This window comes from Ixodes scapularis, unplaced genomic scaffold, assembly GCF_016920785.2.
Source record: "Ixodes scapularis isolate PalLabHiFi unplaced genomic scaffold, ASM1692078v2 PGA_scaffold8__174_contigs__length_109621045, whole genome shotgun sequence".
NCBI lineage: Eukaryota > Metazoa > Arthropoda > Arachnida > Ixodida > Ixodidae > Ixodes > Ixodes scapularis.
The window spans coordinates 35,338,275-35,410,363 of record NW_024609883.1 but is presented as its reverse complement, the minus strand read 5'-3'; the positions used below and the strand labels follow the sequence as shown (position 1 = coordinate 35,410,363).

The window sequence follows — 72,089 nt, the reverse complement described above, 5'->3', positions numbered from 1 at the left end:
TGTTATACGTCCCCTGCGCCATCTGCTGGTGCGTTATGATCCGGCCCGGGATGTCATGAGCTCACATAAGTAGCTAAGCTTCGACATTTGCAAACCAGCTGCGCGCGCCGATGGACGCAGGCTCCCGTGAGTAGTTTTCGGTCCAGTCACTTTTCCGCTCGCGTTCGCCTCCTCCTCGTGGCGCGGAGGTTCGGGGTTCGATGACCGCTGCGTCGCATGGTAAATCTTGCTAGTTACTATTAATGAACAGTATGAAGTATAAATAATATGAATAAGTGTGCCTTCTATATGCTTTATATCTTTTTGCATTGCCTGCTATGGGCAATCTATACTTCATATGGCTTTAGCCTGTGTGTAACGGTTTTTCATTACACTCAATCGTAATGATTTTAATTTTAAAATTCAACCATTATTACATTATGCTAAAACTTAAAGGCATGCACAAGCGAAACAGTTCCCGGCACATGCGCAGGAGGCTCCATGAATGCTCACTGCCGAATGCGTCCTTCTATGGCATCTCTTGGAAACGCATAAAGACCAATTTGGGCGCTCTTCTTGATCCCACCTCGAACTAAGCTAGAGCTGTTAGTCCCGTGAAGTATCGCGTATCAACCATGTCCAAAAACACTGCGCCACAACCTCATGCGCGTGAGCGCGTCGTCCGGCCGGCGCCACACTAAACGACCTCAACCCTCAGCAAGTGGACGCCGGTCTCGCCGGCATACATAGTGGCTCTTTTCCGGTGTGTGTACTCTTCTCCGAAGAAGGAGTGGGCAAACTAAAACGCCACCTTAGTCCCGAATGGCTCGCTCGAGTGTTATCTTTCCTTCGGTTTGCACCGTGCGTACCTGTGATATATATATATATATATATATATATATATATATATATATATATATATATATATTTTTTTTTTTACCTTTAGTTTTTTTTTTGTTTGGTATACCTTGTACTCGCCGAACTCGTGTCCTTAGCTGGCGGAAAAGGAGTACGCCTGGAACCCCGTACCACCGAAGACTGTTTGCCCAGGACAAGTAAAACACAGGGGAAGTCTGCGTCGGTGGAAAGAACTACTGTACTCCGTTTCACCTCATGCGATGGACAGCAGAGGAGTCAACGAAAACCACCTCAGCCAATCCAGTGCTGGCAACGTGTCACGTGACCACACGCTCCCGAGCGTCGCTGCACGCCTCCCGAAAGTCACGTGACAGCCAAGTGGCGTTGGATTGGCCTCGATGACTCGTAGCGCCCTCTACGGTCCATCGCAAGGTGAAACAAAGCATAGCTGCCAAGTGCCGGTGCTGACGGCGAGGCAACAGCCGCACTACAGGAGGACAAAAACAAACAAAAAAATTACCACTTTCCCGACGGAGTTTCCGTTTGCTTGTTTGGTCCTTGTTGTGTTTTCGTTGGTCCAGGATTCATTGCGGCGTCTGCTTCAGTCTGTTTGGTCTTGCGCCTCGTCATTCAGGTCTGTTTTTGCAGCAGTCAAGCATCGGGCAGTTGAGGACGGAACCGCGAAGGAATCGTCGAGAGGTAGGACAACGATAGATGTGAATACATCCGCTCTTGTTTCTGCTTTGCAGAAATAGAAGAGTCGCGTGGGAAAGTTTAGATAAGGGCTTGTTCTCTGAACAAGTTAACGGGAATGCTCTTTGGGATGGCTTTTCTTGTGAGTTCTAATATCTCGCATGGCCTCCAAATATACTTGGGCCCGTAGCAGTATTCCTGGAGATCATTTCCTGTTAGTTCTTTTTGCGAGCCAGACATTTAATCACGCAATTTGTCAAACTATGGAAGAAAACCTCGTGGAATCTTCAGAAATGATCGGATGGATGGATGGATGAATGAACGGATATATAAGGCGGAACGTTTTTTAATCGAGCGGAGGCATGCGCCACCTGGCCACAGCTGGACCATTTTTACATAAAGACGACACCAAGCTGCGAAATCTGGAAGTGCGATTGACGTCCAGGAGGGGAGGGGAGCACCGCTACATCTCCGGCCTCCACCGCAACTCATCAGTGTCGTCGCGGGGGAGAAAGAAGCAGCGTTACTCCCTTTCTGGACGCCAAAAGCAGTTCGAGTTATCACAGCTGCGCGAGGAGGTCCTGCACATGTGCACAACAATTCTCGAGAGAGGTCCTTTAGATTGACACCCAGCGTTTTGTTAAGGAAAGTTCGCTTAACTTAATTATGAATTTTAGCCCTGACATTCCCAGATACGTGTGCCATCGCATGCTTGCGCCATCTCTTAGCGGACAACAGCTAGCGCTCCCACAGAAGCCCATATATTTCATGTAAAATAGGCCATAACACCGAAACGTTACACTTTAAACAATTTCCCTTGCTACTACTCCATTCTATCATATAACGGTATTTTTGTGCCACTATTTCTAGATGATGTTGTGTAAACTGCAGATCCCTCAGTCGAATAAACTTTTTTTATATATTGCCACTACGGATAGTATTCAAGTTACTCGAAGCATACAGTTTAGTCTAGTGCATAAAAGACTCGCTATAATTGCATAAATTAAATAGAATTCTTCGAAGTATTATGGAAGATTCTGTAGTGTCTACGATGCGTATTACATCTCTAGAAAAATATATCTCGGAGGCACCTCACGCAAACATGAACGAAGTTTAAATGGGCAGAAGTTAAAAATACAACAAAATATAAGATTTGCCAATGGACTGATGAAGAATTGATGAAATACATCGTTTTTCTCCATTTTATTTTCTTGAGTTCCTGAGACCAATTTGCCAAAATAAGGTGGATACGCGTCCTCGTTTAGACGTTTAGATAATTTCCAGTATTTTGCCTACTCACCTCAATAAAATAGCAAAAAAAAATGTTTTAAAATACAGTACTCTGAAAATTATTTTTAAAAATATTTTAAAATATTCCTCCTAAATAATAAATGTTATGTGATTATAACAAAACAATTTTTATTGTAAGAAATGGGCGCACCGTGGTTAGAAACAGTTTATTAGACGATGTTTCTAGAGCGAAGCTCTTATAAGCGCCCGTTTCCACGTTAAACAGCGTCGTCCTCGCGGTCGGCGTAACCGCGCGCGTGTCAGTATGGGACGTCACAGTTTTTCCGCTACATTTAGCGGAAAAACAGAATTAAAGTTGAGGTCATGTGAACACAGTTGGACCACTCAATTTAGCGCGGAAACTAAATACGCAGTTCTGCATTATGGGACGTCACAGACCCACACACCAATCCAGTTTCCCCGCTAAATTTAGCGGAGAACTGAATTGGTGTTGAGGTCACGTGGCGCCAATTTTCCCGCTAAATCTAGCTGAGAAACTGTATTGGTTCATAGGTGGTGTGACACGAAGTCATGTCACGTCAATCTTCCAGCTAAATTTAGCGGGAAAATTGAATTTGTGTTGAGGTCACGTGGCAGTCAATTTTCCAGCTAAATTTACCGGGGAAGCTGTGGAGAAGGCGAGAGTATGGAGAAGGATAAGGGGAGGGTACGGAGGAGGAGAGGGGAGGCAGGAGGAGGAGGTGAGTGTACGCAGCAGAAGTGGAGGGTACGGAAGAGGAGGAGGGTGCAGAACCAGTATATGAGGAGAGTAATATATATATATATATATATATATATATATATATATATATACCGTTTTTAAATTGTTCAGCACGGTATATCGCAAAATCAAAATACCTCAAGAGCTGCGCTCTAATTTCGCATTACAGAGATTTGTAAACGTCTTTCATTTTTTTTCCTGTGAACTTAACATTCACATGTCAAAAGTAATATTTAGACACGTACTAAAGGTTCATATTATATTCATTCTCCCAATCACCCCGCCAAGAATCGCAACAGCGTATTCAAATATCCGAGTGATTTCACATTCCTTGAAGAGGCTGAATCCCAAGATTTTGCGGTAGCACCGGTTGTAGTCTGCGGCCTTAAATTTTATATTAATGCGAAAGCATTAACTGTCCCATAGAACGAAGCCGGCGTTGTCTGCAGCAGGGAAAAAACGGCGCCTAAATTCCGCCTGTAGCAACGAAAGACGGTACCTAAGTTCCCATTGGCTGAGCGAAACGCCACCTATATTCCCATTGGCCAAAAGCACAGCAACGCAGATGCTTTGTCACGGAAGCCGGCGGGGAGCTCAAGGTTAAAACGGACGCGCCTCAGAAATAAAACACAAAGAAAAGCACATCAACGCAGATGCATCGTCACGGAAGCCGTGGAGCCGGCAAAGTACCGCGCCTGCGCCGTGGGGGTAGCGTGATATCACCGCCGGAGCACTGTGTGAAAAAAGGAAGACATGGCGCGCTGCTCGTAGGAAGGCGCTGCGTGTAGGAATGCTTTCGCATTCCTACACGTATGCAGTTTTAAATGTAGTTCTTTAACTTTTCGTCGCCAATTGAGAATCTGGTCGATCTAAAAACGTGACAAGGCCCGGGTGCCCTGAGCTAATCATGGGGGCACTTAGCGCGTACTACCAAAACTCTCGTGGTTTACGAACAAAAACGGACACATTTTTGCCAAATGCAGTCTCTTGCAATTTTAACGTCGTTATTTTTACAGTTTACTGAAACCTGACTTAACGAGAATATTTCAAGTGCAGACTATTTCCCTTCTTATACCGTTCACCGTCGTGACTGTAACTATGCTTTCACTCTTCAGAAATTCGGAGGCGGTGTACTAATCGCCGCCAATCGGTCAGTTACCTCCAATCGAAGACGAGACCTTGAAATCTATTCAGAAAGCGTTTGAATAGAACGGTTTTCTAATGATGGATGCAACTACCTGATTGGGAATTAATATTTTCCTCCTTTATTGGAAAATCACATTTTTAATTATCACTTTGATACACTGCAAAAAGAAATTTACTTTTCAAAGTTCAGGGTGCATATTTCTGGTGATTTTAACCTGCCTGGTGTTGGCTAGTAGTCCGGATTTATTAATGGTTGAAATACTTTGACAGCAAGCAAATCGTCTCACCTATAGATTTTGGTACGTTTTAGTGGTTTTAGTCAATTAAACAAGTTTGATAAAAGCGTTGAAAACGTCCTTCATCTTTTTCTTTCAAATGTTCCGATCATCGGCGCAACGCCCTCAGATGTTTCACTTGTTGATGTCGACGATTATCACCTACCCTTTATTGTTGCTTTCTATGATACGTTTAAATCTGCAGCTCGCCCAAAGCATACGTATTTATTTTTCAACACAAACAAATACTTTGATATTTATAGGTCTTTTTCAAAATTACGACTGGTCCTCCATTTCGAAGAACGTTTCTGTCGACTCAGCGCGAGGTCATTTACCACGGTAGTGAGAATTGCATATAGAAAAATTTATTCCTAAACAATCATCGAGACGTAGTAAATAAACCCTTCGTAGTACTCCAAAAATTCAATATATCATATAAAAAAAACACATTGTCAAAAATTGTACAAAAGAAATGGATCGCAAATGTGGTATGCTATAAGTTGAGCAATTGTCGGTATTTTTTTAAAACGTCATTTATTAATGCCAAGTATGTGCATTTAAATGTAGTAAAAAATAGTCTTTTCAACAAACCATATAAGTTTTGGAAATTTGCTAGATAACATACTAGAGGTCGTGCCCACTGTATCTGCCTGAGAATTGATTCTGACAATCTGTCTAACCTAAAGGATATCGCTAACTTGTCTGCGTCACTTCAGTGGTTGTGTTTCCTCAGATGCGCCCAAAGATAGTGCATTTCTTGATGATCCGGTCTGCTGTGATGTTTGTGCGGTTAACAAAGTCACGGTTTGCGAAGTCATGGCGGCTATAAAAAAACTAAAGCCGAAACTGACATCTCCTACAGGGTACGTGCGTAACTTTATTTTAAAAGGTTGTTCAAACTATTTTGCACCTATCCTAGAGCATATGTTTATTATTTCATTGTCTGAGGGTGTATTTGAATTAATTTGGAAAGAGTCAATTCCTCGTTTCTATAGAAAAGGTGGGGGATACTTCGAAAGTTGGAAACTATCGCCCTGCATTCTTGCTATGTTTCCATGCAAAGGAATTTGAGATAGTGATGCACGCCTGTCTGTATCAGTTCTCATCAGCATGGTTTTATCAAAAGACGTTCAGTCGAGACAAACGTTCGTCCCTTTCTTGATTATTCAGTACCTTTTGTTTGCAACCGCGGTCTTGGGGATGTTGTTTATTTTGACCTCTCGAAGGCCTTCGATAAGGGGAATCACGCTTTGCTATCGCACATATTGTCACTAAATGGGGCTCCTCCTGTGCTTTTAAAATGTCTTGCAAGCCACCTTACTGACCGTCGCTGTGTTGTATGCATTTTAGGTAACTTGTCATTTTTGTCCGTTACCGTGAGTACCACAGAGCTCCAATTTGGATCCACTTCTGTTTCTGATTTTTATGCGTAGTAAACTCAAGCGTGTTCTTATTCGCGAATGGTGTCAAGCTCTTTTTGAGTATTAGTTCAGTTGATGACTGTGACCTTCTTCAGAGTGCCGCATCGCATATTTGAAAGTGGGGTCGAGAAAATTGCTTATTCGTTGATCTAGAAAAAAAAAAAACTAAGGTGTTGTCCTTCCGTAAAAAAAGTGATATTGTGCAGAATTCGTTCACACTTAATGGCAAATGTATTTGAAGAGATTCACCGCTTCGTGATTTGGGAGTTTACTTCGACACTACTTTTTCGTTTGGCTGCCATGACACCTAAATTGTCTGTTCTGCATTTAATTCACTGGGAAGGATTAATCGATTAACTAGAAAGTTTGTGAACTATGTTTCCTTCGTTTATTATGTTCCATCATCTAATGTAGACTAGATTTTGGCTCGGTAGTGTGGAATTTGCTCACTGCGCATGATGCAGCCAAAATGGAGTCAGTTCAAAGACGACTAGTGCGTATAATTTATGACAAATACCTTGGCCGTAGGTATTTTACAACTATAAACTCCTGCTTGATAAATTTGGCCTACAGTGCATATCCCTCAGAAGATTATCGCGCGATGTTGCCTTTTTACATAGAATGGGTTCAAATTTCACCCCTGTCTGTTTCGATCTGGATGAGCATTGTACCGGCGTGTGGTTTTGTATCACTACTGCCTGATTCACGTTAAAGACCCCAGACTAGTGGTTATGCTGCACTAGCTAAGCTTCTCGTCTACAGCTGAGAGACTCGCCGCCCGTTGAGGCAAACCAAGTTATAGCCTGTATAAACATAAACACAACGCAATTATTATGGGGCATTGACTCCGCACTTTTATGCACAGTGAATTTGAACGTGCCGGCTCGTTCGAATACGAAAGCTCTCTCTTTTTATCCTCACGATTAACACATGATATCACAAACAACAAGAATGGAATATACGTGTAAACAATCTTGGGCGTGAAAATTTTTACGCTTTTGATAATTCGATAACTACGTGAATCTCAATGCACAATTAGATGAGATTATTTTCCGTCGTTAGCAATGCAGTGTCGTGTTTTGTTGAATACTAGTGTTATTGCTATTTGCACTTTTTAAATACTTATTGCAGAGCACATTCTACAGCTGTACAGCTGTTTCACAGCGCCACATGGCAGACCATTATTGATTGTTTATTGGCACAAATAAAGTCTTGGTGACGATGATGATGATGATGATGAACGAATGCTTGAGAACAGTCGAATCATGACCACTTCAAGGCAAGCTTTCTCAAAGTTGGCTTATTTGAGAGAATTTGCCATGACAGCAGCTAGTAATCAAAAGCCCTAAATTGTGTATATTGTTACCTGTTAAAAGTTCGGCAGTTCTTAAAAAGTTAATCGATGAGGCGCGTGTCCCCGAATTTGAAGTGATGAAGGAATGCCTGAAAATAGTCAGACCAATTCAAGACACGTTTACTCAAGGATGGCTCATTTAGAAGGATTTGCCATGGCAGAGCAGCTTGTAGTCATGGGCCCTAAATTTTGTATCTCGTCACCAGTTAAGCTATCGGCTGGCCTCAAAAAGGCCCTGGATGAGGCGTGCGTGCCCAAACGTCAAAAGATGAACGAATTCGTGAAAGGGCCAAACCATCCCCACCTTGAGACCGGTTTTCTCAAAAGGGACTCATTTTGAAGTATTTTCCATAGTACCAGGACGTGCTCTAAGGCTTTACAATTTATATTCCGCCTTCAATTGAAAACTTCATTGGCTTTAAAAAGTTCTCTGGCCGGGCGCGGGTACGCAATTTTCAAAAACTGAACGAATGCGTAAAAACGTCCGAACCATCCCCACTTTGAGACTGGTTTTTTTAAAAATAAAAAAAAAATCGTTGAATTTCTTTACTATAGCACCAGGACGTGCTCGACGGCACTAAATTTGATATTCCGTCTTTAGTTTGGGACTGAGTCGTCCTCAAAAAGTTCCCTGGCGAGGCGGGGTACCCAAATTTCAAAAGATTGCACGAGAACGGACCAACCATCTCCACTTTGAGACCATTCTTTTTAAAAAAAAAAAATAATAATATTCAAGTACTTGCCATAATGCCAGGATGTGCTCCCAAGGGCTCTAAATTCTTGCGCCTTTAGTTGGGGACTAAGATGTTCTAAAAATATTCCGCTTCGGGGCGCGGGTGCCCAAATTTCAAAAAATGAACGAGTGCGTAAAAAGGGCTGAACCAGACCCTGTTTGAGTCAATGATACTCGGTATGAGTAGATTTTTTAACAATTTGGATGCATGATGCACGTGGATGAAATTGTCATCAGAGTTTTCGTACCGCTAGCCTTGCGTCTGTTGCACAAGTGATAACTTTAGCGCACCGCCGCGTTTCCCCGTGTGCTGCAATTAATTTTAAAATTTATCGACTTAGTGGTTTTCGATTACGCTCATCAAGTTTCTGATCTAAACTACGTTTAGTTTTACTTCTTAAAAGGTAATCAGCAAATTTTAGTTTATTATTCAAATTATCGTGACGATTAGCTCCTATGTGATGTCCCCCTAGCCGTATAACTTACGTGAAGATACTGGATTAGTCTAGTCTTAACGAAGTTTTAATAACATTTGCTAAAGCCTAAAAAAACACCTTGCAGTCATGATATGAATTTAATGAAATTAATATTGTTTTAAATTCGGGGCCTGGTGTAAATGCCGGATAAACGATAGTTTCTGATAGACGTTTGTAAGTAGTGCCGCTGGGTCGTACTTGCAAACGTCAAGCATTGCCGAAGCGTACCCACGCCTCAGCAATGCTCGATCTACCCACACCAGCAGCAAGATGGCGGCGCCCAGAGGTCATACTTGCAAACGTCTATAGACCGACACGCTGTTGACAAACAAGCCCGCGTTTGCCCAAACAAGGTGTGGTCACTGCGTGTGCGCAGAAACCGAATTCGCGCGAAGCGTCTGCGCATGCGCAGTGCTGTCGACAGCGCCACCGCAGCTGTGTGACGTCAGGGCCGCGTGTTGGTCTATATTGCGTATCAGCTTAAGCTCCGACGCAACCGTCGCTATGAGTTAATGGGACCAATCAAGCAGCGTCAAAAGCGCAAGTCACTGAGCCTTTTTTTTTGTTATGAATCGTTTAGCGATGATAGAACACCTACAACACCACGACGAACATCATTATGGTCAGCTTTTGACGTTGCTCTTGACGCTCTTTACGCAAGGGTGAACGGCCTGCATTTTTAAGGTTATAATTATAATCCAATCAATGTAATGGTGCAAGCGAGCTGGACAAGAATGACGATAATAATCCCTGGAGAAGGGGTACAAGGGGGACAAAAGACAAACACAAATCTCCAAACACCACTAGTTGACTAATGCGCGACAGAAAACATTCGCATGGTCATTACAAATGCAGGCCGTTCTCCCTTGTTGGTGCAAGACTTGTGGCAACTGACAAAACCCGTTTGCTCTACTGACGTCTAACCCTTGGTTAGCTTAGTTGGTAGAACGCTCCACTGGAAATGGAGAGGTCCCTGGTTCCAGATTTTTTCGGTCGCGCACCAATCACCGAGCTGTGTTTGGAGATTTGTGTTTGTCCTTTGTCCCCCTTGTACCCGTTCTCCAGGGATTATTCTCATCGTGTCTCTCATTTTCGCTTTTCTCCAGATGACCCGTTAAGATTTCCCATGGATAAATTAATATGACGACACTGAAGAGATCATTTCAGGGATTAGAAATAGCAGTGACTCCAAAGTTCCGCAAACTAAGTGCTCAGATACAAATTGGCACCTTTTGTCTGTATCTGAGCTCAAGTTAACTGCACATCACACATCTAGCTGAGGTACGTGTGTGGCAATCCGTCGTTCCAATCGAAAAGTTATGAAGTGCCCGAATTGTGAAGGTTTTCAGCGAAGGTGCCTTACCAACTCACCGCTGTCAAAGCACGAGACTGGCGAGCGAAAACCTGATTCCTGCTAAGTGCTTGGAGACTTGGACTGCTTGTAAACAAGCAGTCTACTGGCGCGCATGTTTCTGAATCTACTTTTACGGCTTCCGTTTTAGAGCGCCAGACGCTGTGAATATCTGATTCGCTCTAGAAGGCTGGCGGACGAGCCTACCGCCACAGCTTCCTGTTTTAGCAGCTAGGGGCCGTCTATTTCGCTGCAGTCGCCGATGGTCACTAATAGTGTAAGAACGGCAAGGCTCCTCCTTCCGATGCCCAGTCTTCAGCATACGCTTCTTACCTTCCGTCGCGCTTTGACTGCGCGTGCACGCTCGAAGCTCACAAGAGGCCGAAGCGAAATCGAAGATGGGAGGCTCACGCTGAAGGCGGGACAACTGAAGGACCTCCCTCTTGTTCTAATCCTCTTAGTGTCTATGCGGAACGCAAGTTCGTCTGCTTCTTGCGCAGGGGTTGCACTGACGTCAGAACACCTTGCTCTAAATAGTGGGTAGAGCTCAATTCTAGCTGTCTTATAAGGTCTACCCACTATCCTTCTCAATCGAAGCCAATCAGAGCTCGGTGTTCTGACGTCACCGCAACCCCTGCCGAAGAAGCAGACGAACCTGCGCTCCGCAAACACCAACTCAACTCTCTGACGTCACGCATCTGCGGTGGCGCTGCTGTTGGTATTGCGCACGCGCAGAAGCTTTGTCTCACGCGGATCTGGTTTCTGCACTTTCGCAGTGCCCACACCCGGTGTGGGCAAACGCGGGCTTGTTTGTAAACACTGTGTTGGTGAATGGAGCTAATATTGTCATTTTGCCTTTGTCCGCGCGTAGTCCTTTCTGCTGTCTACAGAACGTAACAACCCAGACTGCGATCATAAAACTAAAGTCCCACGATAAAATTCACCCTTACAAGTCCCGCCAACCATTGTTGTGCAAAAGCGCGAGACACGGGCCACGAGCAATGCTCCGCCGCCATTCGCCGCTTCCAAGGGTCGCTCATTTCAGTGCTGCGCCGCCATTTGCTTCCAGGGGTTGCTCTAGATACGTGCCTCGTGCGCGGGTCGGCTCCTCACGACACTGCCTGCCTCTACATATTTTCCACAAGTGCGCCGCCATCCTAAATGTCGCCACTTCTAGTATGGGCGAAAGCATTGTTTTGCCGTCGCCACGCCAATAGAAGACGTTCGGGTTGTAAACGCAAATAATGTCACTGGATAAGCGTAACCTATACCCATTCTCGTTTTCTCTCACCTATGTTTTCTTACTAGTATTTACAGGTTAAAATGTTTTTTTCTCCTTTCGCCGCCCATGGCGGATGTGTCTACCCGGTGGTTGCAACGAGAGCAAACGAGAAAGGTGTATGCACTCGCACAAAAGAAGCTTTACAAATATAAATGGCGCCCCGCTAAATAAATTTTCGAAAACCACGCAAATACGATAGGAAAGCAAACACCCCAAAACGTGCCTGATGATATACCACACACATAGAATTGTAAATAACTATCTTATATATTTTGATTTGGTTTAGATTCATTGTGTCCTGGACGCACACTACCGTGCTAGGACATCCACATCTACCTGAAGATCGCGTAATTTTGAAAAGCATTAACAGAACCAAAAGTGTATTGTGCGTTTGTACGACGTTCTCGCAGTCACAATTAACAAATAAAGCAATTGTGACGTGTGTATGTGCAGACAACGGGTAGTTGGTCGTGCCCAACGGGTCTTTCCTGTCTCCGCTGTAGGTGAGAAATGTAGCACCTCTCCCCCCTTCACGACCCCCCCTCCCCCTAACGGGGGGGGTGTGCGCCCCCCCCCCCCCACCCCCATAGAGAGAGAGAGAAACGAGGAAAAGAAGGGGATAGTCCTGCGATTAGCAAGTGCAGTACGACCGCTAGCACGGGGTCTTTAGCATACATTACGAAGCTGTGATACACAATCGTAGACCGGTAAGCATATACGATACGCTCATCTAGATGAAATGAGCAGGAGTTAAACTCAGGATCACTGGGTTATGCAGCGCGAGCTTTCAAGCGCGCACATATATACAAACGACGATCTCTCTCTTGCTCCACAGAATGCACGACTGGTGGCTACAAACAGAAAGAACTGCGCAACCCGACGCGGGCAGTACGAACCACTAAACGAAACATGCGCCGAGAAGCGTATCGTCAAATGTGGCATAGGCAGGGAATCGAACATTTACAATGTATAAATAGTAACACGAGGCATCTCGCCAACGTCGGTATCTCGGCCACGCGGACGCTGAGAATACCAAAAGATCGGAGAGCCGAAGCAGCACTTTCAATTTCCAAACGACTCCCCAAGCATCACGGGGCTCGAATTCCGCACCACGCAGGTCTACAACCCAATGGCGTCGAAGGACGCAGCGGCGGTGGACGCTACAGTGAAGTCGTTTCGGTCGGAACCAGTTGAACGAAAAAGCCATTGTGCAAAACGGCGCTCGCTTTTAGATTGCAAATGGAGGATGAATGTCCAAACGTGAGCGCTTGTTTTTTTCTTTTCCTTTCTTGTAGTTCCGCGTGTAGCTCAAGATGAATCGAGGAGAAGGCACATCGACGACAACACACGCGTTTGAAGGAGAGTCGGTCATCGTGATCGGCTCATTTCTGGCGCTCTGATTGGTGCCGTCCGATCGAGGTGGCAGTGACGTGGCAGACTCTCGGCTTTCGATTGGTGAATTGAGCGGATGACGTCAGCAACTAGATTGTTTTCCCGATATGATAAGTCTAGCGAAACCTGCAATGACAGCTTCGGTCCATCTTCCGCGTTGCGAGCTTCCTGTGGTTGACCGTGTCTGCCATCACTTCCTTCCTTCTTCTCTTTGTTATTATTTATTTGCTTTCTCGTACAGGGAGAGAATTGAGTGAGTGAGCGAACGAACACGTTCGAGAAAAAACGGTTCGGACTTCCTTAGGTTGCAGAACCGTAAGCGAAGGGGCATATATTTTCCCTTGCAAAACCGACGGAAGTGCCACCGCATCAAATGTCGGGTTGGAATAAAGAAAAACAAACAACCTCGGGGAAAAAGCAACTGTGGGTCCAGCATTGAACCGAGCGAAACTGGGTTGAAAAACAAAAGTGATTTTGGACAAACATTTTTTTTTCTTTTCGGAAACTGCATACGAAGTTTTGAGCGGCGTCGACAGGGTAAACGATTTTTGGTAGTGCGTAACCGATACCGCCAGTTCGTTTCGCTGTTGTTCCTATTCCAATTTTACATTTCAATTTATTTGTTTCTCAAGCATGAGAATGCCTGACACACAACTTGCGTGAGCGGTTTCTTCAAAATCCCGCAAACATTTTCTCTAGCTTGGTGGTGTTTCTGTAAGCTTCGTACCCTTAAAAAAGTGGCCTACATTTATGACTTTATTTTTGACCATTGTCTATTGCCTACTGGCGTCCCTATGTGAAAGTTCGACGAGCTTGACGGTCAAACAGATTTATGAAAAAAAATATATAAACCGACGCCGGACTAAAATAGAACTCTTTCTCTTCTTGTAATAAGGTTTACATAAATTAGAGGTAGCCAAGATTTATGTTGTACAGCGTTCGCCTGTTTTCCTCAGTTTCCGTACCTTTCTCTTTATACGTAAAATTTGTAAGAACGCCCACCCATAAATAAGAGATGCGTGAAAATTATGGGGTAGATGATCCTCGGAGATGCGACAGTGAAATTTTATCATAAACGAGTGAGAAACACCGAAGCCTCGCAACAAACCACGTGAAACGCGAACTGAAACCGCGGATCGCGGACACGGCGAATTCGCGCCTCACGGTGCAATGAACACGCGAGAACACGCTGCAAATCCGTGTGTCACAACACATAACGCGGAAACCCGCCCCGAACTCGTATAGGCGTCCAGCGCCGAAGCTTGGAACACACTGTGACACCCCCTTTTTGGGTAGTACAAGCTGACCTGATTGGGCCTCGCACTACTTGTGACGATTTCACCCAGCTCTTCCTCCGTCTTTGAATTTCTGAAGAACGGATGAACGTTATCCGACGTCCAAACCCGTCTAGATTCAAAGCCGCATAAAACAATGAAAAGTGCAGGATTCATGCCACCACCGCTAGGGTGCGCGTCTCCTATCTCTGTGTGGTGACGTCGACAAGACTTGGGTCACGAGGCTTCTTTTTTTTTAATATTTGGGACGCGTGAAACAGCGTCTCTTGGCTCATGCTCTTAGCGTCTTATCTTTAAACTGGGCTACGACGGCGTTCGAATTTTATTGGGTTAGCATTAGCACCTACATAACAGGGAAAAGCTGACGCCGTCCGTCCGCGGACAAAACAGTGGAAAGAGAAGCGCGCCGCGTAGAGAGGAGGAGGCTAGTGAAGGGCAGACGCGAGAGGGAGGCGACGTCACGGGGCGGAAGCCAATAGGCCTCCTGCACTGAAGCTTTGAACAAGCTGTAGCGCCCTCATTTTGGGTAGTCCAAGCTCACCTGATTGAGCCTCGCACTTCTTATGGCACGTTGGTTGAGCTTTTTTAATTCTGTGTGGTGCTTAAGAACGAAAAAACACCTTTAGACGCCAGAAATGGGCCCGACTCAACGTTGCAAGACAATCGAAAGTGCCAAATTCATGACACCACCACTAGGGCACGCGTCTCTTATCTCTGGGTGGTGACGTCAGAACACCTGTGTCGCGACGCTTTCATTTTGTTTTCATTTTCATGTCTACTTTAAAACGCGTGAAACGGCATCTCTTGGCTCGCTCTTAGCGTCTTAGCTTTGACGGCGTTCGAATTTTTGTTGCTTTTTTTTTTTGTATTTTCATCGCGATCTCGCGCTCCGCACCAGAGCATGCACGCTTCTGCATGCGTGACAGTTTGAGACGCTAAAATTTGTACTACCCAAAACAAGTCCTAACAAGTCCCTTTTCGCAGCACCCCCTGGGCAACGCAGGAGGTCTATGCGCGCGCGGGAAACCGGTGAACAGCAAAAGCAGCGTCAGGCAGCGGATGCCGCTACTGAGCGTGCCAGGCGGGCGCACGAGGCAGAGGATCGGGAGCAGCGCCTTGCTCGGCTGGCCGGTATGCGGCGCAAGAGGCGTCAAGCAGACGCGAGTCTGCGTGCGACAGAAGCTGGTGAGAAGCGGGCTCGGCGAGCCCGCTTCTCACCAGCTTCTGTCGCACGCAGTATTAATTAAAGGAAGATTCATTGGTGGATCCTTAGGGAATGCTTTAGCAAGACCCTTGGGAAAGGCCACACACGTCCCCACTGCCAAACGCTAAAACTGACCCCGTAAAGAACGCAAAAAAAAAGGAAGCAAAACAATAGAGGAAGCAAAAGAGAAAGCCAAAACAGAAAGTGAGGGGTTCACTCTTTTCCCGAAAGTTTGAGGCGCGTAAGTTTGTACTGCCCAAAATAAAATGCTTTTCGCAGCGCACCCTGGGCAATGCAGGAGACCTATACATGTCACGGGAACGGCTAGCGCAGATTGCGGATGCAATCTGCGGTAGCCGTTTCCGTTCCGTTTTAGGGGCTTCTTACGTTTCTTAATTGACAAAGAGATATAATATGGACTATCAGAAAAATAAAAACATGTTCGATGCCATGAAACACTGAGCATGTTTGTACGACAACTAACCAATCACAGACAGCGCACGATTATACAAATCTTCATCACATCAGAAAGTAAAATTGGGAGTGCCGCGGGGGACCGTGCTGGGTCCACTGCTCTTTCTTTTGCACGTGAATGATTTACCCGATAGTATTCTTTCAACCATCCGTTTGTACGCTGATGATTGTGTGGTGTATAGGAAGATATCTTGCATTAGTGATTGCATTCAACTTCAGAATGACTTGATTACCCTAGAAACATAGTGTAAAAAGTGGCAAATGTAAATTAACATCTTAAAAACAAAATTCTTAAACTTTAACACTAAGCAAAGTGCCACAGTGTTTAGCTACTCTCTTTTTAATACGCCCATTGAACATGTGTGCACGTACAAATATTTTGGGGTTCGCTTCTCGTCAAACTTATCATGGCAAGCTCATATTAATCACGTCGTTGTAAAGGCAAAACAAAGCCTCGGTTTTTTGAGACGAACACTACATATGGCTGACTGGAAGACAAAACTCGTAGCTTACAATGCACTTGTTTGCCCGCAGCTCGAGTATGCACCTACAACATGGAACCCCCACCAGGCTTACCTAATACAGAAATTAGAGTCAATCCAAAACAGGGCAACTAGGTTCATTCTTAAAAACAACACAAACTAGCATTACTACGCTAAAAAAAGAATTCGGCCTTCCACTGCTCGCGGAAAGAAGGAAACTGACCAGACTAGTTTCATTACACGCTTTGTATTATCAAGCCCCTTTAAAGAGAGAATTTTACTGTCCTCTGGCTCGTCACATTTCTCTACGTACGGACCATTCTCAGAAAATTCATATGGTAACACCAAGGACAAACCTTTTTAAATTCTCTCCACTGCAGTTATCAGTTTCAGAATGGAACTCTCTGCCAGAACATATTGTTACAATTCAAGACTCATCTGGATTCAGAGCTGCACTCGCTACTTTTCTTGATATTTAGCAACCTTTAACCCTATGTTTTTCCTTTTTTTTTGTTTTTTTTGTTTGTTGTCAAAGCCTCCCCCCCCCCCCCCCCCATACCTTATGTAGAGCCCTACGGGCGCTTTAAGGGAACAATAAATGAAATGAAATGAAATGAAATTAATGAAATACTGATGTATGCCAAATGGGGAAGTAGCCGTGGTGTACATACAAAAGTTTAAAGCTCAACATTTTCAGCCTCTAGGAATTCGAACTTTAATGTCCGGATAGGTATTTTTAAGGCATGTGCGCAGCAAGGAACGTGCACATAGAATGGCCGCCGTATGTGCTGGAACTGTTCTTTTCAACACGTCTCAAAATTTTCTGTCGAAACCCTTCGGAATAAGATATCTTTCGACACCGAAGACGACGAAACGTAGATTTTTTTTTTTGCTTGTTTATGGATACTTTTTTTAATTAAATTTCGAATTCGGAAATGAATATACGCGTCCGTGCAGAGCAACAAAAGACGGGTTAAAACTGGGGAAATGAAAATTGGATTGAGAATTGTGACACAGGGGATGGAGAGCCTCTTTCATGCAAAGAACGAGACGAGAATTGAAAGTGAAACTCTGAAAATGTATCGCTCCAGTGATGCGATCACCCAGGTGAATAAAAAAGAAAGACAGAACGAATCCCTTATCGTTAAACTCTCCGGGCCACCGGTTCCTGCGCTGCAATTGCTTTGTCTGCTCAATCAGACCTTCCAACAGAAAGTAAGAGCAAGCTATTAACGTTAGAGTGGAACCAGTATTGGGCATTAAGGATATAGTATATGCAATTGGAAATTGGAAATAGTCTTATGACGATTGCTTCTTGTCTGATCATCTGCGATATCAAGAAGAAATACTCCTTATCCCGTTTCGTTAATGTTACTAAAGAAACTAAATGGCTCAGCCAGACTACCGCCTTCCTTTTCCTTGTGCCGCCAACACCTCATTGGCGGAGAAGGGGTCAAACACGTGCGCCAAATCTGATTTTCGTGCTTGAGGAAAAGCCGCCTTGAAAAGCGCCGGTTTTCAGGCGGCCGGGGCATATATTGGGTCCTGCGTTAGCGAAATGTAGATATTGCACTCAAGTATGACGAACAGGAAGCTTTTTTGAACCTTCGGACATTATGTGTACCATCTAGATATGTGCAATTCCGTCATTTTCACAACGGGAGTGCAGTTTCAAAGCAGCCATGAGCAAGCACACGACACGACGACAATGCAGCACGCACGGGCGCACTTTCGAAGGACTCGGGAGACGCACGACGGACGGCGCGTGCGCCGTGAAGCGCCGCCTCATAAGCTCATGATCGTGCTCCCCTAGCGTCTTCTGCAAGGGTGACGGTCGCTTCCCGCAACAGGCAACCTGCAATGCTGTTTGGTTTGGCGCCATCTAGCGACTGAAGCAAGAAATATTGGGTACCCCTGGGAGTGGCGGCTGCATTGTTCAAACGTGAGCTTTTACTCTGGTGGCGCCGCTTAGCCTAGTGTCTGAAACAAGAAATACAGGGTATCCCAGGAAGCCGTGATCGCGTAACATGCCAGTAGAGCGGAAGCTACGGCCCTGGCGGGCCAATCGGAACGTGACTGCGTATCACCGGAGCGCGCCTCAACTCCGAAGAAGTATCAGTCTTTTCGCTGCATCATGTTCCAATATCTGTGCGTTGCGCTCGTATACGTCGCGCATTTCGAAGCGTTCGGCACGGAATATGGGGCTTATCATTCACCCTTTGCCAACTTACAACGAGAGAGGGTATAACCGTACGCTCTCACCCTGCTGGCGCCGCCTGGCCGTTGCCGGCTGGCTATACTGCGAGGCCAAAATCTGAGACCGTTGGGACACTCTGCTTGGCGTCGCGACTCCAACTGTCTATAGGGGGCGCCACTCGTTTTCCAAAATGGCGGTTATAGTGAGGGTCGGAGATGCGGGCTGGTACACCAGTTGCTGAGCCTGTCTATGTGCTGGCTTCACTGAGAGGCTTAAATTATTCTCGCCCACACGAGGAAGCTAGGTTGTTAGGCACGGAGATAACCCCTTTATCCGGAAAACGAAAACGGTGTTCAGCGTAAAATTTACGCCAGGAGGCACGTTTTAATTCAGGAACGAAACCGAAACTAACTTCTATTTCTGGCTTAATTTTTCGGTGTAGGTATTGCTTTTCGCTTCTCGCCTAACTCAAGATGTCCCTCACAGCCTAATTATTGAGTTAAAGAAATTCTTCCCTGAAACTCTATTTTGTGACATACGTTTCAGATCCAGGCACTTCAAAATATTTTGGAGTGTTCAGTGTTCAGATAGAATATTGTACTTATTGAATAAAATCAGCGCTGACATTTCTGTGTTCTTGCTGCTTTTTCTCGTTCAGGTAATTGTCATTTGAAAAAATGAACTGCGGAACCTTGAAGTAGTTTTGGGTCATTTAAATGATTAATTGTTTTAGCATTATTCCCAGCACAAGAATAACAAAATCAATCCAAATTTTACAGAATATCGCCTCGGGTGATGAGTTTCAAAAATGTTCACAAAACGTATTAATTAAGAAACGCTCTTCTCACTTCATAAAGTCAGAAATTTAATTTTAGTCAGACGGCAGAAGTGTGTGTGCTTACTAAGGCAACGCGTGACGCGTAGGACTTTATATTACATGCAGGGTTTATGTCTACACTAGATAACAGAAATAATAAAACATAGAGAGGACGAAAGACAGACGAGTACATTCTTCCGAGGAGTTGAAAAAATGTACTCGTCTGTGTTTCGTCTTCTACGTGTTTTATTCTTTCTGTTAGCTTGTATACCTCACCAACACGCTTTTTAGGGATATAAGTATTGTTAATATTAATAACCATGTCAGAGTTCTTTTTTTTTATTCTAAAAATAAAACAAAATGTGACCTTTCTGTAACGACAATTATGGTTAAATATTGTATTTTTGTAATTATATAGTTTATTGAGGGCCTAGATTATCGCAATTTGCATTATTAATAATACAATAATGATATTTTATACGTAGTTTTCGAAGCACGAATATAAGTTGTTGTTTATGATTTAGTTTAAAACGCGGGAACGACTATGGTAATCAAGAGTTGGCAAATTATCATGGCTGGTGTCTATTGCAGCACGTTTAATTAACAAAATTATAAAATAAAAATAGTATAAATACAATTAAAAAATGCTAGCTACTCTGAGAAATCAATGTAAAGTAACATTAATTGTGGGTAAAGCATATGGTACTATCAATGTCTCGACTTTTGACCCCCCCAATCGTCCAAACTTCCAAACTCGCTACCAATCCTTCCAGACCAAGTATCCTGATATACACGACAAACAACAAAAAGGATGCCCTTTTTCTTTTCTTTTTTTATTTCAAAATTTTTTAGAACTTTTATTTTCTTCAACTTTTCAGCGCCGTCGTTTTTGCCAATCTCAGCCTATCCAGTTCGCAAGGACGCCTAATCGCTTGCACGTCTGCTCCCAGCAGCACGTTTCGTTTGCGTTGGAAAACCGGTGAAACAGTAGTGAGGAAGTTTTAGTATTGCGTATACGAGCGAACGCAAGCACTGTGTTCGCGTTGACATTGCGTGTTTCACACTGCGCGTGCGCGGAGTCCGAAATTGCGGTCTTGGAATGGTGTATGACAATGACGCCTCGTTACGCGATACCAAAACTCTCTCATAAAGTACAATTCCATGCCGGCTGCAGCACTTCATTAGGACTGTAAGAGTGTTGTTTGAATTCATAAATGGCTGTTGACTAGCCATGACCGCCAGAGGTCAAGAGAGGAACTTTCTCGAGACGTCGAGCAGTGCGGACGCGTCTCCCTTGCGCTCCTGGATTTTCGGCGTTTCGCCGCGGAACCTGGGCCCTTGGGGGTGAGTCTTAACTCTTTTCGATCAGCGGACGACATAGCGAAGCCACGGAATCGTCGTTTTACACAAAAATTTCGCAAGAAAAGCCTATTTCAGACGAAATTTCAAGTCGGGCGGCTAGGCCTAGCGCTAGGCGTAACGCTCCGTCCCTCGCGAGGCGCCATGGCGGTCGCAACGAGGGAGCAGCGAAACTTAGCCACACTCATGAACTACATCAAGCGCGATGAAGAAAAGGAGAAGCAAGACAGCTCCCCGGAAACAGACGCGGCGAAAGAGAAGTCGCAATGGAGGACTGTGGGTGGAAAGAAGCTTCGAGTCAAATTGTCGAGTAGGTTCCGGACCACTATAAAGGACGAGGACTAAGCATACGGAATCATCATTCGTACGAAAGGACTGGACCTGAAGACTATCGTCATCGGTGAAATCACGGCCGCGATCGCCACCGCGACCGGAGTATCGCCTCGAGACATGATCGGCACGGACCTCGTGACGAAGAACACAATGAACAACACGATCACCATCAGGACAAACAACAAGCAAAGGGCGCAGAAGTACCTGGGTATCACCACACTCAAGTACCAGGGAGCAGAAGTAGAAACCCAAGCGTACACGGCCAACCGAAAGGAGTCTGTAAGGATAGTGGTCTCCAAATGGGCCTCCCAATTTCTATCCCGTTCACGGACCAGGAGATCTACGAGCAACTCAAACTGGAAAACCGTAAGATACCTATATCCGACGCGAAGAGGATGGGCCGGACCACCTCGATTCTCGTCACCCTCGACACCACGGAACTTCCTGGATTTATAGTATTCTACTGCTGTGCCAATAGGTACCACCTATACCAAGAGAAAAAGCAAGCGTGCACATCGTGCCGAGAGATAAGACACCGAGCAGACTCCTGCCCGTACGGACTCAGCCAAATTTGTCCCAACTGCGGCGAGGAGCACGACTTTCCTAGGAAAATTCTAGGCATGCGCACGGAGTATACGTGCACACCCAGATGCGTCATCTGCGGCGGCAGCCACTACACCGGAGGAAAGGAATGTAAGGACAGGTACAAGCCTTTGCCCGAGCCGAGGTTTCCGAAGAAGAGCACTCCAGAACAAGATCGGAAGACGGTGAAAATAGACATGGGAAAGAAGAATTTTCCAGAACTGAGTAACGTCACTACAGCGGGAGAAGACTCGGAAGAGGAGCTGAGCTACGCTCAAACCCCCCGCAAGAAGAAAGGCGCAAGCAAGAAGCAAGACTCCAATCCTATAATTAAGGAGCTCGAAAAGAAATACGAAGACCTCGTACGCAAGCACGGGGAGAGCCTGCGAAAACAGAAAGAGCTCAGAAGTCTCAACCAGCAACTCTTACGGGAGCTACAAAAGGAGAGGCACGGCTCAAACCCACTGGTTACGGAACCGCCTAATGAACAGGCGACAGTCCAAGAAGTGGAAATGGCACCGCCTCCGTCTCTGCCCAGTGTACGTCCGCGCAAACGCACAGACTAAGAGAGCACCGTCAACTCTGTACAAACAAGTGACGAAACCAAGACCAGCAGGCCCGGGAAGGTTAGAAGAAAAGAGGAGCCCAACCAGAACGCCATCCTGGCGGGACTAGCTAGGCTGGAAGCTATGCTCAACGAAACGAAAGAGAGAAGGATAACCACGACAAGGCTTTCCAGAACGTATTCGAACGGCTCGAGCGGCTCAAACAACGCGCCAATGGACAACAGTAATAACATCGTCGTGTGGCAGTGGAATAGCGGAGGACTTTGCGCCCGGATCAACTCGCTCAAGATGTTGATCATGGACATAGAAACTCCTCCGGACATTATAGCGGTGCAAGAATCTGTAGACCAGGGGTACGCAAAATTCAATGCTTACTTTCGTCAGACGACATCTCCCAGTCAAGCAACACGAAGTAGACCTGGATGAATCGGTGAAAGCAATAGTCACGGAAATTATAACGAAGAAAAATAAGCACAAAAGCTTATTCATCTGCAACATTTATTCGAACTCCAAAGACACCACGAGCGCATGCGCCAAGGTGTTTGCGGAGACGAGCCGCGTAGCGGGTGAAAATCCGACACGTGTGCTGGGCGATTTCAATGCGCACAACACGACAGAGACACACCCAAGGGGAGGGAAATCGGCAACCAAGCCGAGTTGCACGAAGCTTTTCTCCTAAACGAAGTTGCGGACTACACCAGGATCGGAAACAGTGCCCAGAAAGACACGAACGCGGACCTCACATTTGGTATTAACATCGATGAATACACGTGGCTGAACACGCGTGAAAATCTCGGCAGCGATCACTACGTCATCGAGACGAGGGTCCCCCTGCCCGGATACAAGAGCGCGAAATTCCCAACGCAGAAATGCACGGACTGGGACATGTTCAGGCAGAAGCGGAAAGACAGGCCGTTGACACACGATCTAAGAATGGTGCGCACAGCTAGTCGAAGATCACGAGTCTGTTACGACCGAAGTAGAAAATCCCACCCAAGCCCGGACTATGGATAGTAGACTCCAGCATATGCTAGAAGCTTACCGCTTCATACACAGACGATGGAGGAACACCGGAAAGCGGTACCGTAAATTGAGGAAAAAAGCGGCCAAGCTTAGTAAGGAGATTGAAGAACACGCTCAGAAATTAAATCAACAACAGTGGCAGCAAATCTGTGACGAACTGCAGGGGAGGCTTCACACCAAGAGTCCATGGACCCTATTCAGGCGCATGTTGGCGCCAGAAGATACCAAACTCGAGAAGCGCAAACTCCTAGCGAAACTCGTCAGAGACCTCAAGGATGACGAAATCTACAACAAACTCAGGACGCAATACTTCGAATCTCCGCCATCTACTACTGAGATTCCAACGGAATACGAGGGGCCATAAACGACAAGCTGGACGCGCCCATCACCGAATGCGAAGTCAGAAAGGCCATGGCTGGAGTCAAAACAACTTCCGCATCAGGCCAAGACAAGATTACGAACCGCAGGCTACGAAACCTCGACGACAATTCCGTGGAGCTAATCACGGAATACTTTAACGAGCTACGGACTAGCGGAAACATTCCAAGCAGTTTCCGACACGCCACGGTCTGCTTTATACCGAAACCGGGCAAGCTACTCATGTTGGAAAACTTGCGCCCGATTTTCCTCACATCTTGCGTGGGCAAGCTACTGGAACGCATTATTCAAGTACGTGTTCAAGAGTACATGGAGGAGAACAACCTGTTTACGCACCATATGTTCGGATTTCGAAGACACCTGTCGACGCAGGACGTGTTTATACAGCTAAGAGAGGAAGAAGACAATAAGAAATGGACCGTTCTAGCAGCAATCGATCTGAAGAAAGCATTTGATCGCATATCACGCGCGGCTATACTCAGGCAAATCTCGAAGCTAGGACCAGGGAAGCGAACGTACAACTATGTTCGCTCGTTCCTATCAGATAGGACGGCAAACATTCAGCTAGAAGGAGACACGTCCGGAACCTTCCCAGTAAATGTTGGCAGCGGAACTCCTCAAGGAGCAGTAATATCGCCGCTCCTCTTCAACATTGCCATGCTGCCAATGTCGAGGAAACTATAGCAAGTCGCGGTGCTGCAGCACGCAATCTACGCTGACGACATCACAATTTGGACAGCGCACCACTCACCATACATGGGGAAAGTGATGAAAACCGGCATAGAAATTGTCAAAGAAGCTGCAAAGATGGGTCTGGAGCTTGCAACTGAAAAATCGGCGCTCCTAGTCAGACCACCGTCGCAGAGAGCTCTAAGAGAAGAGATGGAATTTTACCTCAAGCTGCAAAAAATCGACGTACCGAGAGCCGAAAAAGTTCGAATTCTCGGCATGACGGTAACCATCAAGAGGGAGCGGAGCAGTCCCATCGCTGACATCAAGAGAAACGCCAACAACGTAGCGAGACTCGTGAGAAGAGTATCACAAAAGAGCTACGGATTGAAGGAGAATAGAACATGCCGACTAGTCCAAGCCTTCGTCCTCAGCAGGATAATGTACGCGTCGCCGTACATGAACCTGACCGAGGCTTCGATCAAGCAACTCAACGGAATTGTGAGGAAAGCTTTCAAGATAGCACTAGGCATACCAGTATCCACGTCTACAGAAGCGATGGAACAACTAGGAATATACAACAGCTTCGAGGAAATGAGATCTGCACAGAAGCAGTCGCAAGTACTACGGCTCTCTAGAACGGAAACGGGACGCAGGACTCTCCAGAGAATCAAGGAATGTGAACAACACGTCCTCACAAGCAGAATTGCAATATCCCAAGAATGGAAAGATTCGGTACGAGTTCCGCCCCTACCGAAAAACATGGACACCGAGAGAAATAAGGACAGGAGAGAAGCCAGAGCCAAAGCGCTGGACCAGCTTTACGGCGACCGGAAACATGTTTACCACGCGGACGCAGGTCCGTGCCCAGGAACATGGAACAAGTACGTGATAGCAGTCTGCAGCACCAACGACAAGACTATGGCCTCGGTCTGTGCGGAGAATATTGACGAGGCAGAAGAAGTAGCCGTCGCCTTGGCCTTAACCATGGCGGCATCCAGAACCAAACAAGCCACAATCACCTCAGACTCGAGAACGGCCATCTCGAACTTTGGTGATGGAAAGGTTGGCAAGACAGCCAGCATGATCCTTCAGAAGAAGATACCGCAGACAGGATCCAAATTCTCGTTAACCTGGGTGTCCGGACACTCTGGACACTCGGGGAACGAAGAGGCCCACGCACTCGTAACCCGTGCACAACAAATTCGGGCGACGAGCTGCCGAGCCACAACGGACGGAGACCACTGCTACGGGGCCTCGCCATACGACAGAGGCCCCCGAGCGTACAACGATATTCTAAGAAGTTTCCGAATGCAGCGCAAGTTCATGGGCGCCCCTCATAAGCGGCTCTCGCGAACCCAAGAATCGACGTGGAGAAGACTTCAGCTACATAGCACCCTAACTCCCCGCATACTGAGCAGAATCTGGCCGGATCTCTTCAGTGACAAGTGCGAGGAATGTGGTAGTGTCGACGGTGGCTAGGCGCACACGTATTGGATGTGCCCGAGCAACCCGATACCAGCCACGCTCCAAAGCAGACTGGACGATCAAGACGAAGATCTTCCCTGGTGTGTGCTCCTTGCCGCAGAGGACTACGAAACACAGTTGGCAGTGATTCTAAGGACACTAGAAATAGAGCATCGGTTAAAGACCCGATTGTCGCAAAGAAGATCCCTCCCCTATTCTCCTCCCTAACGAACCTTCGTTTTGGGCATAAGCCCATTTAATAAGGTTCAATAAAGTTGCTGACTGACTGACTGACTACGCCCCACCATCTACCGAACACCTTTGCCTCTGGTAAACTTTCTCAAAAGGGGAAGCAGTGTTGCCAAGGTAAGTCGCTGAATTTTGATGATGTCAGCAAACATCCTATATCCGAATATCCGACGGACGGTGTTTAGGCACACTAGTAAAACAATCCAAATGTAAATTTGTAATATATTTACAGTTTTTACGATTTTTTTGTTATATAATTCATATTTAATATGTGTGAGAATGCATTCGAACGCTCTTCTTTAGTTCAGAAGTATCGTGGCTGTATACTTTCTAATGGTCACTCCTAGCTTTATCTCTCAGGCGGTACGTGTTTCTGGCATAAATAGCGAACGAACTTGACTCACATTGTTCGCTTGAGAATCATCTGAAGGTGTGGCAACAAACTAATCGTTTTTTTTTTTTTTTTTTGCTGGCTATAACGTTTAATTGTAAAGAGCGTAATTCCGATATTCTCACCGGGCCTGTGCGCTGATAACGACGACCATGTGGCCTTTTTTTTTTTTTCGGTGGGGGGGGGGGGGGGGGGGGGACATTTGGGTCGCTTTAGCTTTTCGGAAAAAAGCGAGCTCAATATTACCCGAGTCATGTTCAATATTACCCGAGTCACTGAGCCATTTGCTGCCCGCTTGATACGAGCAAAGATACGACGGGTCAGTTTCGGGACCATACAGGAAGGTCTTCAGTCCGCCGGAAGGTTATCAGCTCAAAAGAAACGACGACACGGCGATTCTATACTCAGACCCACACACGTCGCAAGCGGATGCTGCCGTCACAGCCCGTGACTCTGAGCCATTGACGCACTATCTGCGGAGCTGGCGTCTGCCGAAATGTCAAGTGAAGCCGATAGCTTCCTTTCGCTTTTTCACCTATAGATCCATTGATAAGACTCAAACCCCGCGTTCACGGTCTGCTGTAACCATACGTCCGGGGTCGTTTGACGACGAACTTCGGAGGACGCTATGGCCCATCTAGGCCAATTCGATGCGGTGTGAGTTTCACGTGGCCTTACGAAGAGGGGTAGCGATGCGCGGGCACATAGTCACGTGATGCCTTGACGGCTTTGGATTGGCTGGAATGGCTCGTATGGCGTCCGACGCGGTCCATCGTAAGCTGAAAATGAGCAAGGCAGAACTGTCTGGAAAAGATCGTGTCAACCCGTGGTCCACGACACGCAGCAGCATGCCTCTTTATTTGTTTGTTTTTATCTGGACGCATCACGTGGTGCTTCCTTCGACCAACCAGCTTCGAAGGCACTTCCGTATAAGCCGTCGCTTCGAGTTGTTCGCTTTCAGTAACGCGAAGCTATCCGGTCGGTCGGTCGACTCAGGTACAGTGGGGCAGTGGTTTTTTTTCGTGGGCACGGTGTACGGTGTACCCGAATGCTTTCTGTTCGGGGTTTTAACGTGCTATATTTGTGCTCTGTTAGGTCCTACGCCATGCAACCCGTGGTCGCTCTTCTGGCCTTTGCCGTCGTCGCGCTGGCACGACCGAGGAGTAGTGAAGGTAAGCGTCTTTTATAATTTTCCTTCAATTTAATTTTTGTAAATGCAATGTCACTGGTGTAAAGCTCTGCAGATATTTTAAGTGTTTTTTTAACTCTTCCTTTCACATAACATGTGTGTCAGCTAAATCCAGGGATTAAAACCATCGGATATTGTTGCAGACATGGATGTTGCTTTTGTCTGTCTTCACGAATTTGGTTCAGAAAGAGCACCTGTTAATCTGGATCAGCATCATACCGGCGTGTGATTGTGTACCACTACTGCGTGATGCACGTTAAAGACTCCAGGCTACCAGTTGTACCGCACCTGTTGAGGCAGAATAAGGACAGGCTGTATAAACGTACCCACACCCTTTTTTTTTTTTTTGTTAGTAAATTTTTAATTGAGCTGAAAATTCGCAAAGGGCGCCATTCATAATACCGCTCAGAATCTAATCACCTTGCGTTGTTTGCCTCCGCTATACTTAAATTAAGTTACGAGGTCTGTAGACGTTGTGAGGCGTTTCTTTCCTGTATGACTTCGTCACATTGGTCGTGCAAATAGCATCTGCATACATGTACGAAGCGTCGAATTTATGAAACAAGCGTGCGTCGAACGTGTGTGGGGCGTGTCTGTGGTTGATTGCCATTATGTCTAGAGTGAACATCTTTCGCATAAATGTATAAGCAGTGTGAATGCGGCTGAACTGTCTCTACTATTGCATTTCTGAGTCAACATGGTTTTCGCAGATCAGAGGCCCTCAAAGTCTGACGTGCCATCGGGCACCCTCTACGACCTCTACCCGCAATCGAAGCACGTCCACGCCTCGTACCACAAAGCCTCCTACCGCCCTGGACACGACTCTTACGTTGTCCCTCAAGCTCCCTACCATAGCGTCATTGACGACAGTTCCGATGTCATCGACTACGAACACCCCCTCAAGGACGGGGAGCACGAAAGAGCCGTCCATCGCGGGCATCCTCGTCGACACTCGACGAGGCCTCGCTACTTCAAAGAGCCCGATGAAGACCATATGTCCTCCCGCTACCACAAGAGGTCGGTGACGCAGCGGCCGAACCTGGACCGGTCACGGACAGGGAATTCCCAGATGCATCGCAGTCGCCGGATACCCTTCACGATTGGCTACGTGGGTGACAACGGATACGACCTCGATTGGTTATCCTTTCGGCCCCGCCATCAGCACGAGGAACCTAAAGAAATCCATCGTCGTCCTCCTTTTAGTAGTGGTACACCCGAGTGACGTGGTGTAAGTGTTCGTTTTAATTAGGTGCCTGTTCTTTACACATTAAATTTGTTGCTTGCAATAAAGCTTTTCTTTTTTGCAGAATTCACGTGTCCAGGTCCTTCTATAGGCACAGAAGGGTCGTTTACCTCGGTGCATTAGTTTGATTTTATTCACTTGACATTCTGCGTACGTCCCGAAAAATCCTGCCCTTTTATGGGTCTTTGTCTCTTGTTACGACGTGGCCTATTTCCGTCTCCTTGTAGCACTCAACAGTCGGTAAACCCGAGCTTTCTTTGAACTTGAGTGAATATGAGTGATGCAGCACTATTCCACCGCATCTATTCGCACACCCTTACTGTGGCACTATGCACGACATCAAAAGTTGCCCCTGAAGTTAAGATACGTTGAAAAAGATCCTTTCCTACCACTTCATATCAGGGTGGATTTTCAAATTGTACAGAACTGATGCTCGCTTCTTCATGCAATGTGTTGTACTTCAACGGGTAACATTTAAATCGAAGTAACCAGTTCTTAGAGGGGCGATGCAACGATTTTCAGATTTTGGACAATTAACTGCGGAAATTCATCTTTCACCCCTGGAACGAAGAACAGAAAACCGTATTTTTTGACGAGTCCTAGTTTTTATGTGAAAAAATGAAATCGAAGCTCAAAGTGCCTCAACTCTCCACGTCGCCTTTCGAGTGACTACATGGGGGATCACGGGGTCGCCCTTTGGGTTCTCTCTTCAGAGACCCCAGCCGCTTCCTCCGGGATTATCGACTTTTAAGGGATTAGCATTGTCGAAGGTCGTGGCGAGCGGTCGACAGAAAAGACAGTTCGCCACGGAGTGATGGCGAGTGTATCAGCGGAGGAGGACGGGTTTGGTTCACTTCCGTGTATCCCCCAAGTTCCATTAACCAGCAGGCGGGGCTGCATATCGGCATTAACGACGAAGGCGTACTTGCGTCTATGCCAGACATTGATATTTCAGAGGCCGGTGTCCTTTCACTTTTGTTAAATATTAACACAAAGAAAACCGCTGGACCAGACAAGATTCCTAATGAATTTTTGAAGCGATATGCGGAATGGGTCGCCAAATACTTAACAATTATATTCAAAGCGTCGCTCAGTCAACACAGCGTTCCTTCGGATTGGCTTTGTGCAAAGGTTGTTCCAGTCCACAAATCCGGTGACAAACAAAATGTAGCCAAATATCGTCCCATTTCATTGACATGCACGAGCTGCAAACTTTTTGAACACATAATTTCTAAAAATCTTTTGCTTTTTTCGAAACAAATAACATTTTTCACAAGAGCCAACATGGATTCCGGCGCGGTCTGTCAACAGTAACACAATTACTAGGTGCATTTGGTGACATTTCCTGCTCTTCGAACGAGAGAGGCCAAATCGACGCGGTTTGTTTGGATTTATCGAAGGCTTTCGACCGAGTTTCACATAATGGACTGATACAAAAACTATTAAAATACGGCGTTAATAAGCCGGTAATTTCGTGGATCCAGGCTTACTTGTCTAACAGAACACAGTTTGTGACTGTCAGCGGAGCAGTGTCGACCACCCGCAGGGTTACATCGGGGGTCCCACAGGGATCGGTGCTGGGTCCAGTCTTGTTTTTATGTTACATAAACGACATCGTGAATGATCTCAGCCCCAATGTTACAGCTAGGATGTTTGCGGACGACCTCTTGCTCTATGCTAGAATACGCAACCCCATGGATCAAGAAAACTTAAACTCGACTATCAACTCTGTTAAGAAATGGTGTGGAGAATGGGGTATGAAAATTAATCCAGATAAAACTGTATCCGCCAGAATCACTAGCAAAAAAGCGAACATCCTACCCTACACATATCGGGTTGGAAACGATCCCATAGCTCTAGTTGATCACTTTAAGTACAGGGTGTCACAAAAGAAAATTTACACTGTCTTCTTTACCGCAAAAATAAACTAGGCATCGCCGAACGCTCATTCTCCTCCCAAAGGTAGAGCTAGAGGTCACAACGAGATGCCAAAGTTTCAGCCTGATCCGATAACTTAATCAAAAGTTATTAGTGATTTTCTGAAAATTTCAATGGAAAAATGGCGGCCGACGGAGTTTTCAAACACATGGGGCTCTATGGCACCAGAAACCGAAAACGGGCAAAAATGGGCTCCATTTTCCCATTGAAATTTTCAGAAAATCACTTATAACTTTTGATTAACTTATCGGATCGGGCTGAAACTTTGGCATCTGGTTGTGACTTCTAGTGCTACCTTTGGGCGGAGAATGAGCGTTTGGCGATGTCTAGTTTATTTTTGCGGTAAAAAAGACCGTGTAAATTTACTTTTGTGACACCCTGTACTTAGGAGTTACGATATCAACCGAACTCACATGGAATCGCCACATCGACAATGTGTGCAGTACGGCTCGCAAAAAGTTGGGATTTTTGAAGCGAAACCTAGGCAAAACCACAAGTCAGGTGAAATTGACTGCATACACAACATTTATACGGCCCACCTTAGAATATGCCTGCGCGGTGTGGGATCCGTACCGACACAATCGAATCGAAAAATTGGAAAAAATACAAAGACAGGCTGCTCGCTTCATCCTCTCGAGATACCGCCGAATGGACTCCGTTAGTACCATGCTCGAACAGCTCAGTCTCCAACCTCTTCACACCCGCCGAGAAATAGCAAGGCTAAAGGTTATTTATATGTTTTCAAAGGACTTACTAAATATGGACACATCTGATTTTTTACAACCACGTATTACTAGACCAGTAAGGGGGGTACACAATAGGGCTATGCAAGTTCCGCGAATTAATAATGACACATACAAGTATTCATTTTTTGTTAGAACAGTTGAAAGGTGGAACAAGCTTCCCGAAAGTGTTGTGAATTGTGACTCATTAGCCTTATTCGAGAAATGTTTAATTGAATTATATTAGACTCTCCATTTCTGTTTATGAATGTGTAAAAGAAGTGTTCTTTTCTTGGTTAGATTCATTGATAGCTTGTGTAGCGTGATGTGTACCAGTGCGGTTTAGCAAATTCATATGAAATATAAGATGTGTTAAGAAATGTATATAACCTTGCATGATATAAAACTGACGTTCCACTCCTGTAAAGCGCCCAGAAGGGCGCACAGTATTTACAAATAAATAAATAAATATTTCGTTCTCTTTGCGATTACGCACCGGGTTAGCAGTTTATCGAGGCAAGGAGACGCATCTTTGGTCACTTGTGCTTGGACAAACAATATAAAATATACAAACTGCCAATTCTTTAAACGCTACAATCGTTGCACTACCATTTTAGAGTCGGGGGGGAGGGGGGGGGGGTTAGTCCCGGACCCCCTCCCCCCCCCCCCCCCTTGAATTCAACCTCCGTTGAATTCGAAGAATGGGAGGAGGGGAGGGGTCTCTGACCTCCGCCCCCCCCCCCCCCCCTCCCATTCTTTGAATTCAATGGAGGTCTGACACTCCTTTGGGGAGGTTACCCAACCGTAGCGCCCTTAAAGGGGTGGTGTAGCAAATTTAGTGTTGAAAGAATGGCCACTTTGTATTTTTTTATATTGTTTATCCAAGCACAAGTGACCAAAAACTCGTCCCCTTGCCCCGAAAAACTGCTATTCCGGTGCGTAATCGCAAAGAAGGAAACGAAATATTTGCCGATCTGCAGCCGCTTGTGGTGGTTAAAGGGATGGTGCACCGAAATCTGGATTTCAGAAAAAACTATGCAGGAGATGTAGGCGGGACACTACAATCCCTACAACACTACTCGTAAAGCGATATCTCGGATGGACGGCCGTATTTTTGGAAAAAGAGGTCGGGATTGAACCAGGCTGACGAGGCGCGTGACCGTGAAGATACCTGGTTTCCTCCTCTCTTCGCTTCGCTCCCTCAAGGCGGCGAGGCGGAGAAGACGCGAGGCCGTTCCCTCTCCTTGTCGGAGAAAAATGACATGAACATTTCTGTCAAATGCCCCTCCTTTTTTTGAAAAATACGGTCATCCGTTCGAGATATCGCTGTATGAGTGATGTTTTGGTGTTTGCAGCATCCCGTTGCACGCTTTTACCGCATGTTTTGTGGAATCAAAATTTCGGTTCAGCATCCCTTTAAAGGGGTGTCCACACGAAGGAGAACTCCACGGACGGATGTCGTGACGTCACGACCCGGGAAACTCCGTCCCCGGCTCCGCCGCGTGCACCTGCGGAGCTCTCATGCTAAGAGTATGATGCGTCCGCGCCTCCGCCACGGAGGAGAACGGCGCCGTGTGGCGTCAAGAAGGGATGACGTATGTCTCACGTGATGCGCGCTCCGCGGAGGAAAGGGGCGGATTTCTCCTTCGTGTGGATACCCCTTTAAGGGGTATCCACACGAAGGAGAACTCCGCGGGCGGAGCTCGTGTCGTCAACAACCCGGGAAACTCCGTCCCCGGCTCCGCCGCGTGCACCTGGGGCTTTCGTGCTGACAGCACGAAGCCTCCGCGCCTCCGCCACGGAGTAGAACGGCGCCGCGAGGCGTCAAAAAGGGATGACGTCTGTCTCACGTGATGCGCGCTCCGCGGAGGAAAGGGGCGGATTTCTCCTTCGTGTGGATACCCCTTTACGGAACTGATGTGTGACGTAGCCTGGGGGTACACGGAAGTGAACAAAACCTGTCCCTCTCCGCTGCTAGACTTGCCATCACCCCCGTGGCCAACCGTCTTTTGTGTCGATCGCTCGCCGCGAACTTCGACGATGATAATCCTTTAAAAGTCGACAATCAAGGAGGAAGCGCGTGGGGTTTCTGAAGAACCCAAGGGGAAACCACGTGATCCCCCAGACTACGTCACTCGAAAGGCGACGTGGAGAGTTGAGAGGCACTTTGACCTTCGATTTGTCTCATTTTTATAAGATATAGACACTAGCGCAAGCAAGAAAATACGGTTTTCTGTTCTTCGCTCCGTGGGTGACACTGATTAATTTCCGCAGCTAATAGACCGATCTCACCAGCCAGTTTGACTACGCCACCACTGCCGCAATGCATCGAGGGAACTTTAGTCTTTCTGCACGTGCGATAACCCCGCAGGAGCTCTGCGCGTGCGGAGCACGAAACGGCACGAGCCCTCGCATGCACGGTCGTCTGCCCCCTGTGAACTAAAGTTATGGCGGCGTCACGCATGCGCCGAACGCTTAGTGAGATCGGTTTGTAGGGAGTATTCACTGGCGGCCATATCCGTGTGCGCTGCTGCTGAGTGCGTGCTGACGGCGAGCTTCCGCAGTCCTTTTGGAGCGTGCATTTAGCACCATCAAGGTTGCCGGTCTTAGCAGCTTATTAATGTGGGCTCGTTCTGAGCATGTGCTCTAGACAGCACCCACAAATATGGCGCCCAGTGAATACTCCTTATTGTCCAAAGTCTGAAAATCGTTGCACCTCCCCTTTAAAGGCCCGTTCACACTCTTGCGACCGACTTCGACCGAGAGAGATAAGACCGGTTTTTAAGCCTCTTGCGACTTCTTACGACCAGCTCCGCTGCATCGCATCCGGTCCTAAGAAGTCGCAAAAGGCTTAAAAAGATGTCCGGTCTCTCTCGGTCGAAGTCGGTCGCAAGAGTGTGAACGGGCCTTAAGGCTGCGGTCCCACGGCAGTCATCTTGAACAAGACGTTAGTTCAACCAATAGATGGCGACACGCACCCGTGGGGTGGCCGAAACATTGGTTCACAGTGGGATGGCTCGAGCACCATCACGTTCCCCTCGTGGCCTTGCTCGCGCCTCTGCCTGCTGTGCTCAGCTAGCTCAAGTAGCGTGGCCCAGCAAACGGATGTATGCGAGAATGTCAGGCTGGGTATAAATTGTTCTCTGATATAGGGAGATGCGGTTCGGCGGTTGTAACGGGCTTTCGCAATAAATCTTACCAAGAAGGAATCAAATGTTGATTGACGTGTTAATATTCTATCAATAAAAATTTCTTCTGCAGGAATGCACGCTCAGTAGACTCAATCTTCTAAGACACCAGTGGAAGCGGACGTCAAGTAAACTGCTTTTCGATTTACGATATACTTACCTGACCATTTTAATGACGACTAAAATAACGTCGCGAAATATTGTGTTTCACGGGGTCCGGAAGATGTTGTAAAGCTTGTTACATTATAGTTCCCAGAAAACAAACGCCGTTGCAATATTTTCGGAAGTACTGACACACATAATGTTATAAGTACAGCTTAGGAGGAATATGATGAAAACCATCAGAAGAAATAGGAAGACGTTTCTTTGCAATGATGACGCTATGAATGAACGGCGTTTAGCGAGGACAAGTTATGAGCGTTCGGGAATTTATAAGTTCACGTGATTGCAAACTATGGACTTGCGTTATTGTCGGGAGATGGTGTTGCGGTGATGACCTGATAGTGGAGGACTCGTGGCAGACGAACAAGCAAGTTTCTTCTCAGCGAATGGTAAATGTCCAGTGTTAAGCACAACACGCGGCTACCGACGTTGTCGACGTTTCGAACACTTACCGCTTTCGACAAAAATCCTGGCACCTGGGCTAACTTTCTGGAAATACTCGAAGTCTTCCTTGAGTCCAACGCCATCATGAACAGTAACTGAAAACGATCCACTATTCAATCGGTGGGTGGCGAAACGTATCCGCATCTGCGGAGTCATGGGCGATGCGTACTCTAAGTGGCTGGAAGTTTACACGATGCCTGCCACGGCGTCCAAACGCGTCATTGACGTTCTACGGTCTCTTTTACCTACTTTTGCCCTACCGAAAATACTTTTCTCTGATAACGCGCCAAATCTTGCTTCAAACAAAATAAACAAGTTTTTGAAGAAAAAAAAGCAGGCATCAGGCATCACATTAGTGCACCCTACCATCCTGCAACTAACGAGCATGCAGAACAGATGGTGTGCGAAACCAAAACAAAAAAGCCCGTTTGAAGCTTACGGAAGAAGCAGTTCAGTGAAGAATCGCCAGGTTGTTGTTCCAGCAGCACGCGACGGTCTCATCTGATACGGTAAAAACACCCGCCGAAGCAATATTCGGCGGACGAAGAGCCACACCCCTCGATCTCATGATACTATGGCTTACGAACGAAGATCGAGATTCCCAGAACGGGGAGTAATTGCAGTTTATTCGGTCGGACAACTCGTCTACGTAAGGAATTTCAGCGGAAGTCGGGCCTTCCATGTAAAACTTGAGTAGAAAAGGCTCTTGTTGGTTGACCAGAAGGTGTCATCTCTCTGAATACGTTGGATATCAGTACCCTTGAGTGTAAATATAACTAAATCACAAAACTCTCTTTGTGTATTGTGTAACTGCCCTTGTATTTGATAGTAGAAGCTATGGTGGTGATTTGGACCTTTCACACCAGGCTCCTTTTTCTTATTTTTCGCCTCATACTCCTTTGCGGTTTAAGTATGCTTCAAGAATAATTTGGAACGGGGACACTTTACGTCAACAAGGCCATTTCTTCCAAGTAGTCAATCAGGGAATGCTGCTAGAAATCCGTCCCTCCTATTAACGAATAAGCCGCACTTCTGCACAGTGCAGTTTTTCTGTTCCACGTACAGTTGTAAAGCAGCATCCTCATTGATTCTACCATATTCTGTTCCGGGTGAAGAAAGTCTTTGGGTACACGATACTTGAAAAACGTCTGGCACTGTACGTTGTGGTTCGACACCCACTAATGTTGTCGTCCTTATAGAGCCCCATCATTTAATCATTACCTCGTCACCTCGTATTGCTCTTCATCAACAGTAAGTACAATAGGCTACCGCCATATTACAATCCAAGAATCGAAAAATTGAGTCGTTCAGTCCTTCAACAAGTTTATTATTTATATAATGTTATTACGTTACATTACCTCGAGACGAACGACGTCCATTGTCGATCTTCAAATACCTGTATATAAATTAGACGCACAAAAGGGGGGTGGGGGGGGGTCGGTGGCCGAGTGCATGGTCTAGCGCACACCAGCTCGGAGCACTTGGAGCGAAAGCTCGCGCTGCAGAAGCCACCCCGCCCCTGCTCGTCTCGATCTGGAAGAGCACCGTATACCGGCGTGCGGTCGTGTATCACTACTGCGTGGTGCACGTTAAAGACCCCAGATTTGCGGTTGTACCGCGCTGGCTAAATTGCTCATCTACAGCTGAGAGTCAGACGCCCACTAAGGTGGACTAACTTCCGGCTGTATAAATATACAGACAACAATTTGGAATTAGACGCATAATAACAAAGAGCACAGCGTGCCGCCTCTTTTCTTTGGGTGCCTTTTTTTAAATCAGCGCAAGCTCGCGCGTTCTCTCTTTTGAGACGGTTAGAACGGTCGCACATAAAACCCGCGTTTCTCCTACCCTGCCGCTTCCTCCTCTCATTATGTGTAGTTGGTTATAACTAAATAAGCTGTAATAATGGTGTATTATTCATATTTACTTTCAGTTTCAGTCAGGGAAAACGAGCTTCGAGGGAACTAGAGCAAATGAACTAGCTGCGCTTAGAGTATCGGCACTCTCTTCCCCGACAGTGTTGTGAAAGCCGCCATTCTGGTGCTTGTGCAGAGCAGGCGCAACTGCCGATCGCCATGATTCAAAAGTGCGACATCCTCAACATTAGATTCGGTGTTAGGAAGCTCATGTAATGTTGCTTTGCTTTGTCGCACACTGTTTAAAGTGGAGGACGGAAAAGCGTTTCTTGTGATATAAGATAAAGCTTCAAATAACTGGCAACCATGATTTTAAGCCATAATATGGCTAAGTGTCGCTACTCTGACGCGTAGCTTATTTAATGACACTATTTATGCTCTTGTTCATGAGGCTTGTAATACCTAAAGCCCCTCGATATGTTTGCGTTTAGTAATACCTGGAGGGGCCATGACGTAAGCCCCGTGGATTCCACCTGCCTCTTCCTCATTGTTCGCGCTTGCGCCAGTAAATTAGCTACGGTTCAGGGTAACGACACTTGGACATATTGTGGCTTAAAAGCATGGTTGCCAGTTACCTGAAGCTTTATCTAAAATCACAGGAAACGTTGTTCCGTCCCCCAAAAATGTTTAAACAACCCGCGACAGAGGATTGCAATATTGCATCAGCTTCCTAGCACCGCATCTAATGCTGAGGAAGTCGTACTTTTGGATCATGACGATCGGCAGTTGCGCTTGCCCTGAACAAGACCCAAAATGGCGGCTTCCAAAACAATTTTGGGGAACGGAGTGCCGGTACTTTAAAGCTCATTTAGTGACTCTAGGCATGAAGTGAACTCGGGTGTGTTATTTTCCTCTTCGTCTTTATTGTTTATTGATTTCCAATCATATCGAATGATGAACACATTATACCACGCTACGCGTGTGTAATTGTTTGCCTTAGATTTATTAACCTGACCCAGTACTTAAATCATTCATTTATCGATAGTAAATCTTCCAATATATTTTTTTAAATGTGAAGGTAAAAAGACACGGAGATTGATGATGATACAGACGCCAACGCCGCCCTCGGAAATTTTTTGAACACTAGAAATCAGCAGTTTGCCTGCCCTCCGCCAGGTAGCGCAGCAAAACACCCAAACAGTTTTTAATTGCTTTTAAAATTAGCTAAGCTCTACACCTATTAAGAAACCAAAGCAAGATCATTGTGAAATTTTAATACATCGCAATGTATATCTATTCCAAACAATAAATGTTATTAGATGCCAATAAATCTGTTTGATGTCCAAAAAAGATATGCGTCAAAAACAGGTAAGTTTGAAGGGCTCCTGGAGCGTTATGACATTGAAAATGAAAAAAAAAAAAAAAAAACCATCGTCCACCTCTTGGGCAACCATTGTAGCTTTTAATGTTATAAAATATTTTATCATAGTTTAATTATTTCCTCAGCGGCATTTCAAGTACCATGACTCGAAGCACAAAAAAGTGCTACGTTTGATATAACATATCTAAACAAAAAAAAGTTACACAACATTAAAATATTTTTGCATATTACCAATCATAAGCACTACATCTGTAGCTAATTTCATTGCCCTAGCGCTGGTCATTCAAACCATATTTCTGCTGAAAAATGTCAATTTTAGGGCAATATTTGGAGGGATGAAAAAAACAAAGTAGTGCAAATACCAAAAAAGGGTATCGTTACATTCTGCTCCGACATCATCTTAACAAAACTGCTATATTAGAACCGTGCTATCTTTAATGGATCGTTCATAAAACATAAACTAGCGGAGCAAGTGAGGGTCCGCGCCATCATATTCGCAACGCTACAAATGCGCATGAGCAGTAAAAACCAACACATACATAATATCAAATGAAAAAGGATTGCATTGCCTTTCGAATGACATCAATCCCACAAAACAGTATTTAAAAGGAGATGAGTAATGTCCTGCCAAAAAGTACCTAAACTGGCACATTCAGTGGGACCGTGGCCTTGAAGGGATACTACAACGAAATTTCGGCGCTCATATTTTGGTCTATATGTGTTCAAAAAAGCACCATCAAATCGAACATACCAATATCTTGTTAAAAAAGTCACGAAAAGGAATTTTAAAACGAATTAAACGATTAGCAAAGAGCACCTGGTGGATGTCGCTAACGCCTCGCTTGTAATGCCCGTCTAGCAACCTTGGCAGCTAGTGACGGAGGTTGTCTCGTCTCCGGCCATGACGAGAGAAGAGGGGCAGAAGGAACTCCCCTCTTCCCGAGAATGCCTTTTGTGTGTCACAGAAGTCGCTATTGTCCCCCTACAAGATTATAGAAGATTAACCCGTCACTCAAAATTTGTACAAAAGCAGCCGCTTCGGTGGCTGGAACGACTAGGCCATCCTCTCGACGTCAGCCTCGCCGTAGCTTTGCTCGTCTTGAGACGACCTACGTCACGATTGCGTTGGATGTCACGTGGTCTCCGCTGGGCCTTCTCCGAGCGCTTGCCAGAGTGGGCCGTTTATAACGAACACTACAGCCACCAGGCTCAAAATACAAACGTGCGATTGTCATTTACGGATATTGTGGATCATATTCAATCTATTTTTGAACACGACGGGAATATTTCAAATTTCGTTGAAGTATCCCTTTAACGGCGAAGTTAAGGGCTGAACCATTCGGTGAAACATAAATTATTTGCGCGGGTTTCTGACGCGGCGTTCGGCTGTGTCAGTGTGAGTGTTACGAAACTCCGTGGTCTTCTCTTTCTTCTCGCTCGCGCCGCGCACTCCGAAGGCGGCAACAAACGTGAACGGCCCGGTCTTTTTTCGGTGAGCGAATCCAGTCGGCGGCGAGTGCGTATTTCCCAAGTGTGAACGAGCCATAAAGGCTGGATGGACTCCATGGGGCAAATATGCTGCGAAAAAGCGACGAATTTTGCCCGGCGGCTTTTGTTGTGCTTGTGGCACAAGCGCAATGGCTGCTACGTCGCGCGCAAAGCGAGCGTGCCGTCGGGCAAAGTTTGTGAGTTATTGGTCGCATAATTCGCTCCATGGAGTTTAACATTCACAGCTCTGGCTGTAAAAGTAGGTGAAGCTTTCTTCGCAACTAAAAACAATTCAACCTGCATTTGTTGTTTAGGGAGTGTTCACTGGCGGCCATAGTTGTGTGCAAGGCTGCTGACGACGAGCTTCCGCAATTATTTTGCAACGTGAATTCCGCACCATCAAGATTACCGGTCTTAGCAGCCTACAGGATGTGAACTCGTTCAGAGAATGCGCTCTAAATATCGCCTACAAATATGGCGTACAGTGAGTTGACCTTTCTAAAAAAAGGGGCTCCTGTCAGGCTCCATTTTCAGTGTTCGTGCTTATGTCGCGTGCATTGCTCACTTTTTGAAGCGACGAACGTGCACGCGCTGGGATGAGGAGATCGCACGCTCGGCTGAGGTCTTGTATATATAAAGGCGTAACCCCACCCTTGGTTAGTGTGATTCTGAAAAAATAGATAGCGGTGGGATCGCCTTCCAGGCCTGTACATCAATGCGAGAAATCGTGCGTGGTGGCGCGTCGATACAGTGGGGTACGTTTTTATGTCCTGATTTTGACATCCCTGGTCCCTGGCTTGTTCTTCTCTGCACGAGCTTTCTTTGGAACGCGCACGGCTGCGCCAGTTCTCGTGCAAGGGGGCCAGTTGCCTACGCTCCGAGCTCACGTCTCCAGCAAATATGGGCAGAACGAAACGCGAAAATCGTCCTGAGCCGAATGGCGAGACACATGCATAACAAAACCACCGACGCGTTGAAAAGTGCGCCGTTATCGGAGATTTCAGAGGTCAATTACACATACAGTATTTCAATGTCATCAGATTTATATTGTCCCGAATGAAGGTGATGAGAGGAGGAATAGTGAACATAAAAATAAAGGTTTAATCGGTGAACTTGTGCCAAAAAAAAAAATTGTAGGAAAGAGCGTCGAGGCAGCAGAAAAGCAGGCGGCGATTCGGCAGCGTAACAGAGAGCGAGTGCGAGAGTGACTCGAGAAGGTCGCTGGCAGCTGCTTATCTACAGTGCGTCACCATGTCGAGAGTTCGACAAAGAAGGTTCGAGCGTCGCGCGCTCGGGACGAGGATGAACTGGCACTTTCGAGGACAAGAAAGCAGGGCGAAAGTTCAGTCTGGTGCAAAAATGAACGCGAATCTTCTAGAAATCCATGACCGAGCGTTGCTTTCCCGGCTCTCCGGGCGGCAATATGACGGGCCGGCCCTTTTGTCGTGCATGTGTTTGGCTCTTTGTGGATTTCCAGGAAACATGATGACGTGATAGACATGGGTTTCCAAAATTCTAGCTTGAGGAATTAACTACCTAAAATATCAAAACAAATGAACTATTTTTAGGCGGTCAAGTGTCTCATTTAGGTAGCTGGGTGTTTAGTTCGACCAAAACCACGAGGCTGGAAAACACAAAAAAATGACACTCAGGTTTAAATGTTGAGTTCGGTAAACCCAAAGTAGGACCGGTACGGGAGTCATAATAAAAAAAATGCCAGGGTTAATAATTCACTCACAGCAATAAATTATAAGAATTAATTTTAAGACGAACCCAGAGACAAATGCATGGCTGGCCAGGCAAAGATTCTGGGCATGTAGATAGCTTTTGAACATAGGTCTAGCAATGTACAGTGTGTCACAAAAAAAATTACAGGATTTTTTTTTATTGCAAGAATAAACTATGCATTGCCGGACGCTCATTCTCCGACCAAAGGTAGCGCTAGACGTAACAACCAGATGTCAAAGTTTTAGCCCGATCCGATAACTTATTAAAATGTTATAAGTGATTTTCTGAAAAGTTCAATGGGAAAATGGCGGCCGACGTAGTTTTCGAATACTTGGGGCTCTATGGGCACCAGAAACCGAAAACGGGCAAAAACGGGCTCCATTTTCGCATAGAAATTTTAGGAAAATCACTTACAACTTTTGAATAAGGTGTCCGTTTGGGATAAAACTTTGGCATCTGGTTGCGACCAAGCGCTACCTTTGTAATTTGTTTTATGACATCCTGCACAAGTCTTAATTTGGTGATTTATGCGCGCAACCAGTGGTGTGCATAAATGAAAAAGATGCAAACGGGTAGAGTTTGACGTTGCGTAAAATGCAGTGTAAGCGTGCACATGGTACGCTGATTAAGACTGAAACAGGGCTACATTTTACACTAGCGTTGAGCGTATCGAATGTTAAGCGTGCATCAAAAGCTAAAGCTTGCACGCATATACTGCTCAGGCAGTAATGTTTTAACGTTCATAGTACTTTATTACCCTAAAATTTGGTGTAAGTTGTCTCCTGTTTGCTTCAATCGCAATTGTTCTTGACAAACAACAATGTTTACTCAGGCCAGTGGTCAGATGTGAAGCCTATAAAATATTTTGTATTGATTGTGGCACACGTGTCAAGTTGCATAGTTGTTTCTTACAATTCGCGAAATAGAATGCTCCTGAATTACCTTCGTATCTAATGCATGTAGCACACAAAAAAGCACGAAATGAATCGCAGTGGGAAACGAAAACAATAATGATAAACAAGCGTCCGTGTAATCACGCGAAAACTGAGGGCATTGCACATATGTAGAAGGTAGCATTGTTTCACTAAATACATTACCAGTAGAGTATTTGATTTTATCGTGCGAGCGAAGCGGAGCATACGAGCGCGAGCATACTGCCTTCAACAACACTTCCAGTAAACAAGCGCACCATCCAATGCATCGAGCTTGCTTTTTTAGCCTTCGGTGCGCTCAAACCTTTGAAAACACAATTATAATCAATTCTATTATTTCAAATATTTTTACTAAGTGCGCCTCTGTGCATGTGTTTGTTTTTTGTCTTTTGCGTTCACGTGCCATTTTCTTAGTTATATAATATTTTCCAGAAGTCCGACAACTATAGTGTGTTTCATAAGTAAGAACCGCATAATCAAAGATGTAGAAAAAACCAACAAAAAAAAAACGCGAACACGCGAACACACTTTAAAGTGCAATGTAACGAAGCATTCAGAATTAGTCGTTATTTTTTTAAGAGCAGAAGTTTTGTAAGGCGACGTTGTTGCCCATTGAAGATTGTAAAAAGTGCTGTACAACTGTTAGCTCGGTGTCTTTAACGTGCATTACGCAGTATATGTTGTACACGATCGCACGACGGTAGGATGCAGATGGGCGACTGAACACAGGATCCCTGCTAAAGCCCCTTGATTAAAGCGTTTTTTACGAGTACCACCAACCATTGTTGTGGAAATGCGCAAGACACGTGCCACGAGTGGGTGCTCCACCGCCATTCTCTTTCAAGGGCCAGTCATTTTAGTGCTGCGCCGCCATTTGCCTCCAAGGGCCGCTCGAGAAATGGGTCTCGTGCACTGGCACATTTGAGGTTACATGAAAGACCAGCGCAAACGGCATCGAGGGAATTTAGTCCCTACAGGTTCTGCAGCGTGAGCTCCGTGCCCTAAACGGAGCTCGCGCTCGAGCATTTCTCCACGTGCTCTGGTCTGCGGTGCCACAACACACTCGGCCAACAATCCCCCATCGCACTTGGTTTAGATAAAGCTCCTTCATGTTTCAGAAGTAGTGCAAGCTTCGTCGATGCACGAGGCACGTGCGACGTACAGCTCTCGGGAACATCATGGCGGCAAAGCGCAGCACTGAGCTAGATTTCAGACGCCATGAATTCCCCAGAAGTGGCGCGCGGCACGTGCCTCGAGCATTTCCACAACAATGAATGGCGACACTTTTCACAGGATAGAGGGGCTTTAGGCTTAGCCTGTGAGGTAAACCAAATGACCTACGCTTAGAGTATCGGCACTGTACCCCCCGTTATCGTTGTGGGCGCCGCCATCTTGTTGGTTAGTAACAAATCAAACGCAACTGCCGATCGTCATGTTTCAAAAGTGCAACTTCCTCAGCATTCGGTGTCAGGTAGCTCACGTAATATTGCTTTGCTTTTTCTCGAACTGTTTAAACATGTGTGGAGGACAGAAAAGCGTTTCCTGTGATTTCGGATAAAGCTCCAGACAACTGACAACCATCATTTTAAGCACCAAGATTTGTATGAAGCGTAGCTTATTTAGTGGCTCTAGTTCAGCCGGACCGCATTTGCACAGAACGAGAACGAACAGCTTAACCTCGCGCTCTTGGCGATGCTTCAGTGGCTTCATCAGCCCGTAGCGTTGTCTGCGCTCCGAACTAAGCTAAAGCAGAGCAAATTTTCCGATCTTAGTTTCTCACAAGCCAAACCAACAAAAATCACTTAACACGCCCCTCCCCCCCCCCCCCCCCCGGCCCCCCTTAAAAAAAATGCGCGTTTATTTTGACTAACTGGAGATGTTGAAAGTAGTGAAAGCGCACAATAAAGACAAATACGAAGACGGAGAGGCAAACAGGACGAGCGCTGACTATCAACTGAATTTTTTATTGGAAAAAATAGAAACAGCAAAATAAAACCAGGGAAAGCCACAAATACTACAAATGTGACTAGTCATCAATGACTCGGCCACCACACGTGTCAATGAATTCCACTTCCTTTTTGTGAAGGAAAAGTGAGGGTTGACTGATACACTTATCAGGACATTCCTTCTTTATCATATAAGCCTCCAGTACCTCCCTCGCCACCTTTTCTTTACCTCTGCCAACGATTGTAGTGCCTTGGAAGTTGGGAATGCAGCGGTAATCTCTGCAATGTATGTGTAAATGGGCTCCTGTTGTTGAACGCAGTGATAAAGCATGTTCGCGCAACCGTTCATTCAAGCACCTTCCTGTCTGGCCTATATAAACCTTGCCGCAGCCCAATGGAATTTTATAGACCACGCCCACCGCACATTCCACGTATTTGTTTACGTGCTTCACTGTGCATTGCCGCTTATCTTTGTTTTTTTCCCTTATCCTCGGACATAGTTGAGCCAGTTTACGTGGTGCTGAGAATACCAGAGGTACCTCGAACCTTTCCGCCACTTTTTTAATATTGTGTGACACCCTGTGTAAGTATGGCATCACGTGGGGTCTTGCTCTCTTTTTTTGCTTGTCCTTTTGGCTTTTGCCCCTGAACTTCTTCAGAAGTTTTTCAGCCACTGCGAGCATAAGGGAAGTAGGATACCCTGCAGTTCCAAGTCTCTTGACCTGACTACAGAGGCTGTCGTGCATGGCATGGTGGCATGACTTTCCAATTGCCGTCTCTAGACATGACGACGCAATGCTCCGTTTCACCAACTTCGAATGCGCCGAATCAAAGGGGAGGATTCCCTTCTGGGTACGCGGTTTGTAACCCCAGCACACGTGTTCCCCTGTGAATTGCATTCGCAAATCCAGAAACTGTAAAAACTGCCCATCCTGGCGCTCAAGGGTGAACTTCTGGCCTCTAGAACTTTCTTTAAACACGCTCATCACATCTTCAACAACTTCACATACAGTAAGGTTTTCACAGTTTTGCAAAATAACTAAATAATCGTCTACGTATCTAAACAACTTGGTCACAGGTTTGCCTTTCAAGGCAGTTTCTGGATTTGCGAATGCAATTCACAGGGGAACACGTGTGCTGGGGTTACAAACCGCGTACCCAGAAGGGAATCCTCCCCTTTGATTCGGCGCATTCGAAGTTGGTGAAACGGAGCATTGCGTCGTCATGTCTAGAGACGGCAATTGGAAAGTCATGCCACCATGCCATGCACGACAGCCTCTGTAGTCAGGTCAAGAGACTTGGAACTGCAGGGTATCCTACTTCCCTTATGCTCGCAGTGGCTGAAAAACTTCTGAAGAAGTTCAGGGGCAAAAGCCAAAAGGACAAGCAAAAAAAGAGAGCAAGACCCCACGTGATGCCATACTTACACAGGGTGTCACACAATATTAAAAAAGTGGCGGAAAGGTTCGAGGTACCTCTGGTATTCTCAGCACCACGTAAACTGGCTCAACTATGTCCGAGGATAAGGGAAAAAAACAAAGATAAGCGGCAATGCACAGTGAAGCACGTAAACAAATACGTGGAATGTGCGGTGGGCGTGGTCTATAAAATTCCATTGGGCTGCGGCAAGGTTTATATAGGCCAGACCGGAAGGTGCTTGAATGAACGGTTGCGCGAACATGCTTTATCACTGCGTTCAACAACAGGAGCCCATTTACACATACATTGCAGAGATTGCCGCTGCATTCCCAACTTCCAAGGCACTACAATCGTTGGGAGAGGTAAAGAAAAGGTGGCGAGGGAGGTACTGGAGGCTTATATGATAAAGAAGGAATGTCCTGATAAGTGTATCAGTCAACCCTCACTTTTCCTTCACGAAAAGGAAGTGGAATTCATTGACACGTGTGGTGGCCGAGTCATTGATGACTAGTCACATTTGTAGTATTTGTGGCTTTCCCTGGTTTTATTTTGCTGTTTCTATTTTTTCCAATAAAAAATTCAGTTGATAGTCAGCGCTCGTCCTGTTTTCCTCTCCGTCTTCGTATTTGTCTTTATTGTGCGCTTTCACTACTTTCAACATGCATAACCAACTCGCCTGCATCGCCACATTAACTGGAGATCTTTCGACGTGCAACCGAAATCTCAGATTGGACTCCGTCGGATTCCGGGAACCTCGGCCGACATTTAAATCCGACAAATATGGATTTATGGACCAGCGCGTTGGCTCAGAAACACCAAGACGATTTAATGTTTTGTGTTTTGTTTTAATATCATTGCTACTTAAGAGCCACTGAGGTGGTTTTTGAAACAAAATATAGTCGAACCATTCCGACAAGCATAGTTTGATTGCGAAAATTATTTTGCAAGTGATAGAAACATTAAAATATTTTTGCATACGTGGCGGAATCTGAAATCGCAGAATGCATTTCATGGCGCCCATTTCATTTGGATCGCGTCGGGCATGTGAACCGACGCACAGTAGAACGCGCGCAAAAGTAGCTGTGGTGCACCCGCAGCCTCGCGCTTGTTGTTCTAACACTGCGAGCATCCAGGCATCTGACACCCTGACATCTGCCGCTCTTTCTGTCTTTCACGTGGCGTTCCAAGCGGCACACGACGGAAAATGCACATCAAGCTCTTCTTGAACACGTGTCGCCATCTGCATTTTATAACAAGAAACTACAATTTGCCGTCACTGAATGGGAAACGTTTGAGGTTTTATAACATTATTAACGTGTAATATATCAATATGGAAGTTCTGGAAATTGTAATATCGAAGGATGCTTCATAATTTAATGTCTCGTTATTTTGATTAGTTGACGTGATTCCGTTTTTATAGCGCCATAAAATAATATCATTTTAAACTTAATTTTTTATTTTAAAATATACATTATCTGCAAAGTTTGTTGCTTACTTTTTTACTTTATTACATCCTACCGAACGCTCACGTAAAATATCGTGGACGATGGGACGTTAAAACTCAAGAAATAAATTTTTCAATATTAGAGACTGTGGTCTATTAAAAGCTAAATAATTAACTAACCACTAAAAATAATCTTAATATCGAGACATTAAAGTATCGTTGAAGAACAGCTCTTTAATTTGACATTAACTTTATAAATGTAAGATACATAGAAAGAAAGTTATAAGCCGTCAAAAAAAATGGAAACGTCATGCACGGTGGGGTTGCACCTTAAATGGAGTATACTCCATTCATCCTTAAGGGGAAGCTGAAGAGTATCTTGAAAAAAAATGAAAACCGTTCACAATTCCCTGTAACGCCGGATTAGAGCGCAGCTCTTGAGGAGGAGGATGGAAGCGTGCTGAGGGATAGGTGACTCCTTGAGGTCACGTGACCTCAGGGGGGTCGTGTGACGTCAGGGGGGTCACGTGACCTCAGGGGGGTCGCGTGATTTCAGGGGGGGTCGCGTGGCATCAGGGGGAGGGTCGCGTGACCTCGGGGGGGGGAGGGTCACGTGACTTGGGGGTCACGTGATCTTACGGTTACACCGACGGCGACGGCGACGCCGACGCCGCTCAACCCGTAAACGGGCGCCTAGGAGCTGCGCCCTAAAACGAGATGAAGGTGAATTTCAAAGTATTTTAGATCGCGGCTCTTAGGCGCCCTTTTCCGGCTTGAGCGGCGTCGGCGTAACCACGCGGTGCATTATGTGACGCGTGACGTCACTCATAACGTCATCAGTGACGTCATCGGCACCGTCACTGATGACGTCATCGGCATCTGTATCGTCATCGTCCCTGATGACGTCATCAGTGACGTCACTGATGACGTCATCGGCATTGTCATCCTCGCTGATGACGTCATCAGTGACGTGACTGGTGACGTCATCGGCATCCGCATCTTCACTAATGTTGGCATCGGCATCGTCACTGATGACGTCATCAGTGACGTCACTGATGACGTCACCGTCATCGCCACCTGACCTCCGTGAGGTCACGTGACCCTCGTGAGACGACGGCGACGCTGCTCGGAGGGAGGAGTAGCAGACAGGATGATGAGGTGAGGAGGAGGGATGAAGGATATACCTTCCCCTCAGTACCCTTCCCCTCCTCCTCCTCAAGAGCTGTGCTCTAATCCGGCGCTACAGGGAGCTGTAAACGGCTTTCATTTTTTTTATCCCGTGAATCTGAATATAACGTTCGTTTTTCCTGAAGATGTACCTAAACGCGAGAAAACACGAAAAACCTCCGACTAGTCGTTACGTCATAAAAGGATCTTTCAGCCGCCAAGCCCGTGTCGTTCGTGTGGGCAGCGCGTGCAGTGGACCCTTTCCGAAATTCAGGCTGGCCACTTATACAGCTATTATTAGCGAAGTGTGTATAATCTGTACATCTGAATGGCGGCCTTTTGATGGTTCGTGAAGGAAGAATTTGAAGACAGAAATGGATGCGGAGCCTGATCATCCAGACGTTAGTTCGCTGTATTGTTGTTGGATGTCACGGTTACGAGACTTATAAGCGTCTATAAGCTCCTCATTTAAGGCTGTCATGTAACTCTTTGGAATGCTAGGCTTTGGCACGCCTTAACCAGCTCATGACAATAAGATATCTCTGTGTCCGTGTCTCAGTGTCCGAAGCTTTAAAACTAGTCCTATGGCGTGTTGAATCCTTTTCATATTTTCGAACATTTGTAGCAAAAAGTATTGGCGCGCTTAGAACCATATCTTATATTTAAAGATGATTGCAAAAAGGAATAAACGCAAACTACAGGGGGCGCTTGCCTAGATATTATCATCATCATTTGTGACGTCATGGGTAGGACAGAGTGGGACAGACTGCGCAGATCTTGGATCAATCGGCTCGCCAGCTCGCTTCACGTGCTGTTTGGGTGATGAGCGGCGAAGCCTGTTTCACGCGCTGTATTTATTTTGCGAAGTAATTTTTGTAGTAGGACAGTTTACCAAAGTTTGAATCTGTGGCACCTGTTGTCCTGCTAACTCTTCTTGGCGCTGAGGTGTCGAAACGCTGGGATGGTAGTGTGCTCTTCTCTACCCCAGTACAAAAAGCTGGATTATGCAAATAGAATGCCCAGCACTTTACCCCACTACGACATCTACCACGGCGAATATGGTGTAGCATCTCATGTAAAAAAATGTTCAGCCTTTCCACTCTGGTGAAGAAGGAAGAGCAGCGGAGCTGTACTATGTGCCGCCGTCTATGAGCGACGGCGGCAATCAGACAACCCGCAAGCCGGCTGTCTGGTTGCCATCGTCACTCATAGATGGCGGTAGCTGTCCAGAGGGTTGTGTCGAGATTTATTTGTCCACTTTGTCCACAGACACGAGATTGGAGAAACTTTGCTGTAAAAAGATTCTTGTTCGTTGCGAAAATGGTGATGTTGCTGAATGCTGCACTGCATTCGCTCGTCTTACAATGAGCTGGCAAATGACCTGCGGCTGTCCTCTTCAAAGATGCTGCATGTTCCCTTTGTTTTGCACAGTCAATATACACTGGAGACGCAAGACACCATTTTATTACGGCATAACATCACCTCTGTCTAGTCCTTCATCGCGACAAATGTTACTCTTCTGCAAAGAAATGGCTCCTCCGGAAGCGCGTGAGCCATCCGTCCTCTACCACATCCGTGCATCTGCTATACTCGTAGACAACTTTCTCTGCCATATCAAAAAAAGTGAAGAGTGCGCGTGCACAACTTTGATCGGCGCTCAAAATGTGCAAGCGCACGTGCGCCCATTGCTTTGACTGCGTAGCCAGCGTAGCCCCAGAAATTTGTCTGCGAGTATAACGAAACCAACAAACCTAAGTGTAGGAAAGAGAACCGAAGACGACAAGGAAGTGACATTTATATTTCCTGCGTCCAAGAGTTCCATTTTCACATCGGGGTGATACTCCCTGGCGCAATGGATTCCAGCCATGGTCGATTCGAACAGACATGCCAGACGACGGAGGAGGACGCAGCCACGTCCAGCGGAAAGATGGGAAAGCCTTCCAAGGACCCCCAGTTTTCAGAACTACTTGATGGAGGCGATCACTTGGACATCTCGATGACCTCCCCTGAAAAGGTACCGGGCTCCAAACGAGACATCGAAGAAAGCAAGAGCGACCGTGCCTTCGGAGACGGCGACGCATTCGGAGACTGCGAACAGTCAGAAATAAAGAAGAAAAGGCAAAGTACCCATTCCGTGCTCCAGCCGTGTTCCTCTCAGGTATCGGCGGCAAGCCTGGACAAGCAGAACGATTCCAGCCCTCCTCGTAGTCGCAGGGGGTTTCGAGGCGCCGGTGACGCGTTCGCGACCGATGGTTCCATGGGTCTGGACAGTCCTGCCCTCAGTCCCATCGTTGAGTTTCGCGGAAAGAGCTGCTTTTTGCGCGCGGACGACGCCGAGGTGCCCGAGGAGTTTCAGTGCGCTGATTCGATCGAGCCCAGAGAAATTGTGGGCGACCTTGGGGACCGCTACCTGTTCCGTGTCTTGCGGCAGCAGACGGTTGGCGTTACTTCGGACGAAAAGAGCGGAGAACCTTGTTGAGTGTATACAGATGCCGGAGACAAGCGCGAGGACAGAACAGTATTGGGATTTGTACGAAATGCCTTGTGAACAGGTCGGAGTCGTCTCTATTGTCTTCTGTACTGTTAGAAGTGCAGTGAGTGCTTACAACTTCTAGTGCTTCAGTGTCCAGTCGTATTAACTTCAACGGAAATAAACGCCTCTTGAAAGACTTAACCTCTGCCTTGTCTTCATTTCTTCGCGCATATATATGATGGACGCGACCATGTAAAACATGCCCAGTGGGTTTACAGCTTTCATTTCCGCTTTCAATGTAAATAATTTTGTTTTTGTGTCACCTAGATATTTACAGCTGCTAAGCAATCAAGTGGGTGCGACCAGTAGTCAAAGATAAAGTGTTGTCCGGTTCCATGAGAGATAACGCAACTACTCTACGGCACGTAGTACGAAAACTTAGCATCCATCTCACTAGTCTAGGAAATTAATAACCATACCGGGAAGAACGTTTCGTGGAATCTAATAAGTTATAAGTGCGCGTTTATAACTTTGACCGGCGATGCATGAGCGCATGGGCGCCCGTGGCTTTGACATCCTTACCACAAGGGGTGATCCCCAAATATACCGGATGTTTCTGAAAATAGTTTCAAAAATTCCTACAAATAGGGTGGTTCAGAAGAAAAATAAGCTTTTTCAAGAACAAATTGTTAGTCACTGCGGACGTGAAGAATTTCAACAAGTAAAAACACACTAATTAGCAAAGTTATATTATAAAATTTGCTAATCAACCTCTTAACATATAAAATAAACATATATGGTTCTAATTATAAACTTGCTAAACCACGCCGCGTAGATTAGTGCGCATTAAACCGGAGCGGTGTGGTTTGCAGCATGAACGGCTGCGTCGCTAAGTGCTTTCATAGTTATGCGTCGTTTCTCATGGGGACAAAGTTTCATAGTCTGTCAACTCTCCGTTGTTTTGTGGGGCAGCGACAACGATAGATCCGTGCCGTAAAACGCAAGAAATTTGGTGTAAGATCATGTCTGTTACTGTATCGGCACGGCTAGCATATTCTACACTGACACTTTGCGCACTGTGTTTGTTCTTGTGCCAGTGCAGCCAGTGTCGCCTACATATGTTAGCACTGATGGGACGAATTGGGCCGTTTGCTCGAAGCGCTAACCGCGGCTAAAGTTAGCCGCAGTACCAAGGAGAGGGATTTTTTTTACGTTGCCATGCCGACAATTATCGCGTTCATTTAGGCTTAGGAATGCCCAGAATCGAAACACTATCTAAAAAATGCGCCGATGTCATTGCCCATGCTTTGCGGTTTAATTGAGGTAAGGCAAAGCGAAAGCCTCCTGCACCATTCGTTGCTGACTAACGCGCGCGATATTGCAGCTACAGCGACATATTATTTCCAAAGCGAGCGGCGCTCACTCGCTGGGGCGCCGCCATGTTTCCCCGCATCCCTACCGAGCCAGTCACGTGATTTCAAAATCCCTCACCTAGGTAGTGCGGCTAACTTTAGCCGCAGTTAGTACTTCGAGCAAACGGGCCCTGAAGTGCCATCCCACACCCGTGGGTATGCAGTGCCGATTTCGTTGGGGAGAGAGAGAGAGAGAGAAAAAAAAAAAACTTTATTTAAGAAGTGAGGTCGTTGTTGCCTTCTTGGCGACGCCCTTAAAGGGACAATGAAGACGATTTTATTTAATTTTTTCAAATTGTGTTTTAATGCTTCTTGGGAACATAGCATGCCGCCCAATTTTTTGTAGACATTTATGACGCGTATTTATGTGCCTACGAAAGAAGTAAAGAAACCGAAACTGAACCATCTCCAGTCTCGTTTCTGGTCCTCCGAAAACGGAGGTGAGGTAGGGAGTGACGTCAAGTGTGAATAGTCAGTATCGGTAGTATTTAGGAGATCGAGACACTGGTTACCGCGGTGGCTTATAGCAGCGCGGTGGCGCGGTCGTTGCGCCGACTCTGTCAACATGGACGAATGCCGCTCTCGCGAGCGAGTTCGAGCTTCCGTTCAGTGACCGAACACCAACGGAACGGGAGTACGTGTGTGGCGGCCTCTGCCATCACCCGACGGAGACCGGCCAGCCGGCAACGAGCGGCCCGCATGCCGAAGGACGGACGCGGGGGAGATGCCGAAGGGAAAGCGGCAGCGATCCCGCCGTTCCGGGATCCGGTTCCTCCGTGGACTTCCTCTTTTCGTCGTCAAAGTACACGAACAGCAACCCACACGTGAAGACTAGCGTCGCCCGAACGAATACTGGTCTTCAGTCGACCGTTAGAACAGCCATCTACAGCTACCATTTTGCAAAATCTTTCGAGTTCAGTTCAGAAAGCGTTTATTGGCCATAAAATAAGGGTAAGGGATGGGGGAGTGCGTCGGCGGCTGCGAGGTCTGGACGCTGGCAAAAAAAGAAAAAAATAAACTAGGCTAAATAAAGATATCCAGGTTCGCCTCGTAGATGAAATCTATGAGACTTCGGAGGATGCTTCTCTTGTTGTCCTCTTCGCCTGGCGGGTGTGTCCAACCTTCCAGAGAGGCGACGTTACTCGGTCGGTGCTTCGACCTGGTGATCTTGTATTTGGGGCATTTCCACAACAAGTGAAAAGTGTCCGCCTTGGCACCCATATTGCACTTGGTGCAGGTGCCGGATCTCTTCCCGCGGCTCCAAGATGCTATGCGCGCTGGTGTTAATGTTGTGTCTGTTCTGATCCTGGTCAGGAGGACCTTGGCCCTTCTTCCAAACCCTGTTGGCAGAGGATGGTTTGGTGTTGAGGGAAGTTTCTCCCAGAGTGTTGATTGGTATTCTTGCTTGATTTGGGCACGTTCCTCTCCTGGATCGTACCCTCCATCGTTGCAGTCTTCCTCTCGTGCTCGACTAGCCGGTGCCCGATCGTGGACGGGAGCGTAGCCGTGGTCGTGGTCTTGCAGTGAAGGTGTATCGTCTCGGTCACGGGGAGCGAGAAGGGACGCGCGGGCGAGTCGATGCACCTCTTCGTTGCCGGGTATTCCTGCGTGTGCTGGAACCCAGGCTATTCTCGTAGTCGTGCCTCTTGCTAGTAGCAGTGAGGCGAGTTTCTTGATATTACGCACGTCTACGCTAAGGCTTCTTGATTTTCTGCATTCTTTTACCACTTCCTGAGAGTCCGTAAATATCCGGATATGCTCTGGTGGTGGTTCAGGTAATGCAAGGGCCGTCTCGAGGGCAAGGCGGACTGCTGCAAGTTCTCCCCCTTTCACCGAGGTGCGGGCTGGAAGGTTCTTGGTTGCGCTTGTGCCTAGTGTTGGAAAGATAACAGCCGTGGTCTTTAGAGTGACTGGGCCGTCTATCGAAGCAGTGTCCGTGTATGCAGCCACGATCCCGTTCGTTCCTTCTTCCCACGCCTCCGTCATCTTGATGTGTGCCCTAGCGAGGCGGTCTTGTTGCTTTTTGTCGCCCTTCCGCGTGCTTGGCTTGTTGTCTGTGATTTCTGCGTGATCTTCCCATGGCGGGAGTTCCTGTGGTAGCTTGGGTAGGTCTCCTGTACATCTTAATAGGAGTTCCAGGATCCTTCCCCCTTGTCGTGTGTGCTTAAGTCTCTCCCCGTGTGCGACCGTGCGGGCAACAACGGTTTCGTGTAGGGAGTTAATCTGAGCGTGTTCGTTCAGCTTGCCCAGGGGGCAGAACTTGTGCAGGCCCGTGATTATTCTTTTTGCTTGGTTGTTCAGAGCTTCGAGCTTCTGCCATTGCGCCTTGGTCAGCCAGTAGTGTCGAGCCCCGTAGCAGACACGCGAAACTACTAAAGCTTTGACCATTCTTCTGGCAATTTCTTCTGACGCTACACCCCTTGCGCTACAGATGCGCCGAATGGCATTAAAGGGGTGGTGAAACGAAATTTTAGCGCTGATCTTGTTGCATAAATATGGGCTAGGGACAGACACCACCTCGGAAATATAAATATTGCGCTGTAAAACACAGGAGAACTAATTTTAAACATAATTAAACGATTTCAAATTCTCATCTGGTGGATGGGGGGAAGTTCTCGTGACATCACTTGTGCCAAAATAGCAGCGCCGTTCTGCGGCAATACGGCGTGCCGGCAGAATTCGCCTAAGCCTGAACGCGTTTGCAAAGCCTTGGCGGAGAAAGCCAAAGCGTAGTTGGCCACAGTGAGCTCGTTCTCGTTGCGGCTCTTTGCACGACACGGCCCGAGCATGCTTCTGGCACGGCCGGTATTAGTTGCTGCGAGTCGCGAGCTGCAAGCCGACGTTAAAAAGGATATGTTTGAACTACGAGGGTGTCAGCAAGAGCCACGCAAATGCCAAATACCTGTTCACACTCGGAGCGGACACACGCGTTTGATCGAAGTGCTGGATTCGCTCTGTTAGACCGCGTTTCGGTAAGCGCTTCTGGACCGATCTTTTACGATTGCAACTCGATACTGACATGACACTCGGCAAAGAAAGGTTAGACCGACATCGCGTAGCTCCCACGAACTGCTATAGCTCGACACTGACGTAACGTCGAGTCAGAATAAAAATGGCATACTAATAACAGAGTGTACATACCGAGTTGCCAAGGTAATCCGTATGGCGTTTATTTGAGCTCTATATCACACAAAACAAGGAGATAGAATCAATGAGAGACCCTTTTCGACGACAGCGTTCGTCACCGCTGTCTCGGAAAACAAGGAGATCGAGATGACAAGGGGAAAATATTGACCTCTGAAATTTAGTTCAGGGATCAAACTACTCATCCGGTAAGGGTCCACAAGGGTCGCGCGGGCATATTCCATTCAGCAGGCCAGCCGGTCATGGACAGACGGTCTTGGCCAAGGACCGCCGGAGCAACGGTGCGTCAAGTCGATGTTGCTGCTAGGCCTACTATATTCTGCCGAGCTCGCTCGGTCGGCAGAATCGTGGCTGTTGTAGCTCTACTCGTGTGTTTGTGGATCCTGCGTTCTTGATCGTCGTGGTCTGTTTTAAGTACTCCTTCCTTCTTTCTTGCTGGTTGAAGTCGGGACGCACGAGAAGAGCACGAAGAAAAATAAATGTCCGTTGGTGGCCGATACCAAGTAACTGAGCGACGCTGTCGGCCTTGTTGATTTGATCGTAAAAAGTGCGTAAGACAGCTTCGGAGCTGTCGTAGGATTCTGTCGTAACCTGCGCAAAGGTTACGACAATTTCGTTTCGAGAGCACGGGTTTTCTCTCAAATTTGTCGTACGCACTTTTTTCGTCGTGAATTCGCTTTGAGAATCCGGCCTCAGAGCTGGTTTTGTCAGTGCTGCCGTGGTTGCCGACTTGCCGTGGTCCCGTGGTGCAGCGTGCGTGCAGCCCTTGCACATCTCAAACGGCCACGTTGTCACAGGTCGTAAACCGTCGACGCGCCACCAAGTGGCAACGCTCGTAACCACAACATTCACGCCGTAGCCTTTCCCGACCGGCACAAGTGACGTCACGAATGCGCCCAATATCCCAAGACGCATCGCGCTCTCCGATGGCCGATTTTCGAGCGCGCGCCCAATCGGGCCCATCAGGGTGAAAAATATAGCCATCCGTTCAAAATACAAACGCGCGATTATGATTTATGAATATCATTGATCATATTGAACCTATTTCTGACCACAATAGGCGTATTTCAAGTTTAGCTTCAGTATCCCTTTAAGGGCAGAGTTGCAATGTTTAAGTGTGTCCTGGAGCCAGATGTCTGCCTTACCGGTCTCCTCAATAGTGATCCCTAATATCTTGACAGACGTGGATGGCTCGATTCGCTTGCCTGCAAGAACGAGGTTTAGTTGTTCTGCAATCTTGGCGAGACGGTGTCTTTTCGGTGCGATTACGGTGTAGTTGGTTTTCTCCGGAGAGGCTTGCATTTTCACCCTGCATAGGTGGGCTTCGATTGTATCTAGGCCCGCTTGTAGAGTGTCTTGCTGTCTTGCAATGTCGTCGTTCTTGGTCCATATCGAGACGTCATCCGCGTACACGGTGAAGCCCAAGTTGGGGATCTTTGCAAGTTCGTGAGGCAGGGCTGCCATCGCGACATTAAAGAGCGTTGGTGACAGCACGGAGCCTTGTGGGACTCCGACTCGGTTCACTCTCGGTTCGCTGTCGTGCGAGCCGCAGCGTACCGAGAACGTTCTCCCTTCAAGGAAGTTCTTGACAAAGTTCAGCGGCCTTCCGACTATGCCGAGTCTTCGGGCTTCGTTGATGACTGATGCGTGTGGGACTGAGTCAAAAGCTTTCTTGACATCAATCGCCACAATAGTTCTGATGGTTGCGCGGTTGGGGTTGATGTTTCGTATTACGTCAGCCGATATGAGGGCGAGGCTTTCTTGCGTTCCGAGACTCGGTCGAAACCCTGTCTGGGCGGGGTGGAAGGCGTCCGTAGATTCCAGATGCCATACGATTCTTGCAAGTACCATTCGTTCCATCAACTTGCATGTGCATGACGTTAGAGAGATTGGCCTGTAGCTGGAGAGCGCACCTTTGTCTTTGCCCGGCTTGGGAATTGGAATGACGAGGGAGTGCTTCCACTGCTGGGGAAGTTTGCCAGTTTCCCAGATCTGGTTGATCATGTCTAGGAGTTGTTCTTTCGTGTTGTCTGGGAGGTTTCGTAGCATAGCCATAGTGATTTTGTCTGATCCCGGTGCCGTGTGCAACTTCCCCTGATTCAAGGCACACTCGAGTTCTCCGCGCGTAAAGAGACGGTCCATCTCGTGATCGAAAGCCAGAATTTCTTGATAGTAAGGGGGGGCGCAGCCGGTTAGGTCAGGTTGAGGAAAGAAGAGATCTCCCGACTTTCTGGCCAACTGTTCCTCAGACTTGTTCAGTTTGAGAGCTAGTGTCTGCGTCGCTCCTTTAGTCTTCTTTTTTCCGAGCAAGGCTCGACTCGTAGCCCAGAGCTTCGTGATCGAGGTCTTGTCGGAAAGTGAAGCGCTGTAATCTAGCCAGCGGCGTGAGTCTAGTTTTTGGGCGTACACCTTTGCTTCCACCGTCGCTCTAGTAATAGCTTGCCTGCCTAGTGGGGTTTCGATACTTCTGCACCGCTTGCAGTCGCTTGGCCCAGAGGTTGAGAAGGAAAATATCAGGGTTAGGAGCGTCTTCTTCAACGTTTGTCTTGATTGTGGCTGCCTGCAGGGCGCTGTTGAGGAGGCTCTCGAAGCTGGACTCTTCTGATTTGTCTTCCCTAAGGACGTCCCTGAACCTGTCCCAGTGAACGGTCTTGGCCACTCGTTTCTTCGTCATGTTCTTTACCTTCTTTGTGGGCGAGAACTCAAAGATAATGGGGAAGTGATCGCTGCCCCATGGGTCTGGGAGACACTTCCATTTTTGATGCTGTATGTACTGATTTGTCGTCCATGATAGATCTGGTGTCGTGTCCTTCTGTCCGGCTCCTCCCAGTCTTGTCTTGGTTCCTTTCTTGTTTGCCAATTACAAACGAAATGTTTGCATCTCACCTATTAGATCTTCCGCTCCGTTCGAAGACTGTGCGTAGCCCCACGTTTGGTGTTGGAGGTTGAAGTCTCCGCCGTAGTGCTTCTGCTCTCGGGGGTATACATCGTGCAGATGAGCGATCCATCCGTGGTTCCTTGTATGCGTCTTGTCTCTAAGCGGTCTGTAGTAGAAGCTACCGACAAGATCGGACGCGATTTTCTGAGCTCCCCGAACAAAATGACCAGCACCGAGCTGCCAAATTCGGGCTCATTATTCGGCCTTCCTCGAGGGGTTTTCTCACCAGGAGGACCAGAAGAAAGGCCCACTACTTCGAGCAACGTTCCAGCCACCGATGTAAGCGGTCAGCCCGAAGCCATGGACACGAAGATTGCGAGCAACGCCGAAACCGCCCCTATCGAGGCGGGACCGGCAAGTCTTGCCACTCCGACACTGAAAAAGCCAACAATGGAGTGCCCCGCCGTTGTATGCTTCGGTGAGCCCTCCACGATTCCAAACACGGCTTTTTCAGTTGAACAAGCTGTAAGGTCCCTTCTCGCGAGTATCCCGAGGGAGAACCTTTTAGACATATTCAAGGACATACTTGGAGAAACCCATGAAATTGTGCCAACCAAAACGAAGAAGAAGAAATCGGCTTCAAAGAAAGCTCCGATAAACCCTCTAGGTACAAAACAAACGCAAGAAGCGCCGGCCGCAGCCGGCACCACACCCATACCAGACACAACGCCGCATGCAGTGGAGAACAAGCGCGCCAGTTCGATACCTGCGGGGACACTCGCACCACCATCGAACGCGGTCAGCGAGATGCCACCTGCTACACGAGAGGAACCTGAGGACACGGTTGGTTGGACCCAGGTGACGTATAAGAAGAAAAGGAAACGGGTCCGAGGGGACCCGACACAGCAAACTTCCGAGGAAGCCAAGTCAACCCGGCGCTGGCAGTACGAGTATAAGATCCGTTTGACGCGTTCACAAATCTCGATCAAGCCCCTACTTCGACTACTCAAAATGCACCTCACGGGCACTCACATCTCCACGGCCTTCACAATGCATCTCATAGAAAAGGCTAACACGATTTCGGTCCGCACAGATTCGAAAGAGTTAGCCGAGACTCTTGAGAAGATCACAGAGATCTGCACTGAAGAGAAAGGCAAGATACCCATACAAGTCTTCAGGACTTATGGGAGTACACACAGCAAGGGTGTCATTTATGACATATATCCCAAGGAAGAGGACCCGCAAGACGACGTCCTCAATTCGGAAATTGAGTCAGAAAAGCCTCACGTGGTAGCCGCTCGAAGACTAGGCAAGTCAAACACGGCGGTCCTCACGTTCGATGGAGAGAAAACGCCTCGATCTGTTCTTTACGGCAAGAGGTACATGCGGGTATTCCCGTTCAAACCGAAAGCAGTAACCTGCGGGCACTGCCACCGTCTAGGACACAAGTTCGATATATGCCCGAACACGGCAGTGTGCCCTATATGCGGAACCGACCATCCAAGACCAACGGACCCGACCCAGGGACCTGGATGTACCGACACTACACCCTACTGCCAGGGATGTAAAAAGAAGGGCCACCTCGGAACCCACCGCAAATGCCCCACATGGCAGGAAACCAACAAAAGGATGCGGAAAGACATCAAGAGTTTCAGAGAACAGCACAAGCTGCAACAGCAACAACAGGAGATAGGAAATAGACCAGTCAAGACCCCGGTACCACCCAGTGAGAACCTGTGGGCCAATAAGGTCAAGCAGGGTCTCTCGCCACCACCGTTACCATCGCCAACGGCAGAAGCACAAGAATTGCGCAACACGTGCAACTTCCTCAAGGCAGAGCTAAACAGACTCAACACCATCGTTCAGTCTCTACAGGAGGAAAACAAGAAGTATAAAGAATACGCCAATCATCAACGGGCACTCGCAGCCCAATTCTTTATGGAAAATGATTAAGGTACTCCAGTGGAACTGTCAGGGGCTTCGCAAACGGGCGGCGGAGCTTCGGATACGACTCCTGGACAAGCCCGATGAACGTCCCGACGTAATGCTACTTCAGGAAAGTAACACGTCAAGCATCAACTTTAGCGGCGACACAGCCTACTCCAGCCCATCAATCACATCCAAGCGCCCAGGTTACTCGGCTTCTCCACCGGGAAAAGCTATTGTCTACGCAAGGAGCGACTGGTATCAACACCAGGTCGACCTTACTCCATACTGTGATGAACACCAAGAAGTGGTTGCAGTTCGCGCAACGGTTCAGCAGACGAACCACATGTTTGTGTCCATCTACTACATTGATTGAAAACGTTTATTGGCCATAAACTAAGGGATGAGGAATAAGGGCGGTGTCGGTGGTGACGGCGACCTGGACACTCTTGGCACTATGCTACATACTATATACACTACATGTGAACATCGAGTTTCGCCTCAAAGATAAAGTCCAAGAGACTCTTCAGGATGTTCACGTTGTCTGGTGGTCTTGGAGGTGGGCGCACCCATTCCTCCAGCGATGTGATGTTTGTGGGCTTGTGCTTTGTCCTCAAGTCCTTGTAGTATGGACAGTTCCATAGAAGGTGGACAGTGTCCGCCTTTGCTGTTCCGTTGCATTTTACGCATGTGCCTGATCGTCCTTTACCCCACCGGGCAATCCGGGCCGGAGTGGGATTGGCGTTGGCTAGTATGCGAGTGAGGATTACTCGTCCTCTTCGTCCTAATCCCCCTGGAAGGGGATCCGGATCTGGGGGCAGGCTTTCCTACAGGCGATGCTTGTATTGCTCTTTGATGCAAAGCTTTTCTTCACCGGGGTCGTAGTTGTTTTCGTCCGCGGACTCCTGTGCTTGATTACAAGCGATGGAGTAGCCGTGGTCCAGCTGGTGTGAGGGCATAGCGGATTGCTCGCGGAGGGAGATAACGGCGACGCGAGCAAGCTGATGTGCCTTTTCGTTGCCTTGGATTCCGGCGTGACCCGGAACCCAGCTGATAATAGTCTTCGTCCCCTCCAAGAGGAGACGAGCAGCAATTTTCTTTATTTTCCTCACCCTTCGGCACGGGCTGTTGGCTTTTTTACATTCTGTGACTGATTCCTTAGAATCGGAAAAGATGTGTAGTTCTTTTGGTCTGGTAGTGGAGTTCGCCAGGACAGATTCTAGGGCCACTTGAATGGCCGCTAGTTCCCCTCCTCGAACTGTCATGCTAGTTGGAAGCTGCGTGCTGGCATCGACCTGGATCTCCGGAAAGCAGGCTACTGCCGCCCCGGGGCCGTCGTTGCCGAGAGCAAAATCTGTGTATGCAGCGAGTATGGTACTTGGATTTGTCCAGGATCCGACCATTTTGTTGTGGGCTTTTACAAGTCTCTCTTGCTTCTGTGTGTCGCCCTTCCTGAGCTTCCCCAGGGGTTTGTGTTCCACGATGTCCAGCAAATCCTCCCAGGGGGGAAGCTGTTCCGGGAGTGCTGGCCAATCCTCTTGTTTACTGCCGAGTCGGCAGAGAATCTCTCTGCCTTGTCTAGAGTGTTTCAGTCAGTCCCAGTGGGCCCGACTTCGCGCATGCACCGTGTCGTAGAGTGAGCTGAGTTGAGCCTTCTCCTTGAGTCTTGGAAGTGCCGTGTAAGCCGGTAGACCGGTGATTACGCGCATCGCTTGGTGGTTTAGCGTTTCCAGTCTTTTCCATTGTGCTTTGGTGAGCCTGCAGTGAGTCGCGCCGTAGCAGACGCGTGACACCACGAGCGCCTTGACCATCCGCCTGGCCACTTCTTCTGTTGCTCCTCCTTGTGCCGAGCAGATGCGGCGAATAACGTTCAGGGCCGAGTTGCATTGCTTGATAGTTTGTCGAAGCCAAAGGTCTGCTCCACCGGTCTCATCTATTAGGAGCCCTAGGATCTTGACTGATGGCGCTGCGACGATCCTCTTCCCTGCCAGCACCAGGTTGAAGGCGTCGGAAATCTTGGCTTCGCGTAACCGTTTCGGGGCAAGAACGACGAAACTGGTCTTCTCTGGTGACGCTTGTAGCCCGACGCGACGAAGATGATTCTCTATCGTGTCAAGGCCGGCTTGCAGCGTGTCTTGTTGTTGGGATAGGCTCGATTCTCTCGTCCAGATTGATATATCATCTGCATATATCGTAAACCCAAGTTGTGGCACCTTGTCAAGTTCGTGTGGGAGTGCTGCCATGACTATGTTGAATAGCATAGGCGATAATACAGATCCTTGAGGTACCCCTACCCGGTTCGCCCTTGGTTCGCTGTGACTAGAGCCACACTGAACCGAGTACGTTCTTCCCGCAAGGAAAGCCCGGATAAAGTTGAGCGGTCTCCCACCGAGGCCGAGTTGTTGTGCCTCGCGAATGACTGCGGCGTGGGGAACCGAATCAAACGCCTTCTTGACGTCCACCGTAACAATGGCACACACGGCTTGGCGTGTGGCTGTTGTGATGACTCCCGCCGATATGAGCGTTAGGCTCTCCTGCGTGCTTAGGCCGGGCCGGAACCCAGTCTGCACGGAGTGGAAAGCCCCGGTCGTCTCAAGGAGCCATTCGATACGCCGCAGAACCATTCTCTCCATGACCTTACACGTGCACGACGTGAGGGAGATGGGTCTATAGTTTGCAAGGTCACCTTTGTCTTTCCCTGGTTTAGCAATGGGAATCACTGCAGAGTGTTTCCAATCTTGCGGTACTTGTCCCGTCTCCCAGATCTGATTGATCTGGCACAGAAGCTCTTGTCCGATGTGGTCAGGTAAATTCCGTAGCATGTTCGTGGTGACTTGGTCGGGCCCTGGTGCGGTGTTGGCTTTCCCAGAGTGCAGGGCGCTCTCCAGCTCTCCCCTTGTGAATGGTCTGTCCAGATTTGAGTCTGGTGCAAGCACTTCTTGCGCGTAGGAGTCATAGCCAGAGGAGCCGGCCGCCGGTTGCGGAAAGAACAAGTCCCCCGCCATGACCGTCAGCTCCTCTTCCGTCTTTCCCATCTTGAGTGCAAGGGTGCCGGTAGCAGCCTTTGTCCTCTTTTTTCCAAGCATGGAGCGGCTGGTGGCCCAGAGTCGAGCCACTGACGTCTTCTCGGAAAGCGTCGAGCTGTAATCTAACCACCGCTGAAGCCCAAGCTTCTGGGCGTAGACTTTAGCCTCAACCGTCGCTCGCGTAATGTTGCGTCTTTTGATTGGAGTGCGTGGTCCCTTTCTGTAAGTCTGCACCGCTCGCAGGCGGTGAGCCCAGAACTGCAGCAGGCCCAAATCGGGTGTAGGCGCGTCTTCATCCACTTTGGTCTTGATTGTGGCTTTTTCAATTGCGCACCGAAGTCTTAGATCTAGGGGGGCGGCCTCCATAGTCTCGTCCTTCAATGTTTGCCTGAACTTATCCCAGTATATTGTCTTAACTTGTCGTTTCTGCGCTGGCCCGTCGCGTGCCTTCCGAGTCAACGAAAATTGAAAAGTGATTGGAAAATGATCGCTCCCCCAGTTGTCTGGAAGGCACTTCCATTTGTGATGCTGTATGTAAGGATTCGCTACCCAAGTAAGGTCCGGGGTAGTGTCCTTCTGGCCGGCGCCACCGATCCTCGTCTTGATTCCTTTTTTGTTAGTTAGATGCATCTGGTAGTTGCTCATCTCTTCGATGAGCTTTTCCGCTCCGCCTCCGCTGCTTGCGTAACCCCAAAGAGTGTGCTGTGCGTTGAAATCTCCTGCGTACAACTTGTGGTCCCGTGGGTACAAGTTGTGCAGATAGGCCACCCAGCCGTAGTCTCGTGGAGTACCTCCTCCTCGCCTTGGTCTGTAGTACGCCGAGACGACTACCAGGTTTTGGAGCTGGTACGATACCCTGATGGCAACCACCTCCTGATTCTCAGTGCAAAACTTTGTAGTGTTTATTTGGTGCCGATGCCAGTCCTGGCGAACGTACACCATGGCCATCCCGGGAGGGTCAACGAGGTGTCCGTTCGCCCGCCCTGGTATCGATGGACTTGAGTATGATTCGTACCCTTGGAGTACGATGTTCGTTGTGTTTGTCTCTTGCAACAGCAGGATGTCAGAGCGTTCTGATGGTCTGTCTACGTACCTTGCCTTGAGCTCCGCCGCCCTGCCTCGAAGCCCCCGACAATTCCATTGCAGGACTTTTATCATTTAATGAATGCTTGCAAGGCTTGTAGTACGGCGGTATTCCGTGCTTGCCTTTCTAGTTGTTCTTCAGTATGCTTCGCAATGGCTTCCGTCTCTGCTCGGAGGTAGAGATAGAGGTTCCTGAAGTCTGGTGGTGCTGCTCCATCGGGCTTCGAGGAATCAGAAGACTGCTTCCCGTTCTTTACTCTATCTGCCCAACTTCCTCCACTCGGGGGTACTGGAATCTTAATCAGTCGTTCCCGCGGGCCGGGGTGCAGATGTGTTTGCTGTTTCTGCTGCTTGCGAAATCGCTGGTGTTCCTCTCGCATCTTCATGTTGGTTGCTTTCCTTATGGGACAGCTGTTGCTGGTTGCTAAGTGTCCTGCTTTCTTGCATCCCTGACAGAAGGGTGTGTCTCCAGCGCATTGCATCCCTCCAGTGTCAGGGACGAGAACCATCGCATGTTTCGCCTGGCCACACGTCGTACATACCCCTGAATTGGGGCAGATGTCCTCCTTATGGCCGAGGCAGTGGCAGTTGGCGCACACCACCGCTTTTGGTTTGTATGGGAAAACCCGCTTGTAAATATTCCCGTATAGGATCGATCGCGGCAGTTGATCACCATCAAAGGTGATGATTGCCGTGTTGGTCTTGCCAAGCCGGCGCGCTGCAACGATCTGGATCTTATTCGATTCTAGTTCGTTGTTTAGAGTCTGGTCGTCTCTGTCTTGGGTTAAGGAAAAAAGGTCATAAATGACCCCCTTGACATACGTATTGCCGTACGTGCGAAACACTTGCACGGGGAGCTCCTTGAGGTCTTCTGCTTGTATCGTTTTGATTTCTTGGATGTGGCGGGCCACTTCCTCGGAGTCAGTACGAATCGAAATGATGTTGGCGTTTTCTAGACGGTGGAGTGTGAGTGCGACTTTCTTGTCAGGCAGGTATTTACAGCACTGCATCTTGAATGACTGGACGTATGGCTTGATCGAAGTCTGGCTTCTGGTAAGTCTCACTTTCAGTTCAAAAAATCGATTGAAGGTCTTGTTTGGTGGTTTCAGTACCTCCGCAGGTTCTTCGCGAACTCGCTTAGGCGCGCGCTTGTACGTGACGTGTTTCCACGGATCTCCGGTGTCTTCCTCCGTTTTTCTTTCTAGCGGCGCTTGGCGGTGCGCAAAATCTTGCGCCACCATCTCCGCAACTTCCTTGAGTGACGTCAGGCCTCCATCTGCAGGTGTTGCACCATCGGTGTCGACGGGGCACCCGCCGGCATCACCTGATGGCTTCGTATTGGGTAGTGGCGCTGCTTGCGTTCCTTGACCTGGACGGTCTTGGTTCGCAGCCACGCTACCGTGACCTTGGGGAGCACCCTTGGTTTTCTTTGATTTCTTCTTTTTCTTGGGTTTGCTCGTACTCTCGTTATGCTTCTCTACGAGAAGCTTCTTGAGAATTTGTAGTTGAAGCTCGTGGGGTAATCCCTCGAGCAATCTTCTGATCCCGGTCTCTGCCGACAATTCTACATTGCTTGAAGATGGCTGAGTTTGAGCCCCTTGTAGTGTAGACCTGTTTCCGTGGTCTTCGGAGATTTCCGTATTCTCGGTAACCTCCATGACCTCGGACCACAGCCCGATCCTCGGCTCTCTGACCTGGGCTGCGTCAGGTGCTACAATATTACTGAAAGTAGCCTCACTTGCCAGGCTTGCAAAAGGCGGGGGACCTTCTTCCGTCGAAGGCCCAGCTTGTGGGGTGAGTTCCGGGAACTGGACAGGATTCGCCATGTCCCCCGAAAAGAAATTCAGGGGCCATAGGTTAAGAGCAAGAAAAATGCGTCCGAACTGTTCGGCAACTTCTTCTTTCTCCCATCTACTACAAATCTTTCGAGTACCGTGTTCTTTTTTAATTTTATTTTGTTGGCCCATAGTTGCTCGTTGCCGGTTTCGCGTCCAGCGTTGCAAAGAAAAAAAACAATGATGCTGCTTTATTTACGGTTTAGTAATCATTTCCGATCCGATTTATACTTTTGATGGTTATTCAAGTGGAAATTAGACCAAAACGTGACCGAGGGCACGTTTCTCGTTCCTTGGCCCCGCATCGGTCACGTGAGCTCCGCTTCTCCTGGCTTCTCCCGCAACTCTTGGGGCGTCGCCCCAGTCGATCACGGTATAGAGTGCCTTCATACACACGCGCGCTTTTGCTTGAGTGGTGACATCTCAGGCCATTTTTCCGCCCAGTCGTTTTTTTACGCATTTTGAAGTGCGCGCAATCCGGTGTCACTCAGCTCGAGCGCGTGGCTTTGACTAATGCATAGACGCCATTTTACCGCCCAAGTCACGCACCGAGTGCGTGAGAGCGTCACGCGCTGGCACATTCATGGCAACAATGGATGTCTTCACCCTGAAACAGACAGACATGTAGGCACCCTATCACGGTACGATTATTACCGCGACTGTTTAATTGATTTGCGCGGCACACAAGCGCCGGTTTCGGCTGAAATTTGGGCAACGTGGCCTGAGACGTGCCTGGAACCCAGTTCAATCGCCAAAAAGATCTCCGAAATTGCCTTCATTGTCCCTTTAAAGGGATACTACAACGAAATTTCGTCGCTCATTTTTTGGTCTATATGTGTTCAAAAAAGCACCATCAAATCGAGCATACAAATATCTTGTTAAAAAAGTCAGGAAAAGGAATTTTAAAACGAATTAAACGATTAGCAAAGAGCACCTAGTGGATGTCGCTAACGCCTCGCTTGTAATGCCCGTCTAGCAACCTTGGCAGCTAGTGACGGAGGTTGTCTCACCTCCGGCCACGACGAGAGAAGAGGGGCAGGAGGAACTCCCCTCTTCGCGAGAATGCCTTTTGTGTGTCGCAGAAGTCGCTGTTGTCCCCCTACAAGATTATAGAAGATTAACCCGTCACTCAAAATTTGTACAAAAGCAGCCGCTTCGGTGACTGGAACGACTAGGCCATCCTCTCGACGTCAGCCTCGCCGTAGCTTTGCTCGTCTTGAGACGACCTACGTCAGGATTGCGTTGGATGTCACGTGGTCTCCGCTGGGCCTTCTCTGAGCGCTTGCCAGACTGGGCCGTTTATAACGAAAAATACAGCCACCAGGCTCAAAATACAAACGTGCGATTGTCATATACGGATATTGTGGATCATATTCAACCTATTTTTGAACACGACGGGAATATTTCAAATTTCGTTATAGTATACCTTTAATCCAGGGCTCCGTTGGCTTCTACTACTCGCTTGGCCCGTTCAATCAGCCGTCGCTGATCGTCAGGCAATGTGCTGGATAGCGCAGCCTATCAAGAAAAGAATGTAGGATGGGGGGATGGGTTTAATGCCGTTTCCCAATGGGGTTGGACAGGTCCATGTGGAATGGTACACGGTGAGTTGGGGGATTGGCAACCCGGGCAGATGTCTGGGTACGTGGTGGGGAAGAGCCGGTGTTTGTGGAACAGGTTTGGGCAGGTGTGGGTTTGTAGTAGGCGCCATGCGATTTCTTCCTGCCGGGTTAGTGTCTTGGGGGGGGGGGGGAGGAAGAGTTTTGCGCTGGGAGCGGTAGTATTCTGTGACATTATTGTAAGTGAGTAGGGAGGCTGGGAAAAGGTTGGTACTGTAGTGTCTGGTGCTGAATTCCTCTCTCTCCTCGTGTAATGCCAGGTGGGTTATTTCTCGGGCGAGCGCGTGTGCGCTTTCATTACCGGGAAGAGAAGTATGACCAGGTGTCCATATAATGCGGGCCGGCGGTAGCAAGGAGGGTTCAAGGGGTGATAGAATTCCTAATCTTAAATGGGAGGGTGAGTTTCTGGCGTATGCACTACATGCCGCTTGTGAGTCGGTGATGATAGTGCGTGGGGCCTCGTGATCCTTGATAGTGTGATATATGTGTGCTAGCGCCAATGCAATAGCTACTTCTTCCGAGGTGGTGCTGGGAAGCTTGCCTCGAAAAGAGGCTGTTGTCCTGCTCTGACCGTTTGAATCGCAGACGGCTATGCTCATATATTTGAGTGGTGCGGCACCGTGCGGGATATTCTGCCGCGTTGGTGTAAAAGGCACATGGAATGCCCTTTAAAGACGTATCGTCCCCATCGTACGTGTCGATGATATTTCCGGACCAATATAATAATAATATTAGTATTAATAATACTGTTTACTTTTCTAAGCAATCAAGCACTAAATCTATTCACACAAACCCAGTACTAAACATAACTACAAATTAAAAAAAAAACTGTGATATGAGCACAAGCTCATTTAGCTGATGGCGATACCTCAACATGGGAGCATAGGCGAAAAGTTTTCAATTTTCCGGCAAAGTGGCTGAAGCCCAAGTCTTTCTAAAATTGGCTAATTTAGGGTTTTTTGATGACGCTCAGCAAGATTTTAAATGGAACCATATTCTCACTTTCACTAATAAGAGGTTAATTAGTTAATATTATGTAATTATTATGCTAATTAATGTTTTTTTTTCAATCACTGAGGTCCACCGTGACTGGCAACTTTCAAATTTTCTTCTTCCCTGAACCACCCCATTATAAAGAAGTTTTGAAAGTTTTCGCAGAAACTCTCAGTATGTATGGTGGCCGCAATAAATCCTGCCGCTGTAAAACGAATCGGAAAAATCGTCACCATACAAAGCTCGAAGTTTCACCGAATAGGCATTAAGGTGATGGATCTTACCTTATGAAATTTTAAGACGTAGCTTTCTTCGTATGAAAACTGAGGTCAACAAACTTGGCAGGGCCAACGGCGGGTGCGTTCGTAGACGACCGTGTTAGCAACGGGTATAATATGTGGCGCCATCTCCCGACAGGCGCAGCGAGTAGATGGCGCCGTTTGTTGTCCGGTCGCTCCACTTATCGGAAGATGGCGCCAGAAGTGACAACCATTGCCAACTCGGTCATTTGCAAGCACGTCTGCCGTTGACCCTGGCAATCTCGTTGGTCTTATTTTTTTGCGAGCAGGAGCTGCGGCTTGAAATTTCGCGAGTTAAAATCCTCCTTAATTGCTACTCGGTTAAAGTTTGAGCTTTGTATACCGAGGCGCCGATTTTCCGGTTTGTTTTACAGGATTCATTGTGACCACCCGACGGTTAGTCATCATTCATTCGTGTAAGCGTGCTCCAGCCAACGCAGTTTCCCTGCGAAGACTGGGTTAAGAATCCTACGACAACCTGTCCAACCAAAAAAAAAAAAAAAAAGAAAGAAATGGAATGCCCTTTTTGGCCTTCCCACTCCTACGCACCATTAATTAGCAGGCATGGCAAATCATACTGTTTCATTTCCCTCGAACGCTAATCCAGCTGTTTAGTTCGTCTTGAAAGCACCAAACAGCGCAGCAATGATGCTATGATGAAGGCACTTTTTTATTTTTTTATTTAGAAGAGCCTAATTGCAGTAGTCGTTTTTAAAGGGACACTGACAGGGCATTTATGCTCGCCGAGGTTTTTAGTTGTACGTGACATATGAGAGCTCAACTACCCAGAACAAAATTTGCGGCTCGAAATTCGGTTTCTTTCCGCCCGAAAACCGCCGATCAAGAGCTGGCCGGTTCGAGTCTCGCTCACTCTCTTTTCCGCGGTCACGGGCCGTTTTCTAAGGTATCGATGCGACCACCAAATTTAATCAAAGTCGTGGGTCACTGAAGGCACACACTCAATATTAAAAATAGAAAAAAATATGAAACCCATTTTTTGTGGCTTCTAAAAAGCTGCAAATACGTTGATTGAAAAAAAAGTTGCACAAACAACCGGAAGCATTCTGTGCGTGCGTCGTTTCGCGTATCGTGGGACTCGCAGGGACGGCGATGGCAGCGGACGACGGGCGTGGGACCTCTATTTCAGAACTGTCGTTCGCGGTACTGGCGAATTCTGTCTACCTTTAAAAGAGAACTTTGGGACTAATCAAAAGAATTGGTATTCATCCCGTACGACACGCCCGACCACCAAACCGATTTGCACGAAGACGTCGCCGAGCCGTCGCTCCCTTCTCGTGGCTGAAGACATCGCTCGCGCAAACGGCAAGCACGACGTGTCTACATCGAGTTGAATATGCACGCGTACGATTTCTTTACAATGTGAGAATGTCGCCAATGCGTGGTGCATCCCGACTTCGACCTGGGAGTGCTTTTGCTAGAGGAAAATCGGCAGCAAACTTTCCAACTTACAGTTTATCGGCTGAATTATTACTAAGGAAAGAGATCCACCAGCGACGAGATGCCCCAGTAGCTCAGTGGCCATTTGCTTTGCGGCGGTCTCCAGGGTTAGTACTGCCTATTCATTTGCGGCCTTTGAACTGCGGATTAGACACGTGAACTGTTGTGTCGCTTTGTGTTACTTTGCACGCTGCACACTGTGTTATGCTGTTTTGTGGTTTTTTCTGCACTTTGAGTGCATGAGGAAGTGTGAACGAATTTTTTAAACATGTACATAAAGATCAATTTTAAATAAATATATAAAAAAAAAAAAAAAAAAAAAAAAAGCCCCAGTAGCTCAGTGGGAAAGACGTCCGCTTCACACGCGGTAGGACCGGGTTCGATCCCCCGTGAATTTTTTTTTTTTTCAAACCTTTTCCGATGTTTACATATCGTTTTCTTTTTTTTACAATCATCACTGAAGAAACGAACAAAAAAAAAATAACAAACAAATGTTGTGGACGATGCTTCGCTGAATTAAACGGTATGGGATTTCCGTTTTGACACCTGCGAACTCAATGTAATCACTTTCCGCAAAATGCAAGGAGCATATAAATCAGGTAGCGTCCGCTTTCCGAGGTGCCCGTAAATGTTCTACAGGAATTGCAGCCAGCCATTGGTCCCGATCCCGTTGATCTTTCGGAAACTCTGTCGCACAATGCCACTTTTTTTCGGATGCAGGACATGTGAGCCAGCTCTTCACGCAACATCTTGGGTTTATTCTTTTCGGACCCGATCATGGAAATTCACCACGGGCACTCACTACTCATCTCCAACTCCTCAATGTACAAAACAACTCATCTTGGAGTACAGAACAACGAGCGGAACAAACATAACTGCAAAAGAATTAATCGCACGGCAAGCAGTTCCCGCACGCCGCGTGTCGCGTCGTCTGCTACCGGAGAGGAAAAAAAAAAAAAAAAAAAACCGCACGGTCGGGTGTAGCCACGTGACTTCCGCCAGTCACTCTCTTCTCTCCACATCTCCGACCTCCGTCGGGTTTCGGTTTCGGTTTCGAGCAGTTGCGTCTTTTGGCTTTATTAAAGAAATACGCTACTCTGTTGCAAAATATTAATTGGGTAGTCCTCCGACACCATAATGAAGCACCTGGCAAAAAATAAAAAAAATTTTTTGGGGGGTGTCAGTGTCCCTTTAAAGCAAATCTTGATTGGTGTATACAGAATAACCGTGGATGAGTGA

The 72,089-nt window shown here is 47.4% G+C and overlaps 2 protein-coding genes across 2 annotated transcripts; one reads left to right on the top strand and one right to left on the bottom strand.

The window, feature by feature from the left end:
- The first annotated feature begins 28,343 nt into the window (after positions 1 to 28,343).
- LOC8025380 lies at positions 28,344 to 28,955 on the top strand. The gene has a single exon (XM_040214970.2). It carries the CDS (start codon positions 28,344 to 28,346, stop codon positions 28,866 to 28,868), a length of 525 nt encoding a protein of 174 aa, XP_040070904.2. The 3' UTR covers positions 28,869 to 28,955.
- A 24,657-nt stretch (positions 28,956 to 53,612) lies between these two features.
- On the bottom strand, positions 53,613 to 54,977 carry LOC121833550. Its single transcript, XM_042286954.1, has one exon. The coding sequence runs from the start codon at positions 54,975 to 54,977 to the stop codon at positions 53,613 to 53,615; it is 1,365 nt and encodes a 454-aa protein (XP_042142888.1).
- Positions 54,978 to 72,089: the final 17,112 nt, after the last annotated feature.

What these genes read in the sequence shown, in the direction of transcription:
- LOC8025380 (XM_040214970.2), top strand. Translation starts at nt 28,344, where the DNA reads ATGGTTTTCGCAGATCAGAGGCCCTCAAAGTCTGACGTGCCATCGGGC.
- LOC121833550 (XM_042286954.1), bottom strand. Translation starts at nt 54,977, where the DNA reads ATGGTCAAAGCTTTAGTAGTTTCGCGTGTCTGCTACGGGGCTCGACAC.